At 45.3% G+C, this 68,716-nt stretch overlaps 1 protein-coding gene across 1 annotated transcript; it reads right to left on the bottom strand.

Annotated features, from left to right (window-relative positions):
- Positions 1-13,486: 13,486 nt before the first annotated feature.
- Positions 13,487-66,141, bottom strand: LOC119444953 (uncharacterized). Its single transcript, XM_049664814.1, has 17 exons — positions 65,993-66,141; positions 63,226-63,291; positions 61,866-61,957; positions 57,911-58,067; positions 54,739-54,935; positions 44,860-45,150; positions 42,345-42,469; positions 36,989-37,220; positions 35,422-35,526; positions 31,983-32,045; positions 31,226-31,335; positions 30,106-30,161; positions 25,933-25,981; positions 24,630-24,697; positions 21,328-21,443; positions 16,103-16,171; positions 13,487-13,633 (listed from the first exon to the last, which is right to left on the bottom strand). The coding sequence occupies exons 1-17, from the start codon at positions 66,087-66,089 to the stop codon at positions 13,487-13,489; spliced, it is 2,040 nt and encodes a 679-aa protein (XP_049520771.1). The 5' UTR covers positions 66,090-66,141.
- Between the last annotated feature and the right edge of the window lie 2,575 nt (positions 66,142-68,716).

The raw sequence follows: 68,716 nt of genomic DNA, 5'->3' as shown, positions 1-68,716 counted from the left end.
TTGCCTTGTTTCAAATTCTTCTATCTGCAGGCCGCCATAGTATTGCTTTATGTTAGAGTTAACAGAATGGGTCCCAAGAAAAAAAAAAAGCTTGGTAACGGATGGCAGAGAGCTATATAGGGCGTGTGAGTAAATGAGAACGTTTTAAGGCATAAGATAGTGTTAGCTGGCACAAGACAGGAGTAATTGGAGATCGTTGGGAGAAACCTTTGTCGTGGAGTGGACCGAAATAGGCGGATGATGATCCTGAATATGCGGAAAAATTATATGTTGAGCTTTTTTTATAGAACTATTTTTATTACACAGAATAGAGCTGCTGTTACCGATACTAGTTTGTTAGCATACAGGGGTTTTAAAAACCCATTTGCTGGTACTTGCGTTCAGCAAACGTATAACCTTATAGACAAATGGAGAAAGTTTATTTTGTGCTATGAAATTACAGACCAAAAAAAAAAAAAAAAACGCGACAAAATATTCTCATTAGGCGGCTTGACAAAGCTCTCAATCCTCGATAACAAAAGCTATCAACGCAAGAAAATTACACAGTAGAAAAGTGCACTCGCACATATATCCACAAATATACTGACCGACCCCGCAGCATCAGCCACGCCAAACTTCGAAAGGTAGGCACAGAGAGTTTCACGTTAAAAGCAAGTGCCTGCGCCTTTGCGCACAAGGATCGCAGTGCTTTCAAATGTGTTACGCGTGACCGAAACGTACTTTTAACCTTTAATTTTTGAAGCCTGGTTCAAACCTAGTCTTTCCATTTATGCGGAGGAGGCAACTTAAGACTACTACAACTTTCGATATGATCTGTTCTTCAAATATGCTACGAAATACATGCACATTACAGTGAACAGGTTACGAAAATCTTCCCCTCAAGAAATTCCCCACGATCTGAAGTGGACCAGGATTGTAATTTTTAGCAGGTTTTGGTGACAGATATCACGACAGTTATGTTCGCTACTTATCGGTTTCAATTTCGCAATTTCGACGAGAGGGCTAAATCGAATGAATAAAAATTTTGAAATGTGAATATTTTATTTAGCTAACTGGACATTGCAATTTGTCGCATAAGCAGTGTCCGCCTCTTCAGGCAATTCACACGAGGACGGCGAATTGGGCTGTATCCTACATACGATTCTTTAAAACTCTCCCGGGAGAAAAACTATTTTAACTATATTGCCCATTCTTCGATCCGTCATTGCAGGTTGCTGCGATGACCAAGCTTGCCGCAAAAGTTTTTATTGCGATAGCAATTATATGTACACTCCGAAGCGGATTTCTGCCGTCGGCGTCGTCGTCGCCGTCGCCGTGATGTTCCGTATGACGTCAACGGCGATGAAATCGTCGCCGCGCTCCGGACGCTGTATGTGCGAGTGAAATTGTGCGAGGGACGCGCGCTTTCACGGGGAGTGAACGCACGTCGGAGAGCAAACGCGCGTTCTGCCGTGCTCCCTGAAGGGCTGCAGAATTAAACGTGTCTTTCGTCCTTTACAATCGCCATATATAGAGAGCAAACGCGACATCTTCCGTCGCGCGAAAGGTCGTGGGGCGACAAGAGGGAGGGAGGGGAGGCGACGTTTAGCTGAGGCACCAAATGCGTATCTATATAAAAACGTTACGAGGCGAGAAGTTGGGTAAGATTTCCGACGCTGCTCGACGAGTGTCCCATTCTGATCTCGTCGAAAACCCCCCGAGCTGCCGCCAGTGGCACCGGCAACCGTCACCAACGCCGCGCGCGTTCGGTGCGAACGCGGGCAAAACGCCGACGGCGTCGACAACAGTTCTGCGCATTGCTGGTGCTGCTGCATGTCCAAGTGCATACAGCTGATAAAACTACTATTTTACTCCCTATAGCTGTCTACTAATTCGCTATCGCAATTTATGCTTCGCCTTTCGGGTGAAACTGCGACTAATTTTTTGAACATCTTGTTGCTTCGGCTTCGCTCACACCTGACATTTCGTGTACGCATTCCCGACGAACAGCTATGTACGACGACTACATGCCTGCATTAAGTAGCAATAGAAACAGTGTCATTGTACGCGCTCGCGGAACACCACGTCCTCGAAACGAACGGTGCTGCACCGGACGCGCGATTAGTGCAGCCAGTATAAATACATACCTACGTGACATTGATAGTATCCTGTCCGAGAAGCGGTAAACGTCATACTTGGCGATGTTTTGCATTGAAGCACGAAAGTAACCGGAATGCCAGTGTATTTCCTCGGACACTGCGAAAATAAGTACTTTGGAATGCGTGTAGTCCTGAGAATTTGTTCCAAGTGGATACACCTTGCGAACTCACCGGCTACACTTGCAATATTTTGCATGAAGTAAATAATTCTACAATGAATCATATCCATGTCATCAATAAGGTAATAGAGAAATCTGCAGAGTACAATCAACCTCTCTATACGGCTTTCATAGATTATGAAAAAGCATTTGATTCAGTAGAGATATCAGCAGTCATAGAGGCACTGCAAAATCAAGGAGTACAGGAGGCATACGCGAATATTTTGGCAAATATCTACAAGAATTGCACAGCAAGCTTGGTTCTCCAAAAGAAAAGTAGAAAGATGGCTATCAAGAAAAGGGTCAGACAAGAAGACACAATCTCTCCAATGCTATTCACTGCATGCTTAGAAGAAGTATTCAAGCTCTTAGACTGGGAAGGCTTAGGAGTGAGGATCAACGGCGAATATCTCAGCAACCTTCGGTTTGCAGATGACATTGTCCTATTCAGCAACAATGGGGACGAATTACAGCAAATGATTGAGGGCCTTAACCGAGAAAGTATGGAACTGGGGTTGAATAATAATATGCAAATAACTAAGATAATGTTCAATAGCCTGGCAAGGGAACAAGAATTCAGGATCGGCAGTCAGCCTCTAGAGTCGGTAAAGAGAGTACGTTTATCTAGGTCAATTACTCACAGGGGACCCTGATCACGAGAAAGAAATTTACAGAAGAATAAAATTGGGTTGGAGTGCCTACGGCAGGCATTGTTAAATCCTGACTGGGAGCTTACCACTGTCGTTGAAAAGAAAAGTGTACAATCACCGCATTCTACTGGTACTAACATATGGGGCAGAAACTTGGAGGTTAACAAAGAACCTCGGGAACAAGTTAGGGACCGCACAAAGAGCGATGGAACGAAAAATGTTAGGCCTAACGTTAAGAGACAGGAAGAGAGCGGCGTGGATCAGAGAGCAAACGGGGATGAAGTTAGAAAATTTGCAGGCGCAAGCTGGAATCGGCTAGCGCAAGACAGGGGTGATTGGAGATCACAGGGAGACGCCTTCGTCCTGCAGTGGACATAAATATAGGCTGATGATAATGATGAAATAATTTAAAAGTAATTGGTGTGCTTTGTTAAGTATACAATTATTAATTTATATTTCTCGTAGGAGTTATCCCCACCTCACCGAGCAGTTTAGGTCAAGGGTCAGAAATGTGCTATCTGCCGCAGGCAATTCTTTTAAAATTTGGTGCAGCTAGAAAAAAAAAAAAAAAACGCCTGGTATGACAACTACCTGCTATAGCGATGCCTTGACGACTTCCTACAAAATACGGCGGCGCAAGCGGATGTGTCACCACTCTACACGGAGATGCGTGGTATCGACGCACTTAAGGATTGATACATACTTAATCAGTTGAAGCCGAGAGCCAAAAACGTTTTTGCTTGAAAGACGGAGTTCATGGGCATGCTGTGCTCATGGAGAATTTTTTTTTTTTTTGTAGACGAAAGACATATTTATTGTCTTTCGTCTATTATTTATTTATTTATTTATTTAAATGGATAGCTTTAGCACTGTGATAGTGCCAGGTGGCTCGAATCTTGGTCATTTAGGCAGGATTTAGGATGAGGATTTAGGCAGACGGTGAATTCAATGTTTTAAGCATACTTGAACGTTTCCATATATTTGACCTCCTGTGGTAACTTTGCAGTATTCTGATCAAATCACACTGTAAGACGTATAAACAACTGTACCTGAAAGCTTATGGTGTACCGGTAGACTGCGGGATACGCCAGGTAAACGGCAAACATCACGGGTTTCTGCCGCCTTTACTTGGTTAGTGGTATTGTTTACCAACCATGGACTGCGCAAACGAGAATTCAGATTCTAATTCTGGTTCTGCCGTCTGTAAGCATTAAGAAGGGACATAGAATTTTAATCACTATGGCAACACATTAAACATGTGCTGAACCATTCCCTATATGAATATTCATTTCGTGTCTTTGTTCCCAACATGAATTCGATGCGAGTTATTTGTTAATGTTACCGCGTACAAAGATAGTCATTAAGGCTAGTTTTTATATGACCCCAAACAATAGATACACGGATAGCTAAGATTTACCACGCAGCCCCTGTATATCTGAATTACTGACTAGACCTTTTTTATCGGATTGTTTCAGTTCAGGACTTCATTAATTTATTCGCATCCCAAATCGCTCCTCCTCACTACGTTGCTGTTGAACAATTCGTCCATATATAATCCTTCGTTTCCCTTTAAAATCAACAGTAAGGTCGTCGCATGTCTAACTCTACTAACGGGTATATTATTGCAAAAATGCTACTGCGAATGCAAGCACTTGTTCACATGTGCGAGGAATTATAAAAACACATTATCCCCTAATTTTTGAAGTAATCGAAAGCAAATAACAAAATGTTCGCTTGTTGGAGCAAAGGCACTTATAGTCCACACCCTCACGCATACAGAGGGCGTCCAGATGATTATCAGTCATTGCAGGTTGCTGCGCCGACCAAGGTCGCAGAAGTGTTTTTGAAAATCTTGTTGGTTTGGCTCCACCCACAGAGGACATTTCGTATACGAATTCCCGTCGAACAGCCATCTACGACGAGTACGTGCCTGCATTCAGCCGCAATAAAAACGGCGTCAATGTACGCGCTCGCAAAACATCATACCCCGGAAAGGAACACTGCTGCACCGGACGCGCGACTAGTGCGGCCATTACAAAAACATGCCTGCTGGTAAAGTGCACTACATATTCTAGTACACTATACTACAGGGTTATTGTTCTCATCCTGTCCGAGAAGCGGTAAACGTCATACTTACCGATGGGAGCACTTCTGCTGCAGACAAATGCGAGCTATGGGCGATTCCACGTCAAATCAACCAGCGTTTTTTCAAACAAGATAGATATAGCGGCAAAAATTTACACGTTTGTTGGAGTTCAAAACTCGTTCCACACGTTTATTTATTTATTTTTTTTTGCCAGGGATGTTGTAGCATTTTGGCGACTATTCTTCCTGCCTAGGTGAGCCAGATAAGGCATCAATCACTTCATTTTTTTTTCAAAGGTGCATTTTATGCATAAGTAGTTCAAATGGTTTTCGTAGCAAGCCGAAGTGATTCGACCACCAAAATATTTGGAAACTTCGAGTTCTTTTGGCACCGGCAAAAGCGGGTGTATAAAAACACGCAAAGTGTGAATATGTTTTTTTTTTTTTCGGAACGCAAGAAAATCTAGAAGGCACAAAATACAGAATGCTAGCCCAGTTGACATAGTGAAGCCGGAAAATATTTGAAGCTTTGAAGGTTCAGCCGATCACCAGAACGGTAAATTCAAAGTTTAGGTTTTTTTTTTTTTTTTTTTTGAAACGGGCTTCGTGTTCGAAAGTAGCTTTGGTGGTCGGCTTAAAAATGTGCGATATATCGTTAGATAGCTCTACATGTCTGCTACTTATGTGAGGAGTTCGGGAAAGGTATTTTTCTAAACGGGAAAAAAATTTGAAATTTTTTTCTGTCAGCACCGTCATTTCTTCGACGTGCGCCCAAGTTTGCCAGCCTGGATCCAGACCATAAGCTTGCTTTGTCCTCAGCGCAGATGACAGAGAAACGGTGTCATGGCCTGCGTCTTATTGCCAAGAGACAAGCGCTCTAACTCAATGTGGCTTGTGCTTGATGCGTGCCAGGTGAACCATACAGCCATTGCACATGGAATATCACGACGTCTTAAATTCGTGGGGGAGTCCTTCAGAGTAAAATGTATGTTTCAGGACACTGTGCTCTGCTCCCTGGAATCCAAAAACTGTCATAAGACAGCAAGTAGAAAACACCTTCATGATTAGAACTGAAAGGCTACAGGAGCGTCAACAGTCTTCTGTTGAACAAAAGACTTGAATGGTGCCTTTTAACTCAGCTGGACAAGAACAATAAATTTTCGCGAAAACGCTAGAAAATGCTTGCGAAGAAATATAAACGGGGATAATGACTTTTCAACTTGCATAAACATGTGGAAAGTTTGTCAACTACATAGTGTGACGGTCGAAAAAACGCTCATTCAGCGTGGAATGACCCCTCTTTGTTTGGCGAGTGAGCGATTTAGAGCGTCACGAAAGCAAAACATTTTCTCATAGCCAACTACATCTCTCCCTAGCCCACTGTAAGCGTACGGGAATCAAACGATGCAGTGGTGTACAGAGCTTACCGTGTCAGAGCTTTGTGAAAATTAGTTTTCTCTTTATAATAAGAACAATAACGTAAGAACCACATGGTCTTTTATTATTTTATTGCATCACGATGCCAGTGTTCGCCATCCGAAAAATAGAACACATGAAACAATGCATCGTAGAGTGTGCCCTCCTGCGTGAAAATAAATACTGATGGCGCCTAAACAACAGTGCCTAAAAGGTTGATACACCTTTTGCACCACACGTTAGATAACGTAGTCTCTTTCCCCAACTAATCTCCCGAGTTGTACACAAGCAGGGCGTTAAATAAGCGACGCACGGTCTCTAGGAGTCCACGAGTGAAACGTCCGCAGTTTGCGCCGTCGGCTGCCACAACGGCGCATGATCGCCTTCGTCCCAGCAATCGTTCTCCTCCAGCCTCCAAAACGGGCACGACGCCGGGCCCGGGCACCGGAAGGCCTTGCGGAAGTTGGCGCCCTGCTGCGTCACCTGGTTCACCCAGTCGCTGCGAGTGGCACGAGAAGAAAGCACTAAGGAAGCGATAAAGTATGTAACAAAGGCTCGATGGAAATGCGTCCTCCTCGATAACGCTGCTCCAATGCCTGTCATTTTCGCGGGGTCATTTATCAATTCCTTCGCGTCATCTGTGCATAAATATTATTATTTCGCACTTACTACGTCCCAGCCGCGCGTATTATATTGCCGCTCGCGTTGAGACGGGAGCCTTTTCGTCGATGAATGTGGGAAGTTCAACACCGGCCAAGGCATCCGAAACTGGTGATTATGAGACCACGTGCACATCTACTGTAAAGCTACGACAGCTCATGCAGACATTCACCATAATAGGAAAGTATACAAACCCATTTTATAACCATGAACGAACTGGCCTCATCGGCAGGCAGCATCAGGTGTGTTTATTCTGTTTTTTCTTTTCTTTTCTTTCCCGCAGCGCAATAGCTTACGTGCTTCCCATGTGAAGCTTTTACACTGTGAGCCGAGTATGTCAAAATTTATTTGCCCTAACCAACACCTCCAAACAAATGCCACGTTTAAATTATATTATTTTCACCCTCTAGTTTTATCATGAAGCCATGAGGTAACAGATTTGGTGAAGTTAACATGACTGGCCGAGAATCCTGGGCGTTACTCACGCTGCAGTGCGCGCCGGCCAGTGCGGTGCGCCGCGCTTTCAGAGACGAGGAAAAAGAGTAAAACATGCAGGCATATCGACGCGAAAAGTGCGCCATGATGAACCTTCAATAATTAATAGAATGACGTCCAAATACTCACTCTCTCCAGAAATCAAGTACTATAAATAGGAACCAATCAACATGTGTGGCAGTTATGACCCATGAATTGATACGCATGCATTTACGTGAGCGCAAAGGGTAGGGTTGAAGATCAATATACAAGAGACAGAGGTAATGTTCAACATCTTGACAAGGGAACAAGATTTCATGATCGCCAGTCAGCCTCTAGAGTAAGTGCAGGATTAAGTGTATCTAGGTGAATAACTCACAGGAGAAATTTATCATGAGAAGGTAACTTACACAAGAAGAAATATAGTTTGGACTGCATTACAGGAGGTATTACGAAATCCTGACTGGGAGCTTACCACTGTCATTGAAAAGAAAAGTGTAAAATCATTGAATTCTAGCGGTGCTTACATATGGGGCAGAAACTTGGAGGTTAACAAAAAAGCTCGAGGACAAACTTTTTAAAGCGCAAACAAGAGACAAGGAACAAGTATGCACCAACTAGTCCCACAGAAAGTTCTCGAGGACAAGTTAAAGGGGCCATAACACGGATGTCCAACACTTCTGTGCCTGTCTTTGTAACTGGAGCGGGGGGACAGGCCTCCGACCCGGAGGACTCGAATAGAGAATCTTTGACCTTATACAATGACATCACCACCTACTATAGAATCTCGAGACGATCGAGAGCACCACCTCACCCTAAACTGACCAAGTGTCAAGAAATCACCTGGCACCGACTCCTGACATATTCCTTTCCTTGCCCCCAGATCCTCTCCTACAAATACCCCGACCAAATCGACTCCCACTGTAAGCTATGTAGAGAGATCGCCACTCTCAACTACATTATCTGGGACTGCCAGAAGGACTGCCAGAAGGACGACCTGACCGACTAACGCCCCCCTTGAACGACACCTTTTGTCGAATCCTCTGTTATCTGCGCGTTCCTTGTCCGCGCAAGTTCTCGCCTGCGTTCCAACTGCGCCTCTGCAAGGCCAAATCAAAACGCGTCAAGCGTCCCAGCGCTCTAGCTGGCTTGCACGCGAGGGGTTCATAACTCGAAGCACCACTCAGCAGCGCTCAAATGGACATTAATGCTTTCACATTCACAACTCATAAGGAGCGCTTATGTGTCCTCGGATTTTTTTAAAGTCCCATGAGAGCACAGATGATAAATGACAATCACAAAGAAGGCTGCGAAGCATTTTGCAGCTTGCCACCAGGTAGGAAACGCAGCACAAGCAAGCACGGACACACAGATTGCGAGGTGGGATAAGCGCATGTTGGCTCCGATTTCGGCTCGTCGTGAACGAACTTGGCTTGAGTAGCGTTCATGTCTGCCGGCAGAGAACCGGTCGGCCTTACTTTTCGTAGCGAGATCAGGGTGCCTTAGAACGCGTAGTTATAAAGTGAGGTACACCAAGGACAAATACGCATGTGCTTGCTACGGTAAAGCTAGGAAAACGATGGAACATGTTTTATTGGAAAGTGAAGAATCTACCCAGCTGCCAGTTTAGGCTCCTCTGGCCTACTTGAAGCCCTTCGGTTCAGAGATAGCAGGAAAAAAGTAAACATGTCCACAATAGAGTTCAGCAAGAGGTCATTGCAGGTTTGGTGGCAAAAAAGTAGGGAGACCACAAAGAACGGAGACGTACAAACACAGAGTTCCCAGTAATGGTTCAAAAAGTTTGATGCTGGTAATTCTTTGTATGTGGGTTTTTTTTTACAAAAATATAGGTCGGACATTAGGCAAAATAATAACAAGAGCTTGGTGGCGCAATCCACCACCCCGTTCCAAAGGGGACGCTCATAGCATCCATCCATCCATCCAAGCAACGATCTATACGTTTGCGAGGCAGCCACTCAGACTTTAGCGTACGCAAAACTATACACGTGTTATACATGCGGCGCCTACTGCACGTAGAGCTATCATGTTCGCGCGCGCAAAGCTTCCGCGTACGTGAAACAAACTGTCTATTGTCGTTTACGTTCACTGGCATGGTTGCTGATAGCGGGCTTCAGAGCGTGCACGTCTTTTTGATGTGAAAACATTGTATGCCCCATAAAGCGGAAAATCCGGCGTCCGTCGATCGTTAACATCTGATGGTACCAAAACCCACGTGACGAAGTGATGACATCGCGTTCCAGGCGCTGTACCTGCTGCGGCTCGCACTGCGAAATCCCACGGTGAACTGCCACGGCGTCGGACGGACGCTATAGCCCGCACCCAAAAAAAAAAAAAAAAACCGGCCTGTCCCACTCCCCAAATTAGATTGAAGTGGGTTAAGGTGAATTAGAGTGAATTAAGGTGGATTAAAGGTGGTACAAATTAGAGCAAGGTGGATTAAGGTGGAGTAAATTTTAATTCAAGGTGATACGTTAGTCAAGTCGTCACGCTGTCGCATTGAAATCGCGTAAGGATACATAAGTGACTGTCCACTTTTTTGCAGCTTCAATATGGTATGGCTTCAGCGGTGCGGGGCCAAGTATACGGAGCGCATCAAAGTTTTAAAGCGAGGGCACCTGTTAGGCAGGGCATGTATAGAAGCGCATAAAGCGTGATGATATACAAGATCGACATCTGGCTATAAGCTAAACTATTCGTGCAGCCACTATATCGGATAAGTCAGCCTGAATCCATCACTTGATTATACGGCAGCACATAGATATGTCCTAACTTCTTTACATGGCGATGCATTATTCTGCATTCATGGTTGTACGCTGACAATAACCAATATCTGGTCTTACTGGCCGCGCCACGCCAGTAAAGCGCTTTATACGGCCTGAGAATGGTGCATAGTACATGCATTTTTCTAAACCTCGTCATTATTGACGGCGGAGAAGCGTCTGGTCTGTTAGTAAAGCCTAATCTGCCAGCGCGAATTCTATTACAATAGATATTCTCATCTAACTTTTCAGTTCTATCATCGCGATGTTTTCAGAGCATTACAAATAGTAAAGAAAAGCTGCTTAAATTTTAAAAATAATCGCTTACGACAAATGTTTCTGCTCAATTGGCATCTATTTCAAACGACACACACACTAAGAATGGCTGGACTTCGTCACAAAATAATTTAGTGGGAGTCGTAAAAGAAACTAGCGCTTTTGAAAAACGCTGTGCAGTTGGCATGCAACACATTTGAACCTAAGAAACAATGATATGAGTGTGCTGCTTATCACCAAAACGATGTCAGGCGGTAGAAGAAAGAAGATCCACGTGCCAGCAAACCTGATTTGTCTTAATTTGAATGCGTCTAGCAGTCTTACTGCGAAAATTTATTGTTTGGTGTCAAACATTTCCTGAATTTACTACGCCACAGCAAAGTATTGTCCGGAATAAATAGTATATTTGTTTATTTCCTGGTTATTCTTTCCAGTCGACTATTAAGTTATTCGTCACGTTATCAAATATACTCATCCAGGTAGCACGCAACCTGCCAATTCAGGGTCATCTTCAATCACGCGCCACAAGCTACGCAATAAAACGAATTAGCCGTGAGCGTAAAACAATATCTGCATCCTTTGGAGAAATGTTGCGACCCGAATACACGTGGCAGTTGAACCATAAATATTGGTTTTCTAAGTTTTAAGTTTGCACTCAGTTTCATAAATTGAGCAGTCCCGTGTATTTTTTGTTTTTAAGAAACCTAGTAACTACCTGGGACTTACAAAGTTGTTCACAAACTGTAACGCCACACTACGCTCTAATAATGTTGACCTGAAACTCCATACATCGACAAAGCACTCTCTGATAGATGGTGTCAGTTCACTCGGCATGAAGCCGCTCCTATGGCGGCAGGCAAATTAGGGCGGGCGCTGCACATAGTCATCGTTCCGCAGACCCTGCAAACCATGCGCTTGTTGCGCTAAGAAATATACATATATCGAAGTAAGAAATTGCATTCTACCGGTGCTAACATATGGGGCAGAAACTTGGAGGTTAACATAGAAGCTCGAGAACAAATTAAGAACCGCACAAAGAGCGATGGAACGAAAAATGTTAGGCATAACTGTAAGAGACAGGAAGAGAGTGGTGTGGATCAGAGAGAAAACTGGGATAGGCGATATTCTAACTGACATTGAGAAAAAAAAATGGACCTGAGCAGGCCATGTAATGCGTAGGATGGATAACCGGTGGGCCATTAGAGCTATACAGAATGGATACCAAGAGAAGGGAAGCGCAGTCGAGGACCGCAGAAAACTAGGTGGGCTGATGAAGTTAGGAAATTTGCAGGTGCAAGTTGGAATCAGTTAGCACAAGACAGGGGTAATTGGAGATCGCAGGGAGAGGCCTTCGTCCTGCAGTGGACACAAATATAGGCTGATGATGATGAAGCAATTGGGCCGTCGCTGTACGACGACTTCCAAAGAAAAGTGCTTATTCCGTCGTCAGTCTCTGCGAGCTGATGCGTCACATAGCCGTGTGTGGGGAACTTTCTGATGCTCGAATCCCTTCTTGGCTATTATCGCATGACAATTAACATATAGCAGATGCGCAGTTAAACAACATTGTGTGACACACGCTACCACCGACCTATACATACAATGCCACGCGTTCAAGTCCTCTAAGCAAATGCGACGTCATTCTTACGGCAGGGTATAGTCAAGAACAATTCCTATATACTACTGCAGTTAGGACAAGCGTAAATAGAGTCACTGTATTAGGACCATGCGCTCTTTAGTGCAAGAAGTGCTGCTTCTGAGTAAGGAAACCGTAGCAGTCGCTGGGCTTCAAACAGGCAGGCAGGCAGGCAGGCCGGCTTTTGCTGAAATGCGTAGTGCCAGTGTATTTTGAAAACTCACCGCTCGGTCATGGTTTTGCCAGTAAGAGGCATATGCAGCAGCGACGAGGTACATCTGTTCTGCAAGGGCAACGAAGTGGAGGTTTCACTTTTATGAGACGGGTTCCTTTCTTTGGGAAAATAAATGATGGAGTTGCGTGAATAATTGTGAAACCTTTATGAAGTTCCCACTAAGAGCGTGGCTTAGTGTTACACTCACAGCTACAGTGCTCTGTAATCATGCAGTAGAAGTTCAACAAACGAGTAACCAGGAAATGCCCTTTGAGCCACGTATTTTGCTTTTTGTTTTTTGCATGCCACCTTTTCGATCTTACCACACCATATCACCCTGTCACTGTGGAAATTGACTTCATATGGGTCTTCTACTTAACATCCGAGGCTATCCTGCTATTAGATGTTTCTTTTTTAATTAATAGGCGATGATGGCGTTCATAGGCGTCTGACGAAACGCATCTGCATTAGAAACAACACCTTCCATGCTAAGCGATTGTTTTCACTTGGACATGTTTCACACAAGCACCAGATGGCAAACGTGAGCATATATATTTGCATTTGCGTCAAGTCGCAGTAAAAAGTGCAGAGGGCCCGTGGTTTTCAAACCTTAAAGCCCACGGGCTGTCTTAAACTGGTCTGGTACCAGAGGCTGCAGTTCACCAACGTGGAGCAAGTTGTTTGGTATATCTCACCCACCCAAGTCTCTCGGCACACACAGCGTTGTGCCGAGACGCATTGTAGCAGGTTCACTACCAGATGTGGCACCTACAATGCCTTGATGACGTAATGCGGCAATAAATGCGCACTGATGATATTGTGCACCTTGCCAAACGCTCTGGTGAAAACTTGTCAGCAGCTCCCCCCTACATACAATTCCTTGATGACATAATGCGACAATAACAGTTCATTGATTTTATCGTGCACCTTGCCGAACTTTCTGGTGAAAACTTCTTAGCAGCTCTCGCTTACATCGTCCATTCAGCGCAAGCGCAACCCTTAAAGATTGATCGCGTGCGAAAAATTGGTACGAATACTCGCCAGAACGAATCCGAGGAAGAAGAGCTGCGACTGCGTGTACAGAGTCTTGGAAGCGGCGATCTTCTGCAGCCACTCGGCGTACTGACCCAAGAATATCCGGAACGCCTGCGAATAAACGATGTGTACTAAGGGAAACGAGTCACTGCTAACTGCCAGTGCCCGCATAATGCAATAGGCCGCTTTTCCTTGTGATCTCAATGCACCAGCATTTTAGTAATGGTGTTAATTGTAGTCACATTAAAAGTGGCATGTGTCTCACCATTGAGCGTAATATCCCTGTGGAGCCACGGCACTGCACATGCACGATACTTCATTTAATTAAAACGAAATGTTTAAAGAAACATGGTGCATCATATAGACGAATGTCACCACAACCATATCGTTCGAAGTCGTCTTATATTATTATTATTATTATTATTATTATTATTATTATTATTATTATTATTATTATTATTATTATTATTATTATTATTTCGCTGAGTTGGGCCTATAGCATCACTTCTGAAAATCTGTGGATATCTTTGTTAACGGTGATGACGCGCCACCATGCAGTTGCTTCCTGAAGTTATAGCTCTTACGGATACCTGTTAATCGGATCTCGTGTACATTCCGCGCTGTATCATGAACTCGGCTTCTCTGTGTGCGTTTACGCGCCCGAAGTATGGCGCTACCAAGTGTTTCTTCTGCGTATTTCGGCTTTTAAGAACAAAAACAAAAACAAAAAACAAATACAAGTTGGATATTCTACTCGCCTCGCAGCTTTTCTTGAGCCGTTCCTAGGCTGTTTTAGGCATTCACTACAAATTGGCAGGGCATTTCTTTCACATCTGTATACGCGTTTCGTTCTTTGTGAGCACGCACGTTGGTTCTAATAATCGTGGCTGGCAAGCCCACAGTGATGTCAGTTAATCCTTTAAGACGCTGTGTACACAATTGTGAACGCCAAGAAAGTGTGTTACAACAATACATTGACGAAAGTAATGGTACCTAAAATGTGTCACATACATATTGAAACTGTTCTGATTAGAATAGTACTGCAAGGTTGAATAACGGGTTCAAAATGTTCTTAAAATGAGTCGTAAGGTAGACTGTTGTGTGTACTTGCTCGGTGCGAGTAGGTCGTTGTATGTAGTGGGCGTACGCCTTTAACTGTTTTTCACAGTGTGTTGCATCAGGCATCATTTTCAAGTGCCTCCATGGGTGCATTTCGAGCCTTCTAAACATGAGGTAGTTGATGGTTTCATACGTAATGTTCCTGTAGTGAGTTTTCGTATGGAGTCCATGTTCTGCAAACGTAACAAGACTCATTAAAGAATTGAAAATTCTTAAACTATTCTGCAGCTGTGTGGTTTTTATGGTCCTGAATATGCAAGAAATGTGGTAAAAGTAACGTTTCAGTCAACAGAATTCTTGGCGTCTGAAAGGCTTAAGATATATTGACCTTTCCAACAAGACCTAGAAAAGCAATAAGTAAAGAGTAACTAAAAGTAAACTAATAAATCGAGTGTTTCCTAACACAATCTACAACGTTCTCAAGTGCGTCTTAATCCCTCAATTGAATATTTGAATATTTGCATAAGTAGCCAGCTAAACGCACTGCAATAACGTTGAGCAGCAGACAACGACTGCCAACAATTAGACATTAGTCACATCCGGCTAGCATGTGCTAATTCAGTTAAAAGCTCAACTTACGTGTAACCATGCGCACGTCGTCACCTTACGATTACAAATGAAATGTAAAAAGTTATAATTTCATCTTAATGCGATTTAATCGTATGCATGGTCTTACTACATACGATAATTCTGGCAGTCGGTTGACAAATACTTGTGAAGTAAAACCTAAAACTCTCCCTATCTAGGCTTCCAACTTTTTTTTTTTGTATTTGATAAGAAACAAAAGAGTTGTGAAGTTATCGGTTAGTTGTCCTAACAAGAATTTTTTTGCCATTCCATGTGCCTAAATACCGTACACTAGCGCAGCAAGGGTCGACTAGCAAAACTTGTGTCGACACGCGTCTTAGACCCTAACGTTTCGAAGTGACGAGTAAACTCTTCTCATCGTTTTATATAGTCGATGCCATGTACGTCGACTGAAGGCAACACGAATGAATACAAGAAGAAGTATCCTCGCTGGCATTATCTTTCAACGCAAGCAAAGCCAGCCTTCGGTAAAGCAAATATACCATAAACGAAGATAAATTTAAAACACATCCGACGTCTCATACCATGAAATTCAGACAGGTTTAATGCAAACTACAAATTAAGATCCCGAAATTTAGGGTCCGTATTTAGAAATTTGATCGCTACAGAACGGCACGTTTATAAGAACAGACCACAGTCAGTTGCGATAGCGTGCCTATACTGTTTAATAAATGCAGCCGCTCCAATGTCAAGCAAATCTTACGAACAGAAATCTCTGAATTATTCCGAAGTAAAATGCAAGAAAAATATGTGGTACGAAGCTCCCTCTGTAACGTTGGCTGCGCGTTAAACTGTGGCTGCTTCGTGGAAGCCCGCTTAACCTGTTGCAACGTCCTTCGTGGCAAGTCGAGCATCTAAGAAACAATGCCCGACCTTGTGCGCAATGTGCAGCGCGGCTCCACTCCACAGCAGGTCCGTCATCTCTTCTTCCGTAGGGCTGAACTGAAACGACAACGAAGGCGCATATAAACGAGCGCGTGTGCTGCAAGATATTATCTGCCGTAAAGGCGGGTTTGCATTCAACAAGCAGTGGTCCCAGTACACTTTAGCATTCAGCCATTGCTGAATAAAAAAAAAAGTGGCTCGATGATTACGAGTGTACAACGCGAATGTTTAAGCGTTAGCTGTAATGCGGTCTAGGCGTTATAGCTGCCAATCACGAGCTCGCCGAATCGCTCGGAGGCCTGGGGTTCGTACTTCTTCCATGTCATTTCCGTCTAAAGGATGTTTTATAGCGCATTGGTTTAAGCTACTACGCTCTTTTCGATGCTGGAGTGTTCGCCGGCTTTCTAAGCTTACACTGGCGCAGCCGGCGCAGAACAGCGTACCGAGCGAACCAGTACCGCAGGTGCTCCCCTCAAAAAATAAACACGCCGTGATGTTAAAGACAACCTGGTTAAGGATACAAACACACTAGCGGCGCGGCGCCTTCCCACCTGCCGGTTGCCGCACTTGGGTTGCCGCTTCTCGGCACATTTCTCGCAAAGTGGCGTGGCTTCTAGCCAAGCGAATAGGTACGAGCGCTATTTTTTCCGCTGCCGCCCAAGGAAACTTCCCGTCAAAGCGTCGTCATAGTAACTCACTCCGAGCGAGTCTGAGGGCGAGGGTGCCTCGATGTTTCCCCTCGGCCGCTGGTCCGTTGGCTGGGGAGCTCATCGAGAAGTCGAAGCAGCCTGCTGGGAGCCGCTATGGGTAACAACTCGTGCGTGAGCGGTCTTAGTTTGTATCACGAGACACCCACGCCTGCAATAGTATGGCCGGCGTGCCGATGCTAGCCGCGTGGCGGCGCCGACGCGTGGCACGCTGTTGCGGGAAGCTTACCGCTATAGTGTGTTACAGCCTTAATTCACGTGTAGCGACGGCAAACGCCCGCGCCTCCGCCGACTCACAGAGGGAAAGGCGACGCGTGACCTGCGCCGCGGCAAAACTTCCGCAACACTGCTCTCGCAATCGGTACGTTCCGACGCCCGTGATGCGCGGAGAGCCACATAATCTGGTGGAGTGGCAGGGTACCGAGCTTTGCGTCACGTGACCGTCTTTCTGTGGTTTTACGTGCAAAAACCAGTTCTGATTATGAGGCACGTGACCGAAGTCTTGTCTCTTGGTTGGGGTAAGCGGACGCGACGCTGCGCGCGTTTCCAGCCATGTCAACGCTTCTTTACAGCGAAGCTGGCTATGGCTAGGGTTCTATGCATTCTTCGTGTCCGTCAACAAATCTGCGTGTGCAAAAACTCAGTTCCCGAATTTGATGCGAAATCGCTTCATTCTATGCAAAAGCTTATATGTATAATCACTTGCACATGTATTTTCAGTAGATTAGTTATCAATAGGCACCATTTTCAAAATCAGTAGATTCTTAATGATGAGGGTTTCTCAAAGATTTGCCGCTGTGCGACCCGCGTCGGCCATGTGTACGCTCGCACCACCATCTCTTTGTCATCGTTCCAAGCGCTTGCGTGCCTAGTTTCCTTCCGCTCTCCCGGCCTGGCGGTCCCGTCGCACGTGTCTAGTTTCATCCGGCTCCCCGAGGTGGCGGTAGTCTTCCACGTGAATGTACGCCGCCGATCAAGAACGCCGATCAAAATAAAAGTGTGTGTGCGTGCGTCTTTCTTAGGGATGACCACTGTCGCTGACTCAAGAGAAATAAAATTTGCTAATACCTCTGATCTAAATTCTGTCACCTGTATGCCGTGTGCTAAACTGCTCCGCTGGCAATCCACCTACATAGCAGTGGAATGGCGCATGATCTTATATTAGCACAGCAGATGTTGGAGCGCTGCCATGGTCTGCGCTGCAGACGGCTACGAGAACTATGACGGTGCAAAACTAAGGAACGAGCTAATAAAAACCAACGTTTTAAAATAAACTCCGAATTTTCTAAACATAAATTTCAAAAGTTCGGAAAAGCTTGTTATCACACGAAGCCACCTGGAGTACATTATCATCATCATCAGCCTAAGTTTATGTCCACTGCAGGACGAAGGCCGCTCTCTGTGATCTCCAATTACCCCTGTCTTACGCTAGCTGAGTCCAACTTGCGCCTGGAAATTTCATAACTTCATCACCCCACCTAATTTTCTGCCGTCCTCGACTGCGCTTCCCTTCGCTTGGTATCTATTCTGTAACCCTAATGGTCCACCGGTTATCTAACCTACACATTACATGGCCTGCCCAGCTCCATTTCTTTCTCTTAATGTCAATTAGAATATCGGCTATCCCAGTTTGCTCTCTGATCCACACCGCTCTCTTCCTGTCTCTTAACGTTAGGTCTAACATTTTCCGTTCCATCGCTTTTGTGCGGTCCTTAACTTGTTCTCGAGCTTCTTTGTTAACCTCCACGTTTCTGCCAGGAGGACATAACCAAGCCCTATTATGCTTTATTTTCGTGAATTACTATCAGTGAATTTTTGTCACGGTGAACGAACTGGTTAAATGCAGTAACAGCGCATATGACAGGAATGAAGGGACAGCGCTTCATCTATTCCTTCCGTTTGTCCTGTTCTATGCACTCGTACTCCTTTTAGCCACATGTGCCAGCCAGCCGGAATTAGCACTCGCTTGTACGAGTCATTGTTTCACTGTTTAATGAAATAGATAGATAGATAGATAGATAGATAGATAGATAGATAGATAGATAGATAGATAGATAGATAGATAGATAGATAGATAGATAGATAGATAGATAGATAGATAGATAGATAGATAGATAGATAGATAGATAGATAGATAGATAGATAGATAGATAGATAGATGTGTAATGTCTATGGGCGCAAGTATCAGATATGGCCAAATAGCGCCATGCACGTGGTGGTGAGTTGCCCATGAACAGTGATCGAAATAAAATAATTGTGAATGGTAAATGTAAGATAGCTGTAGAAATGTCTAAAGACTAAAAATTAGTGGCTGTAAAGTGCGTAATATACGTAAGTATTTAAACATGACAAGGTTAGATTGATGGTTTATTGATGGTTTACTTGATTAGATTGATGGTTAGGTTTATGGTTTACTAGAGATTTATACTATTGCCATAAACGTTTCGTAATGAAGTAATGATGCAGTAAAACGCGGCGATGGGAGTAGCACTATTGTCTCAACAGGGCCATTGAACGTAAGGAGTGGTAGGAAAGTGCTCCACAAAAATGCTGTCGCCGCAACAGCCTCTAGCAAGAGGGTATGCTACGAACCCCTAGGTCTGATAACTGCAACAACTTGGCAAAATGTCGAAACTACCTCACTGTCAAAAAAAAAAAAAAAAAAACAGTTGTATGCCGGAAACATTTCCGGGTGAAGGGGAATGTCTTGTCTTTATGACAAGGCAAAATAATTTCTTTGACCTAATTCGCGATTATCTAACAAGATGTAAAAGACCGTCAGCGTCTCGCCACACCTATCAGAGACAGGGGATGCATCCGCCGTCAACACGTAGGAGCGGGTGCCATATTTGCGCCATATTCTAAGACGACCGAAAATAGCCTCAGTTCGTCGTATTGTGGTTATAGGGGGCCAATTTCTTAAGTTTGGCCTAATAACACGTAGTTCATTAAGGGTTTCAATTTCCTACGTGTGCTGCATAGAGCTCCTAAGTTTCTTCCGTAGGAAAGGTGGGACCTCTATGGTAGAGTTGCCCAGTTTTGTTTTTGGATGTAGCAATATGGTCGGCAAGCGTATTACTCTCGATATTTCTGTGTCCAGGCACCCAGCTTACATGTTGATCATTTTTAATTTTTGTGGAATTTTATAACGGGCTGTTGCAGATAACATAGTTCTAGTCCCTGAGCTGCATTATTCAGGGAAGCGGACATTACTTGCACAAAAAATCGAAACACTTATTCAACTCATTAACAAAAATCCACTAATTATCTTTTGAAATAATTACTCTACGCTACACACTGCAATTTACGAATTGTAGCCGGTGAGTTTGCAGGGCCACTTGGAGATAATTTCCAGAATGAGGCCAATGAGCGGCTCAGGCGTTGTGCTACCAAGCCTGAGGGTGTGGGATCAAATCCCGGCCATTGCCGCCAAATTTCGATGGGGGCGAAATGCAAAAACGCCCGTATACAGTGCGTTAGGCGCACGTAATAAACCTCAGGTGTTCAAAATAAACCGGCGTTGCGCACTACGGCGCGCCTTATAATTATATCGTGATCTGGCACGTAAACCATGATTATTAAATTTAAGCCCGGAACGTCAGCCGCAGCCAGAGGACGCTCGGATTTAACTCATCACCATTACCTCGAGCTATTGCACATTGGAATAGCCTTCCGGATCACATTGCATCCATCTCTAATCACGAAACATTCCGTGATAACTTGAATTCGTTGCGTATTAATATTGTATAAAGATGTTGTACTTTGCTTTTTGTAATATTTGTATTGTTGCCTTTTTTTCCATCTGTATCTGTTTTTTTTTATTTTTTGACTTGTAATTACTGTTGCCCCCCTTACTCAATGCCGTTCAATGGGCCTGTAAGGTATTTTGAATAAATAAATAAATAAATAAATAAATAAATAAATAAATAAATAAATAAATAAATAAATAAATAAATAAATAAATAAATAAATAAATAAATAAATAAATAAATAAATAAATAAATAAATAAATCTCTATGAGAATCGAAGCTGCTAGGAAACGCTGCTCATCTTCGAGTGAGCTCAGGTGTTGTTGCGTACAGCGGCTGTTTATAGTACCCCCTGACAGGAGTAAAAAGCGTTCATTAAAACTCACGCCAGTGTAATCCCACACTGCATAGATAACGAGGTGCCTGAGGGCGTCAAGTGCATCTCAAGGCGGAAACCATGCAGCCAGTTTAAATAAACTGTAAGACGTCCGAAGAGACAGCTGACCTGTCGCCTTTCTATGTCTTCCAAGGTGTTTATTTTCACGCTTAAGCGCTGGGAGTGTCCCAAAAACTAGTACAGTTCGGTAGCGATTACTAGAGCCGATGTCAGACAGCTCACAAAATCCAACATTTATGCCCACCTAGACTCCAATTCACGGTGTAATTCCTCGCCACTCTGGCACCATGACAACACCTACTGTACCGGTTATTCTAACTTAGTAAAATACGATTTTGTTCAAAAAAATTCGAGGCTTACATTGGATTGGTCCCTCAGAATAAACTCCATGCATTGCTTGTTTGCTTCGTAGTTCGCTGTCGTAAACAGGGACCACCAAGAGTAGTTCTTGTGGCCGTCGTCATGGAAGTATTGCCCTGGAACCGCAAACATCGACCGTTATACTATTGAACGCCAACTGCACTGAAATTTTACTCTAATTGGTAATAAATTACGTTGTATTACATATATATATTGTTACAATGCGGAAGTCACAGCTAAAGATGTATTTATAATATATATCAGAGCGGCAACGATACATAAAGATGGCAGTCGAGACCGACTCCACCGCCACACTTCAAGGTTATCTTCTGACTGACGCACTCTCGGGTCGGCTGCGCCGTAACATAACCCCGCCTGTCAAGGCGCCGTCTCAGCGCTAACTATAAGTGACGTGAACTCGCGGTAAAGTACAGCTTCAGCCGAGACACATGCACAACGTCAGTGGGGACAGGTGAGTCCAGCGGAGCGATCTCGTAGTTGACATCGCCAAGCTGACGCAATATCGTGTATAGGCCCCGTGTAGCGCGGCATCAGCTTTTCAGACAAGCCGATGCGCCGACATGGTGTCCATAGGAGGACAACGGAGCCAGGCGGAAATCTAACATCCGATGTCGGCTGTCGTACAGGATCTTCTGCGCGGCTTGAGACTCAGTGAGCCGGGAGGTGGCGCGCCGTGTGAGCCCGGGCGAAGACGTCTTGAGCATATTCAGTGGGAATGTTCGTCGAGGAAGGAAGCAATGCGTCAAAGGGCAGAGTAGGGTGGCGGCCGAATAGAAGGTAAAATGGTGAAAAGCCAGCGGTCTCCTGACGGGACGAACTATAGGCGAAGGTCACGAAGGGTAACGTGCTGTCCCAATCACTGTCGCCGTCAGAAACGTGCATAGACAGCATCTCTGTCAACGTGCGACTGAGCCGCTCCGTGAGTCCCACTTGTCTGCGGGTGCATGGCAGGCGGTGGAAAGCTTGTGCTCGGCAGAGCAGGAGCGAAGTAGGTCTTCAACAACTTGAGACAAAAAGGTGCGGCCGCCATCAGTGAGGAGCTGCCGGGGTGCGCCGTGATGGAGGATGACGTCATGTAAAAGGAAATCCGCCACCCTCAGTTGCACAGCTTGGGGGGCAAAGCTCGCGTGATCGCGTACCGGGTCGCGCAGTATCTTGCGACAACGACACACTTATTTCCACATGTCGGCGTCGGAAAAGGGCCGAGAATATCGAAACCGACGCGAAAGAATGGTTCGGATGCACATAGATGGGGTGAAGACGTCCAGCGGGAAGTCACAAATAAAGATCTATTTACAATATTGTTATGAGCCAGTTGTCCGGCGGACAAAGAAGATGCTGAAGCATAGAGCCGACGAGATGAGGAAGAGGTGAAACTGTGGTTCGCCATCTTTGTTGTTGCTGGCCAACTTTTAGTCTCCTTGTACATAGTGTAAATAAACCCCCTTTTCTGTAAATCTCCCCGTAACAATATATATAAGAGCGGCAACAATACATAAACAAGATGGCTGTCGAGACCGACTCCACCGCAACATGTCAAGTCGTCGTCTTCTGACTAGCGCCACTCTCGGCTCGGTTGCGCCGTAACATGCTACTGCATGAATCAATATTAGCAAAGCTGTGGGGCTGGTAATTGTTTATTTTTAACAGTGCCGCTGTTTAAGTTCTTGGTTAGGCCACGTAGTGCGAACAAAAACTGCGCCTGGCGATGACGTCACCGCGCGTTGCCTAGCAACCACCTAGCGGAGCAGCGTGTACTTCGCCTCCTCTCCGCGCCGTGCTCATGTTTCCTTGACATGGGACTATAAGGAGAGGGAAGGAGAGCATGCGCGCGGCGCGCGCTATGCTCAGGAGAGAGATAGAGAAAATGAGAGCGAAAGAAAGAGAGAAATTGTAGCAGCACCAACGAGGCAACGCGCAGAGCTGTTGCCGACGCCGTCCGCGTTTCCCCGCGTTCGCGCGGAACGCGCGCGGTGTCTGTGACTACAGCCGGCGCCTCTGGCGGCAGCTCGGCAGGTTTCGACCAGCCACGCCCCGACAAGTGTGGAGGCGCAGCTTGGCCGTGACGTCACAGGGGAGATAAAGCTCGGAGCCGCCGCGACGGCGGCAGAACTCTCGTTGACTCTGTGGTGAGTACATGTACCCTTGACATGGGACGACCAAAGAATATCCGGACACCCGAAGAAGCTGCTGCTCAACTTGAGGCGCGTCGCGTGGCCAATTGAGAATCTGCGTGTCGGCGTCGAGCCGATTCGGAATACCGTGCCTAGCAGCACTTAGCATTTCCTACCAAAACTTAGCCAATCCCAGTAAAACCTGGAAGAAGCTAGGTCGATCACCAGCTCCGCTGTTTACTCCAGCCTTGCACCACTAGTGCAAGCTGCCCACATTCATTTATAATTTAGCAGCCATTAAATAGCACCTAAGCAGACGACACATACCCCTGGTGGTGGTCACCTTCGAGATCTTTCAGCGCGCAGTGGGAAGCGGCGAGCAATGGTTAATCTCGGAGGTCATGCCGGGGATCAGCATGCTCTAAGCCTTGCGTCGCTCGACTTTTTTTTTCAGTTTTGGTTTAAAGAACGTCTACTTTTGCGAGCATTTGGTGACGCATTCAGTCGTATTTCAAACATACAATTTTTTACGGAGGCTGCTGCATATGTGCACTATCTTAAATCATGCCCTTTATGGTGGCTAAAATTTGTTGCAGTTAGCGTTTAAGCAGAGATTAGTACACATGCCGTTCAAGGCACTTCAACAAGTTGAAGAACAATTCATACATCACAGGACAACTCTGCGGCATGTCAGCCAGTTACTCCTTATGGTCCTCATTCAGGTCGATATGCAATGCACTAAGTAGCCGATTAACGTATTTAGGAAAAATCAGGTCCGCGGTGTTTTGATAATGACCACGAACAGCATTCGACTAGCATCATCACCAATAAAGCGTCATCGTTAAATAGGTGTTACTGTTCTAGTTAGTAACCCAAGTTAAGGCACGTGTATTGGGCAAAAGTGGGTTCTCTCCCATGTTACGGATTAGTTGCTGAGACTACCTTGCTTTTTGTCTGGTATGTGCATTTCTGGCTCTGTCCTTCCGGCATTTTCTTACGAAATTCTGTTATCGCATGGCAAGTGTTCTTGCACATTTAGGGCTTTATCGCTTTAGCCCCCTGGTCATCCAGGGGCCAGATTATAAGTTTATGTTAAAGTCATTACACATGTAAGTGTTCCTTTCTTAAAATGCGACCCGCTGGGCAGGATGCTCCAAACATGCTTACCGGTACCCAAAAAGGCCTGGAGCATTTCCTTGGCAATTATGAACCCCGAGTTCGAGAAATGAACGCTCCTGCGAACAGAGTGCGCAAGAAAAAGAATGTAAATGAGACACGAATGAAATGTCAGGCTACTAAAAAGCTACGTTTGCGTCAATGTAAGCACACAGCGGTGACCAGGAACTAATCTGTTGTTTGTTGCCCCCGTTCAAGCTATTACGAGGGAAACAACAGAACTTGTGATCATCGCAATTCTTGCGATTTTTTTTTTTACCTGAGACGTACAACGCAATAACAAGTGCAAGCTGAGTCCTTACCGGCAGGCGCCAACAATAAGTTGCCGTTTTCCTCCATACAGACGCAAATCGCAACAATGCCCCTTTCCCTCTCCTATTACCGATAAGTTAACGCATAATATTACGGAGGCACACGGCAGAGAAAATAGGATTAACATTTATGATCAACAATGCGTAATGGACAAATGAGTAATCTGTTTATAACTTTACACAGAACTGCAACAACTATCTAGCACAGATTGCTGAGAGATGAACTCCCCCCTCTCGTCCCCCAAAAAAGAGAGAAAAAAGAAAGGAAACAGTTTAAACTTGGCTTCAGCACTGTAAAGAAAAATGTGCGATAATGCTCTTACAAAAAAAAAAAAAAAAAAAAAAAAAGCAGCAGGCCGGATGATAACGTAAATGCAGTGTAAGGCTCACGGCTGCATAACTTCTGAGTATACTTTCAAGCAGACGAAATTTGAACCGTTAGAAAAATAGAGGCGAGAGCCAATGTTACAAGAGCGATACCACGCGTCATTGAGGTCCCTCTTTCTTTTGGCCCATCTAGGAGGAATATTAAGTGCGTGGCGGGTGTCGTTACACTTCAGTTTCACAGAAATGCCCATTACGTGTCTATAACATCCAACGGAATAAAATGAATTTTATTGAGGCCGGTTTGCTAAGCAACTGAAGTAAAACACATTCCCAGTCATTAAATCAATGTCGTGAAGACGGTACAGGGTATATTTGCTGGTGCGGAGCCCTGCGCGCCATTGACCTGAGTCAAAGGTTGTAAGACTATTCTGCCGGTATCGCAAACTAAATTTATTATCGTTGCATGGTCCATATTTTCCAACTTGGATCTTCCATCTGAATTCGGCAGTTGAGGAACACCAAGTTTTCCCGCATGAATACAAATAAGTTTGAACTAGCTTGTACGTTTTATCTGTTTTTGCCCTTTTAGATACGCGATGCAATCGCGAAGAGCCTACAAGCTTTATTGTAGAAGCCACTTAGAAGCAGTAACTTACGGGGTTGCGTCAGTGAATAGTGGGATTACTAGCAGTCCGTATGGAACGTCTGAAACAAAATATTGGCAACGCTTTTAGCATTTAGATTTCAAATTGTCTCACATACTTTACTTTTGTGGAAAGAAATTTATGTCTTCCATACCACATGACATATAGTGCAAGCTATATAGACCCTTTACACCAGCTTCCGTTGGCACAGCCATGTTTGACCACGTGGTGACGCGTCAATTGCTTGTCTCAGCCGGCCTTCGCAGCCTCTGCTTACGAGGGCAGCGCAAGACGCGGCTGCGGCGCAGCAAGCCGCTGTTTCGGCGTTTGTCGCCGACAATCACTGCATGAACTGCACGCAACTTTGCTCAGAGCTTCAAAAGACATGTAAATGTCACACATTCATCCTTACTCCTTGCCAAAATAGGCGAGCATTGCCGTACGGCGCGCATACTGTAAGGCACTGGTTGAAATTGTTCTCCAAACCACAGCCGTATGTTCTTTTAGCAGCTGTATTACATCACAATTACTGTGATTAGCTCATTGTGTTTCCTTCATTATAAATAGCTTGGAAGCTACAGGCTGTAATATTTTTGGTTCAGTGGCGTTTTCTGGTGCGATGACATTGCATTATTTATTTTCCAGGTTATCACTTGTGAATGTCTCAATATCGATATATGTCATTACGCACCCCGAGCTCAAAACATCCATGTTTCGAAGTTTTGTAGTGCCTTACAAAAAATGACGTAATAACTTTCGTCACTGGTTCATGTTGTGGCCCGTGAGGAAACGTCAGCTTGGAAGATTACTCCGTAACGTATGCGGACCACTCATTAGAATTCATTATCGCTGATGAGTTCACCTATTTGTAACACATGACTGTAAGCATCCGTGAGTTCCGGTGAAATTAGCTGAACGGACCTAGCAAAATAGTATTTACAAGAGCGAGCGAGTCTCCAACTTACGATTTTATCTGTCATCATATTTTTCGAGGAACCTTGCCTTTGATAAAAAATAATCATAAATGGCATTACCACAGCAAAAAGTTCCTTTCAGTTAAATGACGGTTCGACGCTTTATTCTGGATTTGTGGCGCCAAGAAAGGAGGGCGAAGAGAAGCTGGCGATACGATAGCAAAGGTAATGTCATGTCGAGTTAACAGAACGCCATTAATGAGTGGCACACCTTTTTTTCGATTCTTCCCCATCGTGAACACAAACAACTGCAAGCTGATCCCCTTTTAGTACAAAGAACAATGTGAGAATGCCACAGTTGCCAGCACACTAACTACGAAGCAGCCTTACTCAAGTGCGTGCGCCTACAACATACTTAGCAGATTTAAAAAAATCATTTGGGGGGGCTTTAGCGTCCCCAAATTGCAGAGTGGTTTATGAGGCACGCGGTAGTGCTGGGGCGGCGGATTAATTTTGACTATCTGAGGTCCTTTAACGTGCTTGAAAGTTTAAGTATAGGAGACTTTTTGCATTCCACATGTCATGGAACGCATCCGCCGCGACAGGGAACCTAAACGCCGTGGAGGCTACGTGCAAGATCTTGAGGTAACAAATGGCTAGGCGCTACGCATGCGTCATCGGCTTTAGTGAGCGTACTAGCCGATAAAAAAAAAAAAAGCACTAAGCCACCAAAAAAGCCACCATAGCCACTAAGCAACCTAGGCGGGTTTACACCCACCGTGGTTGCTTAGTGGCTACGGTGTTGGGATGCTAAGCACAAGGTCACGGGATCGAATCCCGGCCAGGGCGGCCGCATTTCATTGGGGGCGAAATGCGAAAACACCCGTGTACTTATACTTAGGTGCACGTTAAAGAACCCCAGGTGGTCGAAATTTTCCGGAGTCCCCCACTATACGGCCTCATAATCAGATCGTGGTTTTGGCACGTAAAACCCCATAATTTTAAAAGGGGTTTATATCGTGAGTAAGTGCAACCATTTTACAGGACACATCAAGCAAATGTGCACTAATGTAGAAAAAAAAATATCTGCAGATACCACGCATATGCGAGATTCGGTATTCAGTGAAGCTTTCTTTGATGATTAAGGGAATCTTCACTTCTATCTAGTCAACGCTCCTTGCTCAATGTACGCACTGGTCCGATTTCGTTCACTTAACTTCTCCAAACTCGGCTGCTTATGCTGCCCATTTTACTTCTGTGTTCTACTTCTGCAATGTTACTTCTTCAATTTTCTGTTACCGACTTATTCGCTTTTTTCCTCTGGTTCTGCTTGTCTATCCGGGGGTCAACTTAATGGCACATACCGATTCTCTGGGATTGGCAAAGAATGTTTGACATGCTCTGAGGCACATACCTAGCGGCCCAAGTTGTCTATTCTGAGACATACCCAATGACATATGCCGATTCGCACATATCTGCTAAGTGACCCAAGTTGTTTTTTTCATCGGCACGACGCAGGCAGCCACCGCTCCCTCAATATGGTGGGAAGAGGTACAGAGAGCTTCGCTCTAAAATATCGCCACGCAGAAGTTTATTGCAAACCTCTTGTGACATATACGCGCTACAAACGTAAACAAAATGTTGGGCTGTTCGATATAAAAGCAGTCGTCGTTGGTTTCGCTGGTGCATTTCTTAGCAAGTAAGAACATCATTATATCAAGAGAGAGCGTTTAACGATCGGGACAAGCGCTCGCCCTGTCTGTCCTCTCTTATGTTGAATTCCAATGGTAGATCCAGATCAAGTATTTCTGCTCTGTGTGGAGCAAGTCTATTCCAATGGCAGAATGGGAGCGTGAGTTGTGTGTTCTAATGGCAGATTGGGACCAGCCGCCGATTCCGGATCGCTCTGTGGAGCAAAAATATCCGCTCCGCCGAAATCGGCAGATTTCACCGGAAGTCCGCGTGACGTATTTCCTTCACCCGCCTCTGCTTCCTGTCATGGTCGCCTGTTTCCGGTCGCGGGCAGTAGACATGGAAAACATGGACCGCATGGATGCTGCGACGCGCCGTGCGCTTTTGTTCATGCTACTAGATAGTGACAGCTCCGACTCGGACACAGTCCAGTGATGATTCTACCGACACCGATAGTGCATGTGACGCTGCTGTGTGTCAACGCGCGTTTGATGTGATGTTTCGCCTGCCTGTAAAGAGGCCTAAAGTGATTGGGTTCGTCGAGGATGTCGTTCGGCGATACTCGGACGACGAGGTACCGTACAGCCCAAGGTGGTACAAGCGCGCCAACACGTGCGATGCTCGCGCGAAATACCAGAAGGAAAACAAACCCAGAGAATGCTGGGACGATGCACATGAATGGATGGATGCATCTCCTTTGAAGCGGTGTGGTGGGCTGCGCCACCAAGTTGTTCTCCTCTCTATTTTACCTCTAGTTCAGCGCCCTCTCAATTCATTTCCGTGTACTAAGTGCCCCCGCGGGAGCGCATGCATTCCATTCGCAGATTTGGTGCGAGCTGGTGGGAGCGATCCGAGTCGGAGCGACGCGCTCCGTTCGTGATCTGGCCGAGCGCTCGCGATCTGCCATTGGAATTCAACATGAGCGTTTTGCCTGAGCTCGCGTTACTGCGTGTTACGGCAACAGTTGATTTAGTTGCCACGTGGGCGTGAAAAATGAAAACTCGGCGCTAAAAACATTTGATTGCGAATACAATCGCTTCATTTTTAGTTTCTTTTACACTGCAACATACCGCGCGTCCAGAAACAGTGCCTTCGACTACGTTTAGCTTCCAGCAATCAGCCGTTCGTTCTGCCAAAGCGAGAATCTGATTAAACAGAATTAGGCGATATGAATTCAGAACAAAGAAGGAGCATCATTATTTGTTTTTATGAACACGCATTCTGAAATGAAATCGCCGATCTGGAAGTGCCATTCCCTCCTAAATTAAGAACAACCATTCGTAATGATGGTTTTTTTTTTTTATCACATAAAATTGCTTCGCGTTAACAACACTTCACTAGGTGGCGCAGCTTCGCAAATAGTAAGTTTTAATGTACTGGAAACATTTTTAGGATCCAATAACGCCTTCTTCTACAGTGCCAATCCAAATTATATTCCAATCACTAGTATAATGACCGGAACAAAGCCGTAAAAACAAACAAACAAATTTAAGTAAGTGAATAACGCAGGGCGCTTGCGCGAATGGGACTAGTATAGAAACAAATACATATGTAACAGGCATGCAGAAATCCAACTTACATAGTGTGTTCATTACGGGATTGTAGACGGGTGCTACTCCGATGTGATTGATGCCCCTGCGCGAAGCATGTTTGGGAAAACAAGCTAAGATGGCGTACTTGCGTTTTGTAAATGCGGATATGTGAGAGTTCTTGAACTCCCGAAAGGTCAAACGTGAATTTGTGCAGAAAATGTGTTCTGCAGAAAATGTGTTCTGCAGTAAATTACGTATTCGAGCACTCAGGAGTGTTACGAGTATGTGTTACGAGCACGCACAATTTTTTTCGACATGTTTTTCTGGCGGAACTACAAAGGCCACCAAGACAGAGGACAGAATGTGGCAAACTAAGACGCAATCTGCAATAGGTTGGCACACTAAGAACTGACGACGATTCACGACTGCAGTGGTAGCGAACAATTAGCAAAATAAACATCTAAGACACGTTCAGATAACGTTTCATTATCTAGGCAGTCTAGGTCTATTTTTGTATGTCCCAAAACGGTGTGGACCCACACAACGCATTACTGGCCGCTGTTGGAATATTCTTCTGTGCTGAACTTATGGGTACATATGGGTACCAGCATACGGAGCATAAACTTGGACGTTAACAAAGAAGCTTGAGAACAAGTAAAGTTAAGGACCGCGCAAAGATTGATGACAGGAAAGATGTTAGTCGTAACATTAAGAGACAGGAAGATATCGGTGCGGATCAGAGAACGAACGGAGGTAGCCGCCATATTCTAGTTGACATTACGAGAGAAAAAGATGGTGCTTGGTAGGCCATGCAATGCATAGGGCAGATAACTGGTGGACAGTTAGAGCAACAGAATGGGTACGATGGAAAAAGAAATGCAGTCGAGTACGGCAGAAAATTAGTTGGGGTGATGAAATGCGCAAATGTACAGGTGCAACTTAGAATCAGATAGCGCCGGACACGGTTAATTGGAGATCGCTCCAAGAGGGCATCGTCCTGTAGCGGACATATCAATGGGTTGATGATGATGATGATTACTCAGCGTATGTACTTCAGCCTTCCTGCGCTGTGAATTTGTAACCTACCGTGTCCCTTGAGCCTGGCACCAAGCAGGGCTACTACGAAAATGGTACCATGCAACAGCTGTCTCGCCGAGTACTCCTCACCTGGAAGCTATCGGGTCGTCTCCGCGCAGCGTGGCTCGCAGTGCCTGGCCTTTCCTCCGGGCAAGCGTCAGCAGATTCTCGTACAAGTTGGTCTCGGAGATCGTCTCGCCCTACATCAACCAGCACCAATAATTTAGCTAATAATGCCAGGCAACATAGATATCTGCCTACTTGAACATCCGTGCTTACTCTCTAGGGAGCAAGAAAGTACACCGACCCTAAAATCGCGTTGAAGGCATACAGCATATGTAGAAGCAAACTTTATTGTGAGCAGGTGCAAGCTTTTGTTATTTGAGACCATAATGCTCGTCCTGTCACCCCTTCTTCGTCGCTGTGAAGATTTTTTTTTATTTTCAGGTACCAAAATCTTTAAGGATATTGTAAAGTTACTTTAGCACACCCCGGCAAGAATAAGAAGAGGCGACAAGCAGGGCTCATTGCTATCGGTGCCGCCTCAGCTTAGAGGAACCGATGAGTTCAGGGATATTAGAGAATGTAAGAATTGTTTACTTTTTATCTCTTCTCATATAACATCATTTTCCGAAAATCATGCAGAAATAGGTTTCTTTAAAGAAACGTGACTCATTTCAGCGTGTTGCTTAGGTTTAAACCAAATCTGTTTGGGGGCCCCTTTCATGGCCTTGGCCAAATTAGAATATGTAATCAACTGTACGACAAAGAAGAAGCAAATCCCGTCTTGCTATTCCCTAGACTATATCTATGAGGGGAAAAAAACAGTAGCTGTCTTTCCACTTACTGAGGTCAATCGTTCTGCTGGTGGAAGGTTCCCGTGGGCGAAAGAGACATTCATGCTCTGAATCTGAGAAGGGAAATGGAAGATAAGGAAAAAGTGAAGCAAATTCGGGACAGCAGGCTTCAGGTGCCGGAAATACTTCTGGAATAAAGTTATGTATCCCTGTACTGTATTCTGCTGCATAGCAGTCATGAAAGCTATTACATCCGAATGCGTAAGTAAACGCTCGGCGTGGTTACACGTAACTGCGCAGGATCTGGACACGTTGATAACACGCACCGCTCGTGCCAGTGAGCGACCATGTGATGACCAAACCTCTACATAGATACATTAAACTGGTGAAGTAAGATCTGCACATCTGTCATACTTAGAAGCCCATTAACGACCGCTGAAGGAAGAAGGCCCGTTCACCGCGATGTTCAATTAACACTGCCTGCGTCATTTGACTACTGCCTGATACCTAGCAATTTTCTAACGTTCATTGCATATCGGCTGAACTTCTGCCGTTCTCTAGGTGCATTTCCGCTCGCTTGATAACCACTATTATTGCTCTAATAGGACATTGTTATATGTGCTGCACGAAATGCATGACGTGAAGAAGTCCGCTTTTTTACTTCTAAATCTCCCACCGAGGTAGCTCCGTGGCTATGGCGTTGTGCTGCTGAAGTCGTATCTTCGATCCAGGGTGCTGCGGGTGCATTCCGATGAGTCCGAAATGCAAAAATGATCGTGTACTTAGGTTTATGTGCACGCTAAAGCACCACAGGTGCTCAAAATTATTCCGGAGTGCCCCACTACCATGTGCCTCATGATCAGATTGTGGTTCTGGCTCGTGAAACCGGAGAACGTTTTTTTTTTCGCCAGGTTAATCACAACTTAAATACGGGGTGATCAGTTTTAAGCTTTATGGCATTTACAAAAATAGCCTGTTGCAGATAACATAATTCTAGTCCTTGAGCTGGATTATTCAGAGAGGCGGACACTAATTGCACGAGACATCGAAACGCATATTCAACTAAGGATCAAGGAGTTCAGGAGGCATACGCGAATACCTTCGGAAATATCTACGAAGATTCCACAGCTACATTGGTTCTCCACAAGAAGAGTAGAAGGTTACCTATCAAGAAAGGGGTCAGGCAAGGAGACACAATCTCTCCAATGTTATTCACTGCATGCTTAAAAGCAGCAACCTTCGGTTTGCAGATGACATTGTCCTATTCAGCAACAATGGGGCGAATTACAACAATTGATTGAGGACCTTAACCGAGAAAGTGTAAGAGTGGGGTTGAAGATTAATATGCAGAAGACAACGATAATGCTCAATAGCCTGGCAAGGGAACAAGAATTCAGGTCGGCAGTCGCCCTCTAGAGTCTGTAAAAGAGTACGTTTATCTAGGTCAATAACTCACAGGGAACCCTGACCAGGATAAGGAAACTTACAGAAGAAAAAAATTGGGTTGGAATGCATACGGCAGGCACTGCCAAATCCTGACTGGGAGCTTACCACTGTCGTTGAAAAGAAAAGTGTACTATCATTGCATTCTACCGGTGCCAACATATTTGGGCAGAAACTTGGAGGTTAACAAAGAAGCTCGAGAACAAGTTAAGGACCGCACAAAGAGCGATGGAACGGAAAATGCTAGGCCTAACGTTAAGAGACAGGAAGAGAGCGGTGTGGATGAGAGAACAAACGGGGATAGCCGATATTCTAGTTGGCATTAAGCGGAAAAAATGGAGCTGGGCCGGCCATGTAATGCGTAGTATGGATAACCGGTGGACCATTAAAGAATGGATACCAAGAGAAGGAAAGCGCAGTCGAGGACGGCAGAAAACTAGGTGGGGTGATGAAGTTAGGAAATTTGCAGGCGCTAGTTGGAATTAGCTAGTGCAAGACAGGGGTAATTGGAGATCGCAGGTAGAGGCCTTCGTCCTGCAGAGGACATAAATATAGGCTGATGTTTATTCAATTATTTACAAAAGTCCACTAAATATCTTTTGAAGGAATTATTTTACGGCACATATTGCAATGTGTGTATTGTAGTCGGTGAATTTGCAAGGTGTACCCACTTGGAATGAATTTCCAGAATGACGCCAGTTGGAGATATGCGCCAACAAACTTGCTGTAAAAATGCACTGTTGTTCCACTTAATTTTTTAACAAAACGCTCTTTTTGTGCATTGAAGCTCAAAATTAGCTGGAGTACGCCCATGTATTTCGTCCCACACCTTGGGAAATAATATCTCGAGAATGGTGTCGTCCTAGTAATTCATTTTAGGTGTATGTATAGGTCTTGAAAGCCCACCGGATACAATACGTATATTGCAATATGTGCCACAAAGTAATTAAGAAGTTCATTAGTTATCTTTTGTTAATTAGACGAGTATGTGTTTCGATTTCTCGATGCTAGTAATGTCCGCCTCTTCGAATAATCCAGCTCAAGGACAAGAATTATGCTATCTGCTAAAGGGGATTTTCAAGAATTGCATAACTTAAAAATGATCATTTTCTATATTCTACCTACATTACCTAATCGAACTCATTGTTCCTTCTTCCCGCATTTCATTAAAGTTGCGCCTACCAAGTTGCATTCGAAAGCTTGTTGCATGCATGGTCCACTGCTTCTTCCAAGTTCTTTTGATGCGAAAGCATCAAACGGCCAATTAAGCGAAAACTCCGGCGTCTGTAGCAGTGAAACGGCACCTAAATTCCCATTGGCTGTGACGCCACGGCAGCAGCGCGTCTCGGCGGAGCAGAGCGGGCGAAACGCTGTTGCGTGAGTGGAGAGGGCATTGCCGCGGCGCCACATCATCAGTGCGCCTTGACGGAGCAGATACGGCGACGCGACGCCGCGGGGCGAGACGGGTTGTCGTCGGCGAGGCAGCCGCGTGACGAGCGCGTGCGGGTGGTGCAGTCTCGTTCTCAGAAGCCGGTGCGCGGGCCGTCTCTCTCTCTCTCTCACCCAAACTGGGCTTAGCTGCTGCGCGCGCCTGCCGGCCTTGGTGGCGGCTCCTGCTTCTTCGGTCTCTCGTCGTACAGGACATCGGTGGCATACGGCGCTGCTACCGCAGTATGCTGCTGCTGCTTGCTGGCTAGGGCAGCACGTACCGCTACGGTACATTACTCGCAGCGCAAAACTCGAAGGACCGCTCAGCGGCGTTCAATTGGACATTAATGCTTTCGCATTCACAACTCATAAGAAGCGCTTTGGTGTTCTCGGATTTCTTTTGAATTTTTTGCAAGTTAGGGCCCCTCCGGACATTGCTGCCTGAATGCTTCTGTACATTCCCTATCAAAGAATTCATGATTTCATAAAACCTTCCTAATGTGATTCAACAGGTGTTTAATTGCATCGAAATGTATTTCTTGAAAGGTGGTGCATCAAATGTACAACCCTCTAGCTGGCGCATTATAGCGCTATGGACTGCATGTATCCGCGACGCACCTTGCGGACGGCGTGCCACTGCGTTGCGTTGTCCACCCAGGGCGAACCCTGCAAGATCGCGGTCATAGCCATCTTTAGCGCCGACACCGTGAGCTTCAAAAGTATCTGCAACGAGACAGACGCAGCGTTCAGGCTACGTTCACGCTGCAGTAACAAAGTCTACAGCCTGTATGCGCTACTGCGTAACGACATTATACAGCGTACGCAAAAGAACTAAGATCGAAGGCGTTTTAACAGATTCTTATTAACAGATAATCAGCTCACTTCTGAGACGTTTTTGGACATTTAGGAGCGTAATGTGAACTTAGCCTCATGAACGGTGCTGGACAAGCCTTGTGGTAGGTGATTCATAGCAGCGGCATAGCAGCATAACGTGTCAAAATTGTCAAGACTGTTACAGCCTGTAGCAGACTGTCATGTCGACAAGTTATTGTACCCAATGCCTTGTTTAACTGTTTCGCATGGCAGCGTGCGAAGTTGACAATAACAGTGCGTGCAAAAGATTTTATCCTTTCAGTTTAGAGATAGATGACCATCACCTTTACAACAGTTATTACCTTTATGTTGGAGAGCTGATAATCCAGAGGTGCGTGTGTGTAAATCGAAACAAGTAGCCCTGCAGCTGCAGGATGCTTTTACTTTACGCAATAGTTATCGTGTACAGTCGGCAATAAATGTTTACAGACTGAGTGGTTTCAGGAAAAGTTTATTCATTCCTCATACAGTGAACACGGATTTTTATTAAGATTCCCAGCCTGTACTATAGCCAATGTGAGCAGCATAGTGTAGCATGGTTTTACTGGCTGTAAGCTAAACACTGCGCGGTGCATCTTCAAACAATTCGGTATACAATATTAGCTACAGCCAACAAAGCCGGCAAAACTAGCAAGACTTGCAGATTAACTAGACAAGTTTCTTGTTAGCCTGCGAGTTGTCTGCGCCGTCACAGTTCGCGAACAAGCAAGAAAACAATTTTAAGGGCGTCTAGTGGGAGCACTAGCGAGAAAGAATTTGCAAATTTATACATTTTTATAATATTTGGCTGTCGCTTTGTTCTTATACAGGGATTGACCGCCTCCCGCGAAAATGAATGCGTTACAATAAACGCATAAATGTTTGTGTGACGTAGATGGCTCCACTTCTGCGATTTTCAGTTTTTGCACAAGCTTTCACTTTCCAGCCTGCCGACTATCTATTTGTTTCTGAGATCAGAATAACGCGGCGTAAAATTTTAAGCGTGCGGTCAACCGGGCGAGGTTGGCAAGGCCCGGTTGACCACACACGCAAAGGGGCATCTTGGCGACTTAACGCGAACCACGCTGCTGCTATGGGCGCGACATCTCCCGAGCCATGAAGACTGTTCTGTACATGGTCAAATTCTGTCATATTGTCAAACTAGCCGTCTTGTCCCTTCCCTTCTGATTCGCCCAGAGGGCTGCTATGGCGTCTCTGATTAGCTCAGAATGTGGTCACTACATAATGTGACGATGTGGTGGAATTTGGCGACGTTCAGAATAGCACTCCGAGCGCATTCATGGTCTCGGTGGGGAGCTCCATCACATCATACCCGCTCGCTCTTGGGCATCAGTGCCACCGCGGACCGGTAGAGGCGGCTGCTAGACGCCGGGAGCAGCTGGTAGACCTCCACGACACACCGCAGCTCCGGAGATTCCTTGGTAAGCTGGAACGACCTCACAGAGTCCCGGAAATGGCGCCGCTGGTCGCGCAGACTTGCCGAACCGGACCAAGCGACGTACTCGACGAGACGCCATCCCAGGTAGTTGGCCAGCACCACAGACCTGAGTTTGAAAAAGAGAAATGAAAGCATTACGTTATCCTTGCGTTACCTTATATGTAGCTAGCATGTGGAACCGAAAACCTGAGCACGGTAACTTGTGAAGAGAGTGCGCAGCTCAAAAGGCACGTCCTGTAGAGAAATGTGGGATGCGTAATCGTTTCGACACTCTACGACTTTTACAGCGTGCACAAAGGATGACAACGCAGCATTCGAGTGACAAAGGTTGCTGTGTTCTCCAAGGTACCGCGGCGAAACAAGAAGCGATGGAGGGCGGAATTAAGTCACTTACGTCACCACCGACGTATGTTTACTTGAAACGAGCCTATATTGCACCACAGGGCGCAAAGTGCAATAAGAATGGTAAACTTTGCATTCGTGGTACACGCTTTGCATAACATTCGTGGAGACGCGCTCATCACGCATCTGCCAACGTTGCGCAACGCAACATCAGTTCTGGAACTCTGCACCGAGTTGAATTAGAGCTCACGCAAGCGCATCAAGCTATTTCAATCGACACGTGCATAAGCGTCTGTACGTAAGTAGTGGCGTTGACGTAACGGCTTCGTCCCCACACCTAACGGAATATGAGGCGTTTGTTTGAATCGAGCTTCAGAGCTCATGGCAAACTTGCAACTTGCAAAACAAAGAAATGTTTATCAGACCACCTCTGGACTGATTCGAATTTTTTTTTTCGTTTTGGAGAAATAAAAGTAAATTCAAGCCACTGGAAAACACAGATCTGATTTACGACACACGTTAATGTTTTATAAAATTCCTGAAAAAACATTAAGTTTAACAAAATTGAAGCATGACGTTTACAAAGTCGTAACTGTGCACACGAACACAAAAAATATCGCAGTTTTATAAACCATATATCTATTAGAGCATCTTAAGTGGACAAATGTGATATTTGAATATACAGCTTACATAACATTGCTACAATGTTTAAAATGGTTTTGCAAAATATCTACTCACAAATCAGTGTTATATGTTCAAGTGGCATATAATTCATCCATTTTGTTTGCTTTAGAAGTATTATTAGATGCCGCTTACATATATGTGACAACATTCTTTATAGTTGTGTTACAGAGTTGTCTTGAGATTTTTGAAATAATGAAATTCTAAAGAATATTTCTAAACGACATTTATGGCATAACTTAAAAATGCACTTTCTATCTGTAACTAGATTTCAACTTCCTTTAAATCCAGAAAACATCAAAATCGGTGAAGTGGTTAGCGAGAAAAACGATTACTCCCTTGCCATACATTTATATAGGAGCTCTCGAGTTAAATATTATTCTTAAAGAGGTAGCGCTAATGCCAAGGTATATGTAAGTACGCATGGTAGCGAAGCTGCCATAGCAGCCCACACATCCTGCAATGGCGGTTTGTGGAGGCACGGCAGCGCCATCTACATTTCGCAAGGCCAACTTCTTGGTGGGAAAAAATCAACGTTTGCCGTTAGAGGCTTGTTGCGCCAAGTCGTTTAATTTATTTTTTATTTATTTATTAGTATACCCTCAAGACCCAGAGGGCGTTACAGAGGGAGTGGGTACAATGTAAATGAAGAACAAAACAATAAAAGGAATTCACAGGAAAAAGACAACATTAGTTTGCAGCTACACCAGTAAGTGTTCAGTAACTGCAGACTTGAACAACGCTCTGGTCCTCAGTGGCAGCGATGGAGGGGGGAAGGTGATTCCACTCTCTACTTGTCTTCGGAAGAAAAGAATGTGAAAAGAGATTAGTGCGGCACAAAGGAACGGCTACTTTATTTGGTTGGTCAACACGTGATGAAAAGTAAGCAGGTTCTGAGATGAATTCCTGTCGAAGTACTTGATTATGAAAGAAATTTTTATGAAAAAGCAAGAGACGGGAAATCCTTATTCTCATTACCAGGTCTGGAAGGTGAAGGGTGGATTTCATCAAGGTGACACTGGCAGTACGAGCATAAACTATTGAGTATAAATTGAGCTGAACGGTTCTGGACCGATTCTAATGCACCAGTTTACATTAAATCGCACATACAGAGCACACAACAGTACAAATTAAGTGGAAGAAAGGTAGAATATTCGCCAGAACATCGCGTGCCAATCTCATCTGAATACGCCCATCTGGATTTATAGTGCTCATTCTATAACGCACGCATTACACTGATGAGCCTTGAGAGTTTGACATGAATTCAGAGCAATGGGTCCACCCAGATTTTGAACTAAAAACCATGTGCATGTATCCTCAGTATCAACGCACATCTGTTTTTTCGGTGTTCAGATGAAATCAACATTAGATTGAAATAAGTCACAAAAACAACACTTTAATCTTGACTAAGACAGCACGCCTGCCACCTATACTTTTTCTCCGGTACTTAAGACATCGCTAAAACTTAATATTTAGTGAAAAGTAAGATAAAAAATAAGGTTACTGATAAAGTCTTGTAAGGTTAATACTTTGTGCATATTGCCATTATTCTTTAAAGCGGAGCTTTCTGTGTCTCACTGATTCGTCCGTGAGCACCGAAAAGGCACTGCAGGAAAGCCAACTTACACAATGGAACTATCTGCGCATCTGCGCAAACAACAGAACAACGGCGCACGACGTACGTATCGTAGGACACTACAGTTTACATTCGCAGTTGTACCGATAGGAACGATGGGAACTGCAACGCCACGATACGCAGATGAACTGTATATATCCACATTGCATTACGCGCATCACGCAATGCATTCCAGGCCGTCACCATGGGTAGGCCGCGGGTGCAGCGCATGGCTCACGAGGCTGCCGAACGCGAACGTATAACCGCGAGCGCGATCGTGCCCGTATAAGGCCGATCCCGTGTATCGGCAACGGCAGAGCCTCTGACCGTCTACCGCAGCGATCACAAGGCTAATACTGTGCAAGTGTAGAGTCGTCCGTGAAAGCGCGAGTGTGTGCGTGTAATCAACGGCGACATGATCCAAAATAAAGGGTATGCAACTTAACGAAACGTACCTTCATTCAACTTGAACGTTAAAAAAAACACAGTCCTAAACAAGCAACCAAATCACATATGCATCGCATTGGGTCGTTCAGCATTTTTTGGGTTCGTTGCATGGTCGTTGGCGTTGGACTTTGATTCAGTTTGCATGGGAGAAATCTTCGCGTTCAACCATCTTTCTTTCAGAAAGGGGCTTTGATTTTATGGCTACGCATAAGACAGTTTTGACGACATTAGTGTTAAATACGGTAATACAATCTCGGCATATCTCAGCACGCTTCGCCAATGGCAAACTTCAGAAAGCCTGCACTATTTCGTACTCATAATTATTTGTGGATGGAAGCTAACAGCCTGTTACTTCACATTTTCATGTTGTAGTGGCATTGTCTGTACTTTTTCCCATTGGTGACGTATTGGATGCATAATTTTCATCAACTAGTGTGTTGCCCTGCGATATGTAGTCGTGGCTCAATCGCACGACCGTAATCGATGTCGCTGGTCATTGGTTTGGAATCGCATTTCAGCCTCGCTTTCACGACCATGTGAATTGACCTTGGCTAATATCATGGCAAACCACGGCTTCATATATAACAAAATAGCATACATGTTAAACAAAATTTGATGATGATGATGACGATGGTGATGATGATGATATGTGGTCTTTTGTGGCGCAAGGGCCAGGTATGGCCAAAGAGCGCCATGACTTAAACAGTGCAACAAAATTAAACAAAACAAAATTAAACAAAACAAAATTAAAACAACAAATTAAACAAAATTTTAGGCTGATGTGCAGAAACACGCCAACGGGGCGTTTAACTGCATTACGCCATCGATAGTGCACGTTCAATAGTCTGAGCTGCCAAAGAAAGAAATTTTGATCAGCGTGTGCGCAAAAAAACGTCGAGTGGACCAAGCTGAAGAGGCCGGGCCTACCGTGAAGTAGGAAGATGAATCAAGCGTTTCTAGTGTCGACGCTGTCTATGCCATAAACAAAAGTTTTGTTGAAAATTTTTGTGTCAACAGGTACTGCGGCCTCCTATGTGGCACAAATAAAACTGGAACAGTAGCTCGAAATGCTTGTTAAATTCGGTGCGACTGTGCATATCCTCAGCAAAATAAAAATATCTGATAATTGCTCGAGCTACGTGAGAGTAAATGACAGTACGTGACAGCTGGGAGCTACGTGACAGCCCCCAGCCCACAGTCTATAGAGCGCCGCCGATGGGTGCAACAGCATGCGTTTGCGCCGCCACTCCTAATCCTGTTCCATTTAAGTTTCACGTAGTCGTCATTACTCACGTCCTCAGTGTAACGCAAGGAATTTCGAGTGGATGGCCATGTTCTGAGCTCTACAGTGGCATTTTACCTTAACGCTGTGTAAGACACGAAGCCACTGTGCTAATCTGCGCTACCTCGTTTATGTAGTCTACACATTACGCTGTTGGTGTTACACATCGGCTTTATGCAGATGCGCCTTTGTACAACGTTCTTTCATTTTGTTGTGCTTAAAAATTAGCACAATCTATTTGCTCGTTTTTATATTGTTGTGCCCCACAAAAATGTGTATGGAGGTCGCCTGGATTGGACAATTTTCGGCGTGCAATCGGTGCCTTATTGGCAGGCCAGAATGCAGTAGCAATGGCAGCCGCTGCCTCGCTAAACGTGCAACGAAGTAGGTGACAGCCAACTGTTGCACTGTCTCTCCCATGCCACTGTGTGGACCTTTATATGTATGTCAAATGTCATTTAGTAAAAACACAAAGACCAAAGCATTTCTTTCACACGATCTTGTTCAACGAGATTGGTTGCTTTCCCGCTTTGCAGCGTGTGCTTTCTTTTTGGTAGAATCATACGTTTTACTTACATAACGTTCAGAAAATTAACCCAAACTATGTGCTTCGCTAGAAAATTGGCAATGCACTTGCCGCAATGGGTTGGGCTCTCACAAATTCATCAAAAATGTGTGGTACGATTTCACAACAAGACTTACGGGCTCATCCCTCCGGACGTTAATAAAATGAGAGAATGTGACAGTACAGCCTCAGGCACCTGCGTGGCTGCTCTTCTTTTCCTAACAATTGGGGACTGTGCAAGGAGAAATATCAGTGCATAATTAAGAGCCAGTATATGATATGTAACGTGCGTTCATACCTTTTCCACAGCAGTTCATTGAGGAACGCCAGGTAGTAGCGGCTAAAGATCACCACGGGAACCAGTTCTAAGGTCGACTGGCCTAGGCTTTCAAACACGCCACGAAGTATGCCACTCCACTGCGCCTGCACGAAGCAGATGTCAGCTCATATAAGGCACGTGGAAGCGGCTTGGACTCCAGGAAGAGTCTTGACACGAAGGAAGTCTGCATGGTTTAGTTAGAACGTCGCCTGCCAACGAGGACATGCATGAGCGCTAGGGATGTGCACTGACATCAGCTGTTAAGAACCAATTAGCAAACTTCGCACAGGCCGTCGGTCCTGAGAAGGACTGTTGATCACAGGCCAACGTATACAGGGTGTCCCAGCTATGATGCATCACGTTTAAAAAGAGAGAGAGAGAGAGAGGCAACTCTGCGCGAAGATAATATACCGCTTATTTTTGTTCACACTCAAATAAAGCAGCCGCCAGTAAATGTTTTTGTTGATGTCATTCGATTTGATAATTAGTTGCATTTAGCTAAATTTTAATTACCGCTCTGAATGTCATGCTGTAAATGAAACATGCCATTCCTAAACCTAAAGCTCGCATGGTATCAGCAAGGCACTTTTTGCCCGTTTATTATTTCCAGCTGATAAAGAAAGCGCGCGGAAAATGAACCAATACCACGTGACTAACCGTCTTCTCGCATCAAATATACACTTGATTATCTTCGTGTGGAATGGCCCGTCTTTTTTAAAAACACCATGCATGATAGCTGGGACACCCTGTAAACACATTGTTTACACCCTTGAACACAACTTCATTCACATTTCGCGCGCTAGATCAGCGTGCCAGCTTTACTAGAAGTTTTCATCACAATTTAGCTGGCCGTGAGCGTCCAAGCATCTAATAAAAAATGTAGGCAGCTTGCACTAATTGTGCAAGGCTGGAGTAACCAGCGGAGCTGGCGATCGACCTAGCTTCTTCCAGGTTTTACTAGGCTTGGCCAAGTTTGCTAGGAAATGCTAAGTGCTGCTAGGCACGGTATTCCGAATAGGCTCGCCGCCGACGCGCAGATTCTCGCTTGGCCGCACGACACGCTTCAAGATGGGTGGCTTCTTCGTCAGGTGTCCGGATCTTCTATGGTCGTCCCATGTCAAGGCTGCGTGTACTCGCCACAGAGTCAACGAGAGTTCTGAGCTTTATCTCCCCGGTGACGTCACGACCAAGCTGCGCCTCCACACTGGCTCGTCGAAACGTGCTGAGCTTCCGCCAGAGGCGCTGGCTGCCGTCACGGTCGCCGCGCGTGTTCGGCGCGAACACGGGGAAACGCGGACGGCGTCGGCAGCAGCTCTGCGCGTTGCCTCGTTGGAGCTGCTACAGTTTCTTTCTCTCTCTCTCGCTCTCTTATTTTTTTTATTGCGATAGAAATTATATGGACACTCCAAAGCAGATTTCTGCCGTCGGCGTCGCCGTCGCCGTGAGGTTCCGTATGACGTCAATGGAGATGAAATCGTCGCCGCGCGCCGCCGAACGCTGTATGTGCGAGTGAAAGGGCGCGAGGGACGCGCGCTTTCACGGGGAGTGAACGCACGGCGGAGAACAAACGCGTGTTCTGCGCCGTGCTCCCTTAAGGGCTGCAGAAGTAGGCGTCTCTTTCCTCCTTTACCATCACCATATATGTAGAGCAAACGCGCCTTCTTCTGACACACGAAAGGACCGTGGGGGCGAGGGGAGGGAAGGGAGGCGACGTTTAGCTGCGGCACCAAGTGCCTATTTATATCAGAGGCTCCGGCAACAGTCACCAACGCCGCACGCATTTTGTGCGAACGCGGGCAAAACGCTGACGGCGTCGACAACAGTTCTGCGTGTTGCCGGTGCTGCTGCATGTCCAAGTTTATACAGCTGATAAAGCTACTATCATTACTCCGTATAGCTCTCTGCAAATTTGCTATCGCAATAGATGCTTCGCCTTTCAGGTGAAACTGCGACAACTTTTTTCTCTCTCCCGAATATAGCACGCGCCACGCGCATGCTATCCACCCCTTTCCTTAACGTGCCATGTGAAGGCAGCATGTGCACGGCACGGAGAGGAGGCGACGCACACGCCACTCCGCGAGGTGGTTGCTAGGCAACACGCGGTGATGTCAGCGCCAGTTTTTTGTTCGCACTACGCGGCCTAACCAATAGCTTAAACAGCTCCGCTGTTAATAAGCCTGCATATGGTACCTAATTTGGACAAATTACCTTCGCTATAATAAGATCTTAAAAGCTTGCCATGCAGGGTTCTACAAATTTTCTTCGCACGCCCGTTTTCACTTATCCAGGCCAGGTCATTTAAAAGGGCGACTGCCTTATATGTAGCCTTCTGGTGGTGGTAAAGCCCCTGAACCGGGAAGAACTATATTCTTAATGACGAGAAATAAGTTTGATTGCGTTCTTTTATACTGGTTGGCATTGCGCTCAGGCATTGCGAAAGACTAAGTAAGCCCGCAGTGTATAACGTTGTCGAGAAAGTTTCAAGATGCATTACCAGGTCCTCCGTTTCTTGCAAGAGACGCAGTTGTATCTCCAGGCGATCTGAGGCGGTGGTCGAACGCCGGGGAATGTGGGCGGCCAGGGCCTGCTCGAAGACGTAGAGCTGCGTGGCGAGCTCGGACAGAGGACCACTCGAGAAGGCGTCCGGCTGCAGCTCGTACAAGACGGCCAGTGCGTATTTCTCGTACGCCTTCTGGTGATGCTCCTGGACCTCCTCGACGCTTTCATCGGGGGCAACGGTCAGCATCCACGACGTTGGGCTGAGCAACAGATCCGGCGCCTCCAGCTGCGTTGTAGTTGAAAATCATTATGCGAGGCACCCCAGATAAGAGTTGAGACTGCGCTCAGCCAAGTAGCCCGTTAATTTTTGGGATCAGCCAAGAGCAGCAGCAAGGCTTTATTTGTAAGAATTGAATTTAAAGCGCAGCGTGCTTGCTTTTTTTAGCAACAAGCAGCACTAAATATCGCTTTCCTACAACTCCCTTACGTCGCTTGCTATACTGAGCATTATACGTATATCGTATCGAATACGAAGCATAGCAAAAGTGCAGCTGCAAACGCAGTGACACACAGGCACAGTGTGGGCAATTAGGCCTTCTGAGCAAAGTGTGCCTCAAGCAGTATCCCACCGTCATGTTCATATATGATCGGCGAAATTTCGCTGCTATGGAGGCCACTTTGGAAAACGCGCTTGCTGCACACGGCGGCAAGGATGCCAGCACTCGCCTCTCGCCACTGGAGTCAATGTACAGTGCCGTCCACTGCTGTATAGACCACGCGAACGGCCGGCTTTTTTTTTTTTTCTTTTTTTTTGCGGGACGACACCTGGCGGTGGTTGCCGTGTTCGAGATAGCGTGCCCAGGAGCATGCGGGGCCTAAAAAACTTGCGCATGTTGCATTTAGCCAGAGGTGAGGTTCGTAAGCGCCTTTGTTATCTCGAACAGTTTCTGAGCGCGCTTCGTTTGACGCAAAAGGACCGGCGCGCGTTATCAGCTCATACGCTTCATTCTATGCCATTTGCCGTGCCGCAAGCACTTTCAGACCGAGTGCACATTAGGGTAAACACAGGCGCTTTTCAAAGTCAAGACTCGTCAAAAGCAGTTCTACGTGTATATTAGGCCGCGCATGCTCCGGTGCACACTGTCTCAGACCCAACAACTGCCGCCAGATGTCGCCCTGCAGAGCTAATCCGGCACCCCGCGCGCTCTACACAGCAGTGGATGACACTGTACAACAGCCGTGCAAAAAGCTGATCCCCAGACCGTAGTGCTTCTACTTGATAGAGAGTGAACATCTTCTCATCGACTGCACATAAACAGATTTGCTTGTTGTAGCCACTGTACAAGAATGGCATCGAACGTGCTATATTATGTTCCACAAACTGCTGAACTAACTCGCGTATTCACGCATGCGTCTTAAAGGGGCCCTGAAACACCTTTTAAGAAATCATAAATTGACATCACTATGTAATTACGAATATGCTGCCGCAAAATTTTCAAATGCGTAAGCATTTCGATGCCTACCCAACGAGGAAACCCATCCGTCCATTCTTCCGTCACGCAAGGCGAATTACTGCAAAGAAATTAATGTACAAAACAAAATAAATTCGAAAGGAAAAGCATTGGCGGTGGTTGGGTTTCAAACCTACGACTCCACGCTCAGAAACACAGTTTCTTACCCACTGGGCTTAACACCCACTTCTCTTTTTTTTTTTAATTGTGGGTTAAACAGCCACACGCTTGCCGAAGGTGGTTATATCAGAACCATATAAATCTGTTGTACCGGCAGTACAAAACAAATGACAAAGGAGCACAATTTCCAAGAATACTTTGTTAAAGATGAGGTGATAGGGGATGATGATGATGATGATTTGTGAATTTTATTGGCGCAAGGGCCAGTTATGGCCAAAGTGCGCCAGGCAAAAAACAATGAATTATTTCTCAAAGGTACAAAGCGTGACTAATGTCAGATTTCTAAATCTGGATGGCGAATGGCAGATGTGATTTGGCTGTAGAGAGGCCTAAAAATTAGTCGCTGTAAAGTGCGTAAAATATTCAGGTGTTAAAATAATGACAATGACTAGTGATGTATACTATGAGCTAGTGATGTATACTATGAGCATAAAAGTTCTGTTTCAAAGGGATGATTAATCAAACGTATGAGTAGCAATAGCACTCGTACCTCACCAGTGGGCCCTTGAACGCAAAGGCTGGGAGGCACGTGCTTTAGAGAAATGCAATCGCAGCAGCAGCCTCTAGTGAGAGGATGTGCTACGTATACCTTGGGCTGATAACATGCAGTGTTCCAATCTCTCGTAAGAACATTAAAACTAACTTATTGTCAAAGAGTGGTTCAGCGCCGAGAAACATTGCCGGGTGGAGTGGAATGTGTTGTCTATATGCCATGGCAAAGTACCTTTTTCTTTGGACTTCTGTTTCCCGACACTCCAACAAGACGTGAAGGACCGTAAGCATCTCGCCACATTTATTACATGTAGGAGGATTATCACCGGTCAGTAGATAGGAATGAGTGCCATAGGTGTGGCCTATCCTAAGACGGCAGAAAATAACCTCAGTTTGTCGTACTTTCGTTACTGGAGGCCAGTTTCCCACGCTTGGCTTTATAACATGGAGTTTATTAAATTCCTCAGTGTCCCAAGTACGTTGCCAATGACCCCTCAATTTCTTGCGAATGAAGGGCTTTAAATCCATGACAGGAACAGTTATGGAAAAATTGCTTAGTTTTTTGTTTACTGATGTAGCCATACTGTCGGCAAGCATATTACCTTCGATGCCTCTGTGGCCAGGTACCCAGCATATTGTGATATGTTGATGAGATGCGTACAAAGCGCAGAGCACTGAATAGAGTTCTGTAAAAACAGGATTTTTATTCCTTTGTAGAGAGTTGAGGCTTTTCACAACGCTTAATGAATCTGTAAAAATTATTCCTCTTTGTAGCTTTATTTCCTTGATGTGTCTAACTGCCGACAAAAGTGCGTAGGCTTCTGCCGTAAAGATACTTGTTTCCGGGTGCAAACAGCCGGATACCGAGAAGGATGGGCCGACTGCAGCATAAGAAACGCCAGCATGAGATTTAGAAGCATCGGTGTAAAATTCTGTGCACGAATACTTGGACCGGAGTTCCAGAAAATGCATTTTAATATGTGCCTCTGGTGCGTGTTTCGTAACCTCTATGAACGATGTGTCACATTTTATGAGCTGCCACAGCCACGGTGCTACTGGTATGGCTGGAGCCATTAGAGGGTTTTCAAGAAGTGGAACAGCCATTGCTTCGCTGAGGTTCCTCACGCGCAATGAAAAGGGTTCTCTCACTGTTGGACGATTCTGGAAAAGTGTGGCACAAGTTGTATCGTTTACGGTTTTGTTACAAGGATGTTCATGGTCAGAGTGTGCCTTCAGAAAATACATGATACTGGACAACGATCTTTGCAGCTCGAGTGACCACTCATTGGATTCTACATATAGACTTGGTACCGGGCTAGTTCTGAAAGCTTCTGTGGCCAGGCGTATGCCTAAATGATGTACAGGATCCAGAATTTTTAGGGTACTCGGTGCAGCAGATTGATACACGACAGACCCGTAGTCTAAACGCGATCGTACAAGACTTTTGTAGAGATTCATTAAGCATCTTCTGTCACTACCCCAACTTGTGTGCGAGAGAATTTTCAGTATGTTCATTGTATTCAGGCACTTGGCCTTCAAGTATTTTATGTGGGGAATGAAACTTAGTTTTGAGTCGAGTATGATGCCCAGGAATCTATGTTCTTTGTTCACAGGAATGTGCTGTCCTTGCAGTTCGATAGTGGGATCAGGGAGCAGACCTCTTTTTCTTGAAAAAAGGACACAGGAACTTTTATGTGGATTGACCTTGAACCCATTTTCGTCTGCCCATTTGGATACTTTCTTAAGCCCAAGCTGTATTTGCCTCTCGCAGACTGCAAGGCTACAGGATTTAAAACCTATCTGTACATCGTCTACATAAACAGAATAGAAAATGGCTGGAGGTAGCGAATAACGAAGCGTGTTCATCTTCACAATAAAAAGCGTACAGCTCAGGACGCCTCCCTGGGGTACCCCAGTTTCCTGTGTGAATGGACGCGAGAGTACGTTGCCTATTTTTACGCGGAAAGTGCGTTTCGAGAGGTAGCTCTCAATAACATTCAGCATGTTCCCCCTGATACCCATTTGTGACAGGTCTCGGAGGATTCCATAGCGCCACGTGGTGTCATAAGCCTTTTCCATGTCGAGAAATATCGATAAAAAGAACTGTTTATGGACAAAGGCATCGCGAATATTAGCCTCGACACGCACGAGGTGGTCGGTTGTTGACCGGCCTTCTCTGAATCCGCATTGGTACGGATCAAGCATTTTGTTTGCTTCGAGGTAATGTAGAAGGCGACGATTGATCATTTTTTCAAACAACTTGCAGATACAACTTGTTAGCGCTATCGGGCGATAGCTTGTTACTGAGCCGGGATCCTTACCCTGTTTTAACACAGGGATTACAATAGCTTCTTTCCATGAAGATGGAAGGTGTCCAGCTGTCCAGAGAGTATTAAAGAGTGCCAGCAGTGTGATTTGTGTGTCTCGGTGAAGTTGTTTAATCATCTCATACATAACTCTGTCGGGACCCGGAGCAGAGTTCTGACATGAGTTTAGGGAGGCTTGCAGCTCGGCAACGCAGAAAGGCCGGTTAAATGGTTCGTTTGGGCTACATTTACGGTTAAATGACTTCCGTTCCTCCGTTTCTTTGAATTTCAGAAAAGACAAAGAATAGTGCGTGGAGCTAGATACCCACTCAAAGTGCTCACCAAGAGCGTCGGCCTGGTCCTTGAGACTGTTTCCTTGTTCATTTACCAAGGGCAACGGATGGATTTGTTGCCCTTTCAACCTTCTCAGCCCATCCCAGACTTTCCCTTCCTGAGTGAACGAATTAATACCAGAGAGAAACCTCTCCCAGCTTGCCCTTCTTGCTTGCCTTCGAGTCCTCCTTCCCTGAGATTTAATGTGTTTGAAAGCAATAAGGTTCTCCACATTAGGATATCGACGGAGAATGCCCCATGCTTTATTTTGTTTCTTACGCGCCTCTCTGCAGTCATCGTTCCACCAACTGACTCGTCTTTTGCATGAGTTGCCATTTGTCTGTGGAATGCATTTTTCTGCTGCGTCTATTATAAAAGCGGTAAAATACGCAACCGCGTCGTCTATGCTAAATCGACTGATAAAATCTTGTGATAAATAACTTGCTTCTTTAAAATGGTCCCAGTCGGCCGATGATAGCTTCCACCGAGGACACTTTGGAGGGCATTCGTGTTGCTGTTGCTGCATCAGCTTTAGCGTCACAGGGAAGTGGTCACTTCCAAAGGGATTTTTTATTACACTCCATTCCAAGTACGGAAAGATGGCCGCAGAGCCCATTGATAAATCTATTGAGGAATATGAATTATGCTGTATATTGTAATACGTGGGCTCTTTTTTGTTGAAGAGACACGTGCTAGAGGATACAAGAAAGTTTTCTATTAGGCGGCCTCTGGTGTCGCACCGGGAGTCCCCCCAAATTGTGTGATGAGCGTTAAAATCGCCGGTGATCACGAATGGTTCTGGGAGCTGGTCTATGAGACTGTAAAATTCCGTTTTTCTGAGTTGGTAATTGGGCGGTATATAAATGGAGCAAATGGTTATGAGCTTGTTAAACAATATTGCTCGCACGGACACGGCCTCGAGAGGCGTCTGTAGGGCCAACTGTTGGCAAGCGACGGACCTGTCGACAATAATTGCCACCCCGCCAGACGAGGCAACAGCTTCGTCTCGGTCCTTGCGAAATATGGCGTACTGCCGGAGAAAATTAGCTTGTTTGGGATTTAGATGTGTCTCCTGGACACAGAACACCTTTGGCTGATATCGAGATAACAGTTCAGTTATGTCGTCTAGATTACGGATTAGTCCTCTGATATTCCAGTGCATTATCTGTGTGGCCATTGTGGTGTTGTAAAGGATGTGTTCTGTGAGTTAGGGAGACATTGAAATTTAGATTCATGTGTCCTTGCCTGGACCCATGATCTTTTGTTTTTCTTTTTTGGCGCGGTCGAGAGAACCGCGCTGCTCTTTCGGCACCTGTGGTGCCGGTGTTGTATCCATTGCCTCTCGGGAGGCGCTGGATGCCCGCCCTTGCAGGCGGCTTATTCGTGTTTCAGGCCTCGACTGGTGAGTAGAGGCCTTGTGTCCCGACGGCCCAGGAGTCGCCGAGCTCTTTTGCTGGGTGGGTGGAGTAGTTTTACCTACTGCCACCATGGGGGCAGGTGCCACAGCCGCAGGCTCGCTGCGCACGGGCCGGGGAAGTGGCGGAAGAAGATGCAGCGCTGCCCCCTGACGCGCCGCCTCGGCGTAAGCGGTACTGTGGAAAACTGAGCACCTTTTTCTGGCTTCTTTGAATGATATATTTTCTTTGATTTTCAAGGTAATTATTTCTTTCTCTTTTTTCCACGTTTCACAAGATCGGGAATATGCCGGGTGGTCGCCTTCGCAGTTCACACAGTGGGGTGTACCAGAACAGTTATCGGAGGGGTGACCTTTGTCACCACATTTTGCGCAGGTGAGTTGACCTCGGCAGCTTTGCGAGCCGTGGCCGTACTTCTGGCATTTGAAACAACGTCGAGGATTGGGAATGTAGGGCCTGACGCGGGTTTTAGTATAACCTGTTTCGAGGGTCTCTGGGAGAACACTAGAAGAAAATGTAATTATCAGATGTTTTGTTGGTATTTCGTTGTTGTCTCGTCGGATTTTTATTCTTTTTACTTCAATAACATTTTGGTCTTGCCAACCCTCCAGTAGTTCTGCTTCGGTTAGTTCTATCAAGTCCGGATCTGAGATCACGCCTCGGACTGTGTTCAGAGAGCGATGTGGGGACACTGTTACTGGGATGTCAGCAAACGCTGTGAGTTTTGCAAGCTTTTCGTGCTGCAGTTTGTCACGAACCTCAAGGAGGAGATCGCCGCTTGCCATCTTGGTAGCTTTATAGCCTGGTCCAATGGTGTCTGTTAGGGATTTCGAGACAAGGAAAGGTGAAATAACTCTTACTGGTTTTTCAGGTTTATCGCTGCGGATTACGTGGTAGCGTGGGAAAGATTCTTTGTGATGGACGAAAAAGTTCAGGAAACCTTCGGTGCGTACTCGCTTTGCAGCGGTACGATCAGGAAGCAAAGGGAAAGATGCTCTATGCATGCTTGATGAAGTTGCTTCGGCAGCAATGGCAGCCACCCACCACGGAGCCCAACAAGGGGACGCTACAAGTTTAACAAAACAATGACTTGCACACGCCAGCCGTGCATCGCTGCTATAACCCAATGCGCCATACTCAAGGTTGGATATAGAGCACCAGGTTAACCCAAGCCGCCTAGAAGAGATAGAAAAAATTAGGAAGAAAGGAGATGACAGGACAGATAAGCAAAGTTGATAGGAAAGCAATAGATTGAGGAGAGGGACAGGAAAAGACGACCACCGATTTCCCCCGGGTGGGTCAGTCCGGGGGTGCCGTCTACGTGAAGCCGAGGCCAAAGAGGTGTGTTGCCTCCGCCGAGGGGCCGTAAAGGTCCAAGTACTCGGCATCGGCTCAACCCCCAGGATCCCCTTTTCCCCGGACACGGCTAAGCCACGTACGGTTAAACGCGGGAGGGGCCAACCCTCATGTGCTCGGGTCCGTGGTGTCGCAACACACCAAACGCCTGCTGACGCAGACGCCCCTGCGGGGAGGTGATAGGGGAATAAAATCCATCTGTAGGACTACATATCGAGTCCGACTTGAAGCATTGTAGACATCGGGAAAATTGTGATTTTGCGAAAACTTTATGGTAAACACGCCACTTCACCGATGCACTTAGGTGGTAGCGGGGTGCGGCTTTCAGTGGGGCGTTCCTTCACCGACCGAAATTCCACTGATCTCTGAGGGCTGCTTACCGTCACGCATGAGGGACAGATAAGCAGTGAGTGAGTTGATAAGGATGTTACGGTGGGTTTTATGGGTCTCATCACGGTTGATAATGGTTCGACGAGGATGGATAAGGTGCTAAAGAGCGATGAGGGCTTGTAGTGGTCGGAGCAATTCTAACAAGGTTAATAAGCACTGATAAGGATTGATATGGATCGGATCAAGTCCGATAAGGTTGATAAGGACCGATAAGAACGGATAAGGGTTGGATCATGTTCGATAAGATTGATGAGGATAGATAAGTGTTGACAAATAATGATCGGATAGATTGCGATAAGGTTGATACGGACCAATGGGTTGATAATGCTCGGTTTGAGTCCGATAAAATTGATAACCGATAAAGTTTGATAAGGGCGGGATCTTATCCGATAAGGTTTAAGGTTTACAACGACCGATAAGGGTTTAAAGGGTTTATACTGGCCGGATCAAGTTTCGTAACATTAATAATGACACTGGGCTGCGTGGAGATGAGAAAATGGCACAATGCTTACGCATGCTTAGACAACTCCCAGAGGTGTTTCTGCGTGAACTTTCTCGAATCCTTCAAGCACAAGCGAAGTTAGAGTTATTGGACCGATCAGCGGCGTTCTTTTTATTTTCATTTCCACTAGCGCTCTGGAAGCTACACAGGCGAGACGGCAAGGGGGCGCAAGGGTGCAATGCCCCGCTGACGCCGCCCAAAGGCTGAACGTGAGACGCCTCGTGGCAGCCATGCTATCTCGGAGGCAGACGCAGCAACGCGCAACATGCAGCAGACGCAGCAACGCACAACTGTCGTGTTTAGACTGGCAGTGCAAAGATGAAATGGTATTTTTGTCTTTTTCAGGTTGCAAACTCATATATTCTTCGTTTATTAACTGAAATCAGTAATCATTGCATTACTGAGAATGTTCTCGCGATCACGAAATCAGCCAAAAGCTGTTGTGGGTCCAGCTGCGAGTGATGACGCCACCTGACATCGCGGGAACAAGAGCAAGCAATCTTTCGCTGCTTTTGACCAATATATTTCGTTCACACGTTTTCTTACTATGTTCAAAAAGTGTTTCATGGCCCCTTTACTCGATCAAAACATGCTCAAGATTACGCTTGAGGTGAGCCTGCCCAAGAGGGCCACTGCCTTTCTTTGATCGGGTTCACGTTAGGCGTTATCTTGAGCCAGACATGACGTAGTATGCAAGCACAGGCTTCAAGTTAAGCCGTATTACGGCTTGAAAGCGATCTGCGTCGGGAGCTGAGTCTAGGTTCAACGGCGGCTTATACCTTTGTGCATGCTGCGTTCTCGCTGATCAGTTTGTGTTGAAGCGATACACAGCAGAAAGGTCACTTCGCTCACTGCTACAGCCGCGCTTCCTCACGCCAGCGTTTTGAGAGCGAGTGTCCGCGGTCATCGAGTGTGATACGTTCATGTTTGCCTGTGCGCGCTGACATTCTTGTTAATTTAGATGGTAAGCGAATGTTTGCAAGTTTATACAGCCCATAAAACTACTATCCTTGCATCGTGTAGCTACATGTCAACGCATTTCCTATCGCAATCGGTGGTTCGCCTTTCGAGCGAAATTGCAACTTTTTTTTTCTCAATTATTGCACGCCATGTCCACAGCTGTACTAAATAAGAACGGTGGCAGTCATCTACGACTATACGCACTTTTAAAGCAACTGCATCCACGTGCCCCTGTCTCCTGGTGTGGTAGTGGCAACCACCACACCAAGGAGGTTTAAAAAAAAATTTTAAACCTCCTTGAACCACACAAGGTAGTGGTGCTTCCTCCAGGTATCATCTATACTCCACACACCTCTGATGTGCCATGCTAGATTGTTAAATGGCACTGTCGGCTCAATATACATCAGCTTGCAAAGGCCCGTTACTGACCGAAATGGTCCGTATGTGCGAGTTCCTGACTGCCTCCCTGATCGAGAGCGTGACGACGAAGGGTGCGGCGAAGTCTCGCAGTTGCGCCATGAGCGCAGCAGCCACGTCACCTGACTCGTTCTCCCGAAGCGGCCACCAGGACAGGCCAACGGACGACAAGAGCCGTCGCATGCCATCCTGCGCAGAAAGGTGATGCCCTGCAAGAAGCAAGTGCCGCGAGGTCCATTGGCCACGTTATGAGCAGAACTCAGGTTCGTCGTTTCAGCGATTTTGTCTTTAGGCTGAGCGGCCGTTGTGATTTTTAAGCGACAAGGATTTCTATTTACCAACCAGCGACTTTCTTTAGCGAAATGGCAGAACACTTTGGCGACATATAAGCGATATATTTCAAACAATTATTTCGGAAACGATTTGCTGGAAGGCAGTTATTGAAGATCTACAAGTTTGCGGCCTGAATTGCTGCACGGTGAGGAAGATAATTGCTACTACCGTGTTCAGAACATACTCAAGCGTGTGCCGCAAAAATGAGTTCTTTCCCTAGCGCTGAATAATAAAAAGTTTTCAGGCATAACCTGGACGAACTCCATTTGCGACGGAGAAAATTGATTTATCCGTGGTCATTTGAACCCTTCTGTATTTTTCACATGACACTCCAAAAATAAACGCACAAGTTCAGCTGTCATAATTCGTTGTTTCGTAAATATATTAATAATTCTATAGCCCTCAACATGCTGCTGGAAACTTCGCTGTTTAATCCTCACCTACACGGATGCCAGACAAACGTTAAATGTTTTGGTAAATGCTTTACGTCTTAATCGCCGGCATGCTACAGTGTTTCAACCATCTACATTATTTGTGATGCACTCTAAAGCTTTAGCGATGGTTTTAGCTACATTACAGGAAACTAAAGGACAGTTTAATGACTTATGTGCCTTATTTTAGCAACATGCTAAAAAAACGTTTGCAACATTTGTATTATTACTGCTGCAATCACACGACCGTACAGCCCACTTATTGGCTAATATTTTAGGGCGGGTTTATACTTCGGATTATTAAGCGCTACTTCCCTGTTCCCACGAGTAGTTCAAGTGTTCACCATAAGCGAGATAGTTGGCAGCACCTCGGCAGGGGATGATTCCCACCCACCTATAGTAAACGGTTCTGCCTCGTTTATCTGTGAGGCGCCGCAGATATTATTTTCATGTTTCTTCAAAACTTTTGCTCTAGCTGAAGCACAGAAGTATAGATACGCAATGCCTCGTAACAATATGGATAGTTTAGGTAGGATGCATAGAAACCTTCATGCGTTCATATTAGACTAGCCTGCAAAGAACAAAATAGAGAGATACATAATTTATTTGCAGAAAGTCTGAGAAGTCGGCCTGAGCTAGGTTGTACAGGTCTGTTACGGTGCTCTTGTGAAAGGAGATGGCGTATGGAAGGAATGCTGAACGACGATGAAAAGGAAGTGCCTATATACAACTCCAACACGTTGCAAGAAAAATTCGAGAAAGCCGACAGAGTGACTCCGTGCAGAGCATGTGGGTAGATAAGGCATATTACTTACCCTTTTACGCATGTGTACAGGTTGTTTTGTATTCTGACCTTTTCACCAGTTCACTGCCCTTTGCTCACGCATCGATCTCCGTGCCAGCCGACTACCTTACCCGCTACGCCGAAACGAAAGCCCTGCCCAATGGTATAGTGCGGCGGAAGTAGCGAAATTCTTTGTCGAGAACACCCTGCGGCAAAATGGTGTGCCTAAATACTCATTACCGACAGAGGAACGGCTTTTACAGCTGAGCTTACTCAAGCCATCCTACAATATAGGTAGACAAGTCACCGGAGGACAACTGCCTACCACCGGCAGATGAATGGTTTAACGGAACGCCGGAACAAGACGCTCGCCGACATGCTAGTGATGTACGTCGACGTCGAACACAAAACGTGCGATGCCGTCCTTCCGTATACGTAACCTTCGTTTACAACACGGTGGTGCAAGAAGCAACGCAGACCGCGCCGTTCAAGTTGGTTAACGGAAGGAACCCGATGACGACTCTCGACGCCATGCTGCCGTACGTCAACTACGAAGAAAATCTAGAAGCACGACCACTCGACCGCCTGCGCATCAAGAACCAGCAAAGGGCGGAAAGCCGACACTACAATCTTCGACGACGCTGCGTGGAATACCAGTCCGGCCACCGTGTTTCAGTTTGAACCCCGATTCGCTAACGAGGACTACGTGAGAAACTATTGATATTTCGGACCCTACACGCTATTTCGGACCCTACAAGATCCGACGTATTGGGGCACTGGACTGTGAGTTCGTGCCATACTACATTACTCAAAGCGGCGCAGCTCGCGACCTGAAGTAGTTAATGTTGTGCGCCTTAAGACTTTCTTCCAGCGATAACGAGCTCTGGGACATTATTTTTTTTTCTTTATACGTGCGCTTTAGTTATTGCCCTCATGTTCGTAGCATCGGTGCGTAAGTAATTATCCTTCGTATGGCGACTGGATTTCACGCGCTAATAACTTAAGATTATCAGTCAGTGCAAGACGCGCCTGCGTGATTTGGAACTTACTCGAGTGTTATCGTTGATTGCATCTGTTGTGCATGTTCTCGCCGTACCTTGTGTAATCATATTGCATGCGCGGCACGAATTGTGTAATATTTTCTGGAAGTCACACGGGCACCAGCGATTACACTGGAACATTTGACGAGTCATGTACAAAAGCCGAAGGGCTTGACCTACAGATCAGATTTCAATGATCCCGGACTGTGCTCGCCTCTATCGTTGTACATTGAGTGCCGCTTGTTTTGCTGGGCACAGGTTGGCCCAATTAAGCGTTAGCGTTTTGAAGTCACGCTTTTGACAGTGTGTCATTCTACGCCGTCCCCACAACGTAACAGTATAGGTGTCGTTTGCAGTCGCACTAGCAGTTTTTGTGTTAGCACTAATGTGTGATTGTTGAACAGTACGAACTGCTGTGATTATGCAAGGTATCTCAAGTCTACAATACTTTTTTTATTCTGTCACTCACACCTAGAAACTTGCGCGCAGTATACTCTCGTTAACAAGTTGGCTTTACAGTTATGCCCAGTAATTCGAGCTCTATATTTCTTCATAACAAAAGCGGGTAACCCTGCACCCGATGTCTTTAGTCGTACCTCTGGCAAGGCAAGAGCGAAAGAGGAGAGCGGAAACGTTGCTGGCCGGATTCTTGAGCGCTTCTGCCGAACCCAGCACTTCAGCCAGTCCGAGCAGTCGCCTGGTCAGCGCCTCAGACACACTCCACGTACGCTGTTCGGATGTAATCTCGCCGTCCTGCCAAGGGCAAGCGAAAGCGTCATATAATTTTAGAGGGACCTATTAAGTGCACCAACAAACATATGCACAGAATTCGGCACATAAACTGTGGTTATTATATAAATCAAATAAAGGCACACATCGTCACGTAATCTTGACTTTACTGGCTAGCACTAAGACTGCTCCAAACCGTATATTTGACGGAGCTGTGGTAAACCGAAAGTTCCACGCAATGCTCAAGCTTGCAAGCACTGAGCTTCAGCCTCACGTTGAACTTTCAAGGCCGCGCCACACTGTGCAAATTGTGGCCATGTCACATTATGAATCCTCAATTCTAACTGCCCCAGATCATTACTTTATTGAGTCCCATTGCGGAAATGTGCAGCCATCTGGAAAGGCAGCTGAGAGGCAAATGTGTCGACCGAGCTTCACTGTCGTTATAGGCTGCCAAGCTAACTCGTGATTCTCGCCTGAATTGTTTGGGTAGCTCGTACATGTAGCGAGTTTTTCTTTTTTTAAGAGTACTGCTGTCTTTATATCAAGACGTAGAAGGGGTGGGCACAGAAAATACAATGTAACATGCACACCACAAGATAACACCATAACAACAGCACAACATAGTTTACGCAGATTCTGCAATGCACGAGGGAGTACGCTTAATGAATGAATGAAAAAAAACTTTATTGAATAAAAAAAGGAGGCAAGGTAGCGGGAAGTGTGGGTCCCTAGTCCAGGACTCCAGTGGCCGTTGCCGTACGCTCAGCCTGGTCTAAGAGACCCTTATGGTTCTCCAAGTCAGCTCGAGGGAGGACGGCCTCCCAGGGATCCCTTAGTGAGGTCAGTATCAGGGGCGAGTTAATGTTCGGTGGCCTACATATAAGTTCCCACATAATGTGGGGAAGAGAAGGCCGCCCCCCGCACCAGGAACATTGACCGGCATATACTGCTGGCCACATTGCGTGCCACAGCCCCAAGTGCGGACAGGTGTGAGTTTGGATTTTTCTGTACTTCCGAGCGTCTCCTACTCCGAGCTGCGGATGCGGAAACGCGTAGATTTGTTGCTCGCGGCGCTGGTGCTCCAGGATGTCGCGCGGGGTGTGGTACTTTGGTATTTTACTTGGGGCGTCGTCTGCTCGGTTCGCTAGTTTGCGAGCTAGTGTGTTCGCCCGTTCGTTTCCTGGGACTCCCAAGTGTCCCGGGCACCATGTAATGCCGTGTGATGCACCTAGTGTTTTGCCTAGTAGTTTGAGGGTTATGCGCGGTAGACGTCCGTTTATTAACATCCGGTACACTGCTTGCTTAAGCTTCGCCTTTAAGAGCGGTGCGCGATAGCGTTATTGGACGCCGTTGACGCCGACACCGACAGCGTATTTTCTGCGACATGGGGCCCGATCAAAATTTAGAAAGGCTCGGTTTTCAACATTCCCCTCAATCTTGCTTAGAACCCAAGTACAGCGAATCACAATCGGAATTGGAGGATGCTTAAGCTTCGCCTTTAAGAGTGGAAAGCGATAGCATTGAAATATCCCTGGCTGCTTATCAGGCTTTTTTCTCGTATGTTCAAATTACAATCCGACGCTATCACGTCTAAGTTGTGGTTATGTCGTACTTTACGATTTTTCTGGCGGATTTTACATTAACAAATACCATTTTTGTTCACTAACGCCTTGCGCCACGCATTTAAAAAAGAAACCTTAACGCAGTCCACATGACGATAAGACACAATATTGACTGAGTTGGTGCGTGGAGTTGTCTGATCAGAATACACACTGAAAGTGATAGGTATGTTATTTGCAATAAAATTTTAAGAAACGTTTACTCGGTGCACTAGAGGTGGCATATTGGAAAATAGCGACTTTTCGTAATTTCTTTACAGTGACATCATGATCAATTCACACCTTTGAGGCTGCAATAACGTGGCGTTTACCAGCGGTAGCCTGTCAGGCAAACTTGTCAGTGAAACCTCTTGCCCTAGTAGTGTTGTGAGCATACATGATGCTAACATTTGCCTTGCGCATATATAGAATCTCTGAGGAGACTATCAGTTCTGTAAGAGATAAAGTCGATAAAAAAATTGTTGCAATACGCAATGAAAACGAAATAGCTATAGATGCAACAAGAATTAAAACAGGCGCAATATACTTACAGCATCGAACAATGTAAACCATCCCAAAATATCCATAGTAGCCGGCGCTCAATTAATACATAGTTTTCTAAGCAACGACATCGCTTACTCATGAGGTACATGTACATGCTGAGTTAATAAGATGAGGGGGTTATACAAGTGCGTGTAAACAGTGCTCCGAAGAAGCTCCTTGCAACTGCAGGTGCTGAAACTGAAAGCTGTGAGAGAGGTCTGGGATACCACTGCCAAGTTCAGCTTAATCTCGCTACATGAATCTACAGCGAAAAACGCGGAAGTGAAACTGCCATAAAAATTTCCCAAAAGTGAAACAAGTGCCAAGCATTTAGAAAATATACAGGGTGTTTCAGCGAACACTTTCAATTCTTAAAGGTTGCCTGTGGCAGATAGCACAATTTTAGTTCATGAGCTGGTCTACTCAAAGAGGCGGACATTACTTGCACAAAAATTTGAAACGTATAATCAATAAATCAACAAAAATTTACTAATTAAGTTTTTAACTAATTACCTGACGACCGATATTGCAATTTACAAATTGTAGCCGTGGAGTTCGCAAGGCGGATCCACTTGGAACGAACTCTCGGGATGACACCAGTTTCCGAGATATTAATTCCCGAACTTTGCGGAGAAATGCATTGGCGTTCCAGATAGCTTCTTAAGAAAACGTCGCTTTATGCATTGAAGCACAACATTAACTGGAACGCCAGTGCATTTCTCCGCAAAGTTCACGAATGAATATCTCGAAACTGGTGTCATCCTGAGAATTAATTCCAAGTGGATCCGCCTTGCGAACTCCGCGGCTACAATTTGTAAATTGCAATATCGGCCATCAGGTAATTAGTTAAAAACGTAATTAGTAAATTTTTGTAGATTAATCGATTATGCATTTCAATTTTTGTGCAAGTAATGTCCGCCTCTTCGAGTAGACCAGTTCATTAGGTAGAATTGGCTTATCTGACATAGGCAACCTTTAAGAATTGAAAGTGTTCGCTGAAACACCCTGTATAGGGCTGTAGCTATACAGTTGGAGATACGCTATGTCATCTTCGATAGTCATATTCATAAGAGGAACTAATTCATGAATATTTCACTAATAACGACAATATGCGTCGGGTCCTTAAGCAAGAAAACGCTGAATTTCTTGAGTTCCGAGAAATTTAGTAAACAAGCAGAGTCGGAACTGAAGAAAACACTTTGCAATTTATGACGACATAGAGGTATAAATGCTACGGTTCTGGAACGAAATTCAAACAAATAATATTTCGTTTCGTATTGTTTATGCTTATATCCAACATTTCTTCACTAAACAAATTCACTTCATGTCTTGAAAAAATGACGAGACTAGACTACTTCAGTGTTGTTGATCAGTGTCCCTTTCAACGTGCTCACTTACTGCTTCAAGATGGAGGCCGACTAGAAGTTAACCCTTGTTTCTTTGCCAGGCTATTTAGCAATACTGCATTTCCTGAATGATAATGTTCGAATCTACCCTTAATGACAGCCATTCCAGGTCGTCAGCTATTCGTACCGGTCAATCTTATTTTAGTTTAATAAATTCAATATGGTTTTCATTTCTCTCTCTCTCTCTCTCTCTCTCTCTCGATGCTTAGCAGCTACAAAATCACCCTGAAAAACTTGACTTGTTCTAAATCAGAGACATTCTATATACTCACGGGACAAGTAAGATTCACGGTGGAACACATGGGCGTGTAGATGTCCTCGCAGAGATTGGTGGATTCGTTGCGCACGCTTTTGACACGGGTGCCTGCGCCACGCGACAGTCCCACAAATGTAGCTGGGAGATTCTGTTCGTCTGGGGTGGTGGCTACCATTTGCACACTTTTGTTATTAAATTATATAACACAAACTTGAAGTGCGCACCTTAGTTACAATTCACAACAGGCACTGGTGTGTATCGCTACAACAAAAGCAGTAGTCGGTCTCTCATAGGGCGAAATGAAATGGCGCCAAAGTGCAAAGACAGACATGAGATACAATATACGGTTTTAACTTGTGTTTACAGCGTTACAGCTAGAGCACTAAAACCTTGCTGGAGGTGACATCTCGCGGTCTATTTTGTTACATAGCACATCGACTGTTTGTTATTTTCCGTTATGTTTGGAACAAAATACCAGACCATTTTTTTATCTTATGCCGTTGGTCAACTCTAAACGTCAACTGTTTGACAGCAATGGCGTCGCTAATTGTCCGCTGATCACTCCACCAACCCCGAAGTTACCCACTGCTGCCACTTACCGCTTGTTTCATTTTGTCACGGTAGACAGGCAGCGCAGACAGTTTGGACTGGGGCACCACAGACGGGTCCGGAGTTTACGACTAGGTACGGTGTCCATATATGACATTCTGAACAGCGACTATAACAAGCTTTATATTTCTCATGGGTTAGTATGGAGCCTGAGTGCACTGAGAACAAAGGTAAAGTTGATAAAGTTGCAACTAATCGCATGCCAAAAACTGTCTGGCAATTTTTAGATATATTAAGCACGTCCTTGTAACTTCAATATACTACAGCTCAGTCAGCCTTACACATTGAAATTTGTCTGGAAAAGTTCTGTCTTTTTTGAAAGCCGATGATCACATACTACGCTATCTTGTTTGAGTAATACAAAACAGCATAGATGTTTTCGTCGCTGACCATACATTTACGGAAGCGGTATACACTATACCCACTATAGCTCTGCGAAACATCTGGATGCAATAACCTCGCGGATGGCCGAAAGAGCGAACGTAATGTGTTCCTGTCGTCCATTTGTTTCCTGAAAATGTATGCGGTGCAGCATTTAAGCTTGCGGTAGAATAAAACCATATGAAATGTTACTAGCATATCTATCAGTACTGAAGTTTGTTTATATTCTACTCACGTGACCGTTCTTACACTCAAGTAGTAGAAAGGATAGGGGCACAGCAAGGTTTTTAAGTTTCATGCGTGAACAATAAATACATGTTTCCAAGAACAAGATGCATGTTTCCAAGCGACGGCTGCGTTACTGCGTTTTATATAAGCATACTCACCGAAGACGCAGCAGAACTTCGTTCGACAATCGTCGTACTCTTCAGTCAGCCTCAACCAACGTCGAACTGAAAAACATGCCACCAAACGTTCGTAAATGTCAGAGTAAATTACTGCAAAAACCTCATTCTCAACTTCACGTCCTGCCAGGAGCCTTCCCACAGCTGTACGAGTAAATACTCTTAAACATTATAATCTTGGGCGTTTGGTTATGGCAGTGTAGCACACTATAGTGCAGAATAGTAGCGGCAAAGATGCCTACCGTATGCACACTTGATTCCCGATGTTGTTTCACAAATTCAGCCATTTAAGACTCACAGGGTCCTTGTAACAGAAGTATGGTTTTCTTCAAATGCCATGAATTTTTTTTCAGCGGCTCCCTGAGCACAATATTGCTCGTACTAAACAGTAAGAACAGCCATCACTTCAACCATCATGATTTTATCATTTCTGACAAGCCGTCGGCGTCATTCCAACAAGACGTTTCTCTCGCCATCGACAAGGAGAGTCACTAATACCACACACGCACACACACACACACATAAAAGAAATTTCTCGTGATAATATAACATGATTCCATTGGCTGCCGTGTGCAAGACGTCATGGTGTACGCCTTACAAAATGACGGTCCGTTTGTCATGCTGATGGGTAATTGCTTGGAAAGTTTCTTTCTTTCCGAGGACCCTATCGGAATGGAATTTGTTACCGGCTGAGGTTGTGAGCCAAAACTCTGTTGATCGGTTTTATTCTGTATTATGCCCCTCGCAATAACGACAATGGCGCTGCGAGTTTTGTTTTGAATAAGGAATAAAGAAATGGAGCTGCCAAGAATTTCCCGTCATTTACTGCAGCATTTCTTACAGTGTACCTAGTACAGCAATAGCACATCAATGCCCCCGACCCCGGGCGTGTTCGGGCGCCATAACACCGTTGTTTGTTTGCTTTGTTTTGAGGTCGCGGGAGCGACCTAATATATGTTCCACGTTTTCTTTACCGAAAATGTGTATGGGTCAGGGAACCGGGCATAAAGAATGTCGAAGCATGAAGTGCACAGCGGAACCACCACGTATTAACTCTAAAGACTCGAAGCACGTTTGTCATGGGTGACATGGAGTGTTTCGACATGCGTGAGCTAATAGCGTATTAAATTCTAAGAAGAAGCGGAGCGCTGGCAACTATATCTTGCACTCCGTGGTGATGTACGCTCACTTAGTGTGTAACTAGAGTCAAAGTTACCTACTGGGGGAAGTTTGTCAACACTCGAAAATAAAGTTAGATGAAAACAAGCCTCCCAGAAAAGAATATCTTAAGCGCAGCTTCTTTTTTAGAGCGTGAAAATGGTAGTAAAGGTGTTTTACTGTACACAACAGTTATAGTTTTCAGAAAAGAAGGCAGAGTGCTGTAACTATGACAGATATATACGACGGGATACAAAAGACTTACACAATTCAATTTTTTTTAGAAATAAGAAATCAAACTTGGGCTGAATAAAACAAATATTGATAAGAGCTACACAGACCGACAAAAAGACGGGAGACCTGTCTCAAGCTAGCTAAGATAAATCAGAGAAGGAGTGCCTACGCCCAGTCAAAAGTAAAATTGCATTCAGTCGACGAGCTTTCGGTTGAAGAATACGTATGTGCTGACAGGTTCTGATTTCAGGTTTTCAGAGCGGGGTCCACACTGCTGCGCCACAGTTTGCTCAGAAGCATTTGTATAAAGTCCAAGGCAGTCAGGATACCTTAGATGTATCCAACGTCAACATGATTTATAAGATGTGGCATTCACATTCCAGGCAGTGGCACATGAATTTGTGCAAACTATATGCGCCTGGAAGCAGTAAATTTCTCGTGGTTCAAAAGTTTTAAACATTCAATGACGTGCATCATAGAGAGAAAATAATTGGGTGTTATTGAATTATGTATTTCGAAAAAAGCAGGTTAAACACGCGTCCTAGGGGCATGGTTCAGACTAAAGTTTACTGCGGCTCTCGCCAGCTGGCATGACTCAGCTAAAACTCTAGGTGGTACTGCTAGGTAGCAGTGCATGTATAAACATCGAGTCACAATTTCAAGCGATGCAAAGTTACTGGTCTTTATCGCACCCATATAACCTCGTGCATACAAAAAGCAAGTACTGTTCAAGAATTTTTAAAGAAGCATAGAACACACAAGTAGTAGACATCACGACGAAATATTGACAATACGCTACCAACCACACCATATTTATATATACCGCAAAGTAGACAAGGCCCGTTTTTATTACGTACGATTACTTTTCTTCGCGTATATCGGAAGCCTGCTGAATGCATTACAGTAAAAAAAAAACAGCTCTACACAGCCTATACGCCACAGAACATGATGACGGCCATGTTCTGTTCACTACGTAACCAGACAATTAACTGAGAAAATATAAAATTGACCGGGAGTTCTAAATCAACAAGAGCGGATGCTCGGATTTTGTGGTACGGCATTGCTGAAACTGAGAGCAAGAAAAACGCAAATAGACAGAGGTGAACACCGGAACGTGCTCATTTTAATGAAGTTCAGCGTTGCGGAGCTTGATCGATTCAGCGAAATAGAGAATGAGTAGTAGTAGGTCGGAAGCAAGGATGTTTAAAAACCTCCTTGACCGGAAGTAAAGTGTTGTGGGCTTCAGCTCCGTCTCTGTGTTTCTGGTGCTCTTAGTTTTATTTCCCAAACCGATTCGACAGCAATGTTCTACCTTTGGCAAGCGGGGTTGACCGTGGCGTGGAATGATCAAACTCACTTTGACTGAAGGCCATGGAATAGTAGAGGCTGAGGAGCGACACCAGGAAGAGCACGCTGGTAAGGAGGAATAAGGCGCTCAGCAGTGGCGCCTCCATGGTCCCACCGCCTTCGTGGTGCAGCTGTGCGGTAGAGCTGATGGATTCCCTCCGGTTACTGGGGAGAGCATGATCGCCATGTAGTCCGGCCGGCACCGAACGACTTGATCTACAACCTGGCAACGTCGCAGCTGCTCTATGCTACGCCAGACACCTGATGCGGTGACCTTGGTGTTCTAAGAAAGAGAGAGTAAGTTTAATAATATCTGGAGAAGCTGTAGAGTGGCATGCTTAACAGCGTTGTGCTGCTAAGCACGAAGTCACGGGAACCAGTATGGGCTGCTGCCCCTGTCGTACTCTGACGTAGGTGGTACGCAAAACAGCTCGTGTACCGAGAATGGGGTGTCTGTTACATAAGAGATGATAAAATTTTGTCCGGAGCCCTTCATTGCACTTTTTCTAATATATTCGAATTTAGGATTCAAAACCATTTAATATATCTCAACTTTCCTTAAATATTATGTCTCATCATTTCATGTCAGCTAATAACTTGCTATATCAACACCTATGGTGTCAAATCGCCGCAATGCTAGCCTTACGTACAGACGGAATATCTGACTAATATGTATGTTCGGGTCGGTTAAGACCCATCTCAACCGACCCAGCCGTCTTAACTATCTTCTCGCCTATGCGCAGAAACCCCGCAAAGTGGACGTCATCCACGCATCCATGCCAGCCTGCATTGCCCCGGAACCGACCAACTGAAACCAAGGAAAGTTGGCGCCATCTGTACATTCACCACAGCCCTGCACTGACACGTGACTGACCAGCTGGTGATACGCCCCCCGCCCGTTATATACTCGGACGCATCGTGGAACTCAACCACTTTTCGGGCAGCAGTGGCAGCAGACGGTTCATCGGAGCGTCGTCTTAACTATCTTCTCGCATATATGCGCAGGTTGGTTACAGTTCTTTGTACGATAGTTATCGCTTTATAGCTGCTCCTGCTGCTACTGCTGCCCTCGTGTCTTGTACTTTGTGACTAGACGAGTGCTAGAATGAGTGACATATGTGAATCCTGTAAACAATACTTTTATGAAGATGAGGATGTTATAACATGTACAGAATGCCGGCGATGCTATCACATCGGAGAATGTATCGGTATAAGTGAGCGCATCTATAAAAAGAAAGGGAAAAAGGAAAAGAAAGCCTTAAAATGTCAGACCTGCCGCATGCCTTCATCTCGGAACAGTCAGATGAATAATAACCCTGATCAATCAGCTTTAACGGGAGCCTTAAGACAGCAACTTGCGGAAATTAACAAATGCTTGGCGCATTTGACAACCAAGGTCGATGACCTTGCAGAATTAAAGCAAGCAGTGACCAGCATTGAACAATCCATTCAACACATGTCAGATACGCATGACAGGCTTCTCTAAATCAGCGCAAGGCATGATAAAGAGAAAGCCTCCGCAACAGAGTGGAAGCTGTTGAACAAAATTTCGACAAAAAAGAAATTCACAAGCTAAACATAGAGCCAAATGACCTTCAGCAATACAGTCGCCGCCATAATCTGGAAATACATGGCATGCCGTTTATTGAAAAAGAGGATACCCTGTAACGGGGAGTTAACGACCTAGCGAAGCAGCTTGACCTGCAAACACTATCTGATCATGACGTTGAAAGCACGCATCGCTTGCCACCACGTAACGGGAAACCCCCAGTTATACTTATAATATTTGCTCGACTGAGCTTGAAGGCAGCATGGCTTGCAAAACGCGCCAAACTAAGAGAAAAAAACAGTAATATTCAACTATTTGATAACCTGACTCCTCTAAATAAGAAGCTCTTTAGATGGCAAAGACTAGAGTCACCGAGATGAACTATCGATTCACTTGGTCTTCACAGGGATGGATTTTTGTCAGAAAGAATTCCGAAGCACGTGCAATCCGAATTGCCTCTGAAGATGACCTAATCAAGATTGTTTAAACACTTACTATACCTATTGCCTTTTCTAGCTTTTTTTCCCTATTTTGATGAACACGTCGATGCATCACAATGCTGTCTCTTTCAAGAATTTGATTAAGGACTCGGACTTTCTTTCTGAACGTGGTCTTTCCCTTTATCATAATAATGCACAGAGTATGAGGAACAAGGGTGAAGAAATTGAAAGTGAATTGGTACACCTTGACTATGACTTTGATATCATGGGCTTCTCCGAGACATGGTTTTCCTCACAATCAGACGTGGTCAGCTTGGGAAATTACAATACGGAATCAATATTTCGAATTGGAAAACGCGGTGGCGGTGTATCTTTGTATATTAAATAAAATTTGCTTTATGAGGCATGGCCCGACTATTGTATTGTGTGTAATGATTTCAAAACAGTTACTGTAATACACAACAAGGTTGTGATAGTACTGATCTACCGCCCCCCAGACGGTAACCCTGACGCACTTCTTGAGTTTTTAGAGAAGCTTCAACATCATGCTAATTCCAATCGATGGTTCATGATATCATTTGGTAACTTTAATATTGATATATTGTTACGGGGAGTATTTAATTACCAGTAATTACCAGTAAGGGATGACGTCCAAAGAGAAGATAGAAGGGTGAGTAGCCGGCAGTTTCATGACGCGATGAGTTGTATGCAAATGTGACGAACGGAAGCGCAACGTCCCAATCGT

This window comes from Dermacentor silvarum, chromosome 3 (genome assembly GCF_013339745.2).
Source record: "Dermacentor silvarum isolate Dsil-2018 chromosome 3, BIME_Dsil_1.4, whole genome shotgun sequence".
NCBI lineage: Eukaryota > Metazoa > Arthropoda > Arachnida > Ixodida > Ixodidae > Dermacentor > Dermacentor silvarum.
This window is presented reverse-complemented; position numbering and strand designations above follow the sequence as displayed.

What these genes read in the sequence shown, in the direction of transcription:
- LOC119444953 (XM_049664814.1), bottom strand. Translation starts at nt 66,089, where the DNA reads ATGGAGGCGCCACTGCTGAGCGCCTTATTCCTCCTTACCAGCGTGCTC. An exon ending in CCAGGCCTTTTTGGGTACCG is followed by an intron (nt 21,444 to 24,629) that starts GTAAGCATGTTT and finishes TTGCGGTTCCAG; the next exon opens with GGCAATACTTCCATGACGAC. An exon ending in CGCTGCACATTGCGCACAAG is followed by an intron (nt 13,634 to 16,102) that starts GTCGGGCATTGT and finishes GTTTATTCGCAG; the next exon opens with GCGTTCCGGATATTCTTGGG.